General features: G+C 33.1%; 7 protein-coding genes across 13 annotated transcripts in view; 1 reads left to right on the top strand and 6 right to left on the bottom strand.

Moving 5' to 3' along the window:
* LOC108320667 (membrane-bound transcription factor site-2 protease homolog) overlaps positions 1-8926 on the bottom strand; it is a 9175-nt gene extending 249 nt beyond the window's left edge. Inside the window, exons 1-10 of one of the 4 annotated variants that reach the window (XM_017552207.2) lie at positions 8767-8926; positions 8621-8686; positions 8465-8531; positions 7766-7864; positions 7490-7593; positions 6458-6599; positions 2138-2218; positions 1581-2042; positions 1131-1451; positions 1-17 (exon numbers count right to left, since the gene is read on the bottom strand). The exon at positions 1-17 is cut by the window's left edge and continues 249 nt beyond it. In XM_017552207.2, coding sequence (XP_017407696.1) covers positions 1-17; positions 1131-1451; positions 1581-2042; positions 2138-2218; positions 6458-6599; positions 7490-7593; positions 7766-7864; positions 8465-8531; positions 8621-8686; positions 8767-8891 — 1484 coding nt within the window. In that variant the 5' untranslated portion in view covers positions 8892-8926. The remainder of the gene's footprint in view (positions 18-1130; positions 1452-1580; positions 2043-2137; positions 2219-6457; positions 6600-7489; positions 7594-7765; positions 7865-8464; positions 8532-8620; positions 8687-8766) is intronic. The other 3 variants (XM_052872052.1, XM_052872051.1, XM_052872053.1) reach the window with 3 other exon arrangements.
* A 3920-nt stretch (positions 8927-12846) lies between these two features.
* On the top strand, positions 12847-27259 carry LOC108323897 (actin-related protein 2/3 complex subunit 2A). Its single transcript, XM_017556710.2, has 10 exons — positions 12847-13098; positions 16375-16441; positions 16601-16808; positions 19489-19658; positions 25165-25242; positions 25410-25542; positions 25624-25715; positions 26254-26310; positions 26705-26776; positions 26875-27259. Exons 1-10 carry the CDS (start codon positions 13037-13039, stop codon positions 26908-26910), a joined length of 975 nt encoding a protein of 324 aa, XP_017412199.1. The 5' UTR covers positions 12847-13036; the 3' UTR covers positions 26911-27259.
* On the bottom strand, positions 22414-23858 carry LOC128195049 (DNA-directed RNA polymerase subunit alpha-like). The gene is given in 4 exon segments (XM_052872050.1): positions 22414-22576; positions 22578-22756; positions 22759-22833; positions 22836-23858. Coding segments are annotated over 4 exon segments (525 nt in total). The 5' UTR covers positions 23062-23858; the 3' UTR covers positions 22414-22531.
* Positions 27260-32899: 5640 nt separating the features above from the next.
* LOC108337008 (flocculation protein FLO11) lies at positions 32900-35143 on the bottom strand. Of its 2 annotated transcripts, XM_052872048.1 has the most exons (5): positions 34959-35143; positions 34599-34849; positions 33518-33965; positions 33277-33354; positions 32900-33108 (listed from the first exon to the last, which is right to left on the bottom strand). In XM_052872048.1, exons 2-5 carry the CDS (start codon positions 34823-34825, stop codon positions 33055-33057), a joined length of 807 nt encoding a protein of 268 aa, XP_052728008.1. In that variant the 5' UTR covers positions 34826-34849; positions 34959-35143; the 3' UTR covers positions 32900-33054. The 2 variants fall into 2 exon arrangements, with proteins under 2 accessions (XP_052728008.1, XP_017428937.1); XM_017573448.2 differs by having other exon boundaries at positions 34599-35143.
* A 3965-nt stretch (positions 35144-39108) lies between these two features.
* Positions 39109-48455, bottom strand: LOC108320558 (transcription factor GTE1). 3 transcript variants are annotated; one of them, XM_052872046.1, is made up of 8 exons: positions 48263-48455; positions 46811-47038; positions 44591-44668; positions 44105-44329; positions 40449-40547; positions 40284-40342; positions 39961-40111; positions 39109-39825 (listed from the first exon to the last, which is right to left on the bottom strand). In XM_052872046.1, the coding sequence occupies exons 1-8, from the start codon at positions 48356-48358 to the stop codon at positions 39637-39639; spliced, it is 1125 nt and encodes a 374-aa protein (XP_052728006.1). In that variant the 5' UTR covers positions 48359-48455; the 3' UTR covers positions 39109-39636. The 3 variants fall into 3 exon arrangements, with proteins under 3 accessions (XP_052728006.1, XP_017407498.1, XP_052728007.1); XM_017552009.2 differs by having other exon boundaries at positions 46811-47026; XM_052872047.1 differs by lacking the exon at positions 44105-44329.
* Positions 48456-51208: 2753 nt separating this feature from the next.
* LOC108333983 (UPF0664 stress-induced protein C29B12.11c) lies at positions 51209-54165 on the bottom strand. Its single transcript, XM_017569528.2, has 5 exons — positions 53890-54165; positions 53420-53531; positions 51896-51967; positions 51590-51801; positions 51209-51475 (listed from the first exon to the last, which is right to left on the bottom strand). Exons 1-5 carry the CDS (start codon positions 54003-54005, stop codon positions 51367-51369), a joined length of 621 nt encoding a protein of 206 aa, XP_017425017.1. The 5' UTR covers positions 54006-54165; the 3' UTR covers positions 51209-51366.
* A 5735-nt stretch (positions 54166-59900) lies between these two features.
* Positions 59901-62796, bottom strand: LOC108333686 (protein WEAK CHLOROPLAST MOVEMENT UNDER BLUE LIGHT 1). Its single transcript, XM_017569167.2, has 4 exons — positions 62608-62796; positions 62174-62262; positions 61898-62047; positions 59901-61696 (listed from the first exon to the last, which is right to left on the bottom strand). Exons 2-4 carry the CDS (start codon positions 62198-62200, stop codon positions 60050-60052), a joined length of 1824 nt encoding a protein of 607 aa, XP_017424656.1. The 5' UTR covers positions 62201-62262; positions 62608-62796; the 3' UTR covers positions 59901-60049.
* Positions 62797-70859: the final 8063 nt, after the last annotated feature.

The following is a 70859-nucleotide window of genomic DNA, read 5'->3' as shown; positions in this document are numbered from 1 at the left end:
CCATCCAGAAGATAGACCTGATAATATCATCATTATAAGAGGAAATTCAATAGAAGCATAATAGAATCTTCTAAGTAAACTTCAAAAGGCTTTCACATATTCTACATTCCTTTCAATCTTGGTTATTCCATCAATAAAAGCAGTTTAAACAAACCAAATCATTTTCTTCAAATGTCAACTAGCAAAAGATAGAAAAACTAGCAGTTTCTTTGATTAACAATGAGCAGATTGAGATAAATACAATCCAAGCTCCTTTCCTCTAGATCTTTTGCTATGAAGTACACGTTATCCTTGTCTAAACAGTAATTACTCAAGAAAATGTGAAAACTATGCAACATAAAGCGAGATGGCCAGACATGAATATTTCTGTCTTCATATTCTTACTTTTTTTACTGTTAACATAATGGTCCAATTAATTTGTATGACGGTGGACTATTTTGAGATTTTTAAATAATTCTCTTAACGTTTGTAAGTATGTATTTGAACTAATTAATCAATTTTATTGAGAACTAATTGAAAATATTTAAGGATCCATTTATAGTCTTTTAAAACATAGGTATCAATTTAAAATTGTCAAATATTTCATTGAATTGCATATTAATTTAACCTAACTTAAAAAAAATAAACCTAACTTAAAAAGTAAAGTGACTATTGTTGTTTTCTTATCTATTAATCTGATCTAATTTTCTCCCCAAAACAATCCTTAAAACAGCACTGGAAGCAACAAAAAGAGCATACAGTTAACAATTTTAGTAACACCTTTTAGAAGGACTACGGTGTTATTTAATTAGAACCCAACGAACTTATAACTAGACTACAAACCCCTTAAATTCATCACAATATGCAGAAGGGTACATGTATTCTAATAATCCACTGAACGTCAATTATACTCTAAAATATAATTAATATTAACTTACGCAAAAAAGCTTAGCAACTACAGCAATTTTTCATTTTTTTAGTTAGCCTCTCTTTTATCTTCATTCAACAGCTTGTTGTTGTAAAGGTGAAGTTATAGATAGTCTTCTATATCACACTAGCATCTAGAGCTGATAACTTGTATTCAGGGATAATATCTACTTGTATATGCTTGGTAATGCCTAACATAAGGAAGAAAAATGTCCATCACTTACAGGCAAAGCATTGAAAAGAGCCAGCGCAAGAGAGGTATGAAATGTCCATATTAATATCCTTTCCAGTATACTTGGAAAGTATGCAACAATTTGTGGTCCCCATCGAGGCTGATACGATGTTAGCTTAATTGAATGTGCCATAGAGACAACATCACCAACAAAAATAAAAGTCCCACCACAATTAGTTGCCTTAACGCCGGAAGTCTTAGAAAATGGAAATCTGTTTTGTTCATGTGACAAACATTCATGAGAAGGACTTGAATATGAAATCTCAACCCACACCAATCCAGGCTCCTGAACTGGAGCTAAACAAAATTCATCCTGTGAAAAATATCCAAGAACATTCAGTTGCTAGTTATTATCTTAAATGTCGAGGTATAGTGTAAAAGGAACAGAGTAGACACATTGGCATAAATTAGTAAGTTCATAAACGTTAAAACAATTGTCTACCTGAAGGCACGTACAGCCACCTCCCCTTAATGTGGCTAGTCCCCTGTCATCACCACACCTATTACGCTTGACGACATCTTTAGCATTTATGCAGTACATACTCCGTCCAATGTTCAAAAGATCAGTTTTATTCTGACCATCATGAAGTGTAACATTAGAGGAGCATAATTTTACAAAGGCAGTAAGTTCACCGGGACAAACATGTTGATTTCCCAGCCATTTGGTGATTTTGATTTCTTCCATCATAAAACTAGGGACACAATAACCCTTCATTTTATTGACAGTCTCCAATTCTCCAGTGCGATGAGAAAGATTTACATTATTAAGCTTAACATTATATGTCAACGTATTGAGCTTTAACCATTCTTGTGAATTTCTGATGGTTACATCATCTATCGACAGAATAACATCACCAGGAGCTAAATAACCAGACAAAGGTGAGGTTGGGGGTACATTCAAAACCTGCTCCCATGTAGCCACCAACATGCAAAAAGAAAGGGCAAGATATATGAGAACCAAACAAAATGATAAACCTAAAATGATTTTAAAAAAAGTACCTTGGGATTGTGACCACTGGTGTAAAAGGGAAACAAGATCAAGGGCAAGAAGAATAACGCCAGTCCGCAAGCCGCACAACACTAGAAAATTGTAGAAGGTGTACAAATGAAATTAGCAATCTCGGTCATTAAAAATCAAACTAAAGACATGGATACACCCAAAATTATAAGAATAGAAACTCAAGATCTAATGACACCAATGCAGAACAAAATGAAACTTACACCAATTAATTAACTTTAGAAGATTTCTTCCAAAATTCACATTGCGCTACTTAAGATCTATTAGAATATCATCATACAGGATTATTTTCATGCAAGATTTTGATGAGTTGTATTTATTCTGGAGTTATGGTATAGATATCATCACAATTAAGAAAATTGGACTAGGCTAGTCGGGCCAACTGATTCAACCGTGAACCAGTTCTTTGATCAGTTCAGTCTAGCAACTAAAATCAGTATTTAAAAACTGATCATTGAACTGTCACACCAGGTTCAAACCATCTGAACCACGCACAGCCAGTCATGGTTGGATTGAAGACCATTTCAATATTTTAACAAAAATACCACTATTGAACCCAAGCCTGTGTCAGTGATATATTGATTGGTAACTTCTATGCAGTTTCTGTTTTATATGGTACATCCTAAGCAAATTTAATCAATATAAAATTATTTAATTCAGTTAATTTCGTATTTGTATTATTATTATTATTTATTTTGCAGAACAATATGATCTTTTGATGCTAATATATAAATTTACCTAAGCATCTTACAAAGATTTTATGTCAGTTTATTATTTAGTTGATCATATAATACTTATATGGTATTGATAGGATATAATGTGTATGATAGGTGGAAATAGATTACAAAATTAGTTGTTAGTTGGGTTGTTAGGATGAGTGAGTCTTTCTTTATATAGTGGGGGCCTTTGTAGGCAGAGAAATGTTTTTGGATATTTAGAGAACTGTTGACAGGATCATTACCATCCTGTGTGAAGGGAACTTTGTCCCTTGGAGGCATTCTTCCTATTCTGGGTGCCTAGAATCAATAATACCATATCTTTTCAATGAGCTTTTGTGTTTTACAGTAGTTTTCTTGGGTTCCTCTACCTAGGAATCTAACAAATTGGTCCGACCTACCGGATCAAGAAGTGGTAGAAGCATGGAAGGAAGAGTCAATACTTTGGAGCGGTGGGCCAGCGAATAAAAAAGGGTAATAGCAGAATGGAGAAGAACTATCCAAGAAATAAAATAAATGCTGCAGAAATCCAAGAATCACAGAAAGGGCCCAGAAGGAAGTGAGAAATTTGTCATGAAAGGAAAGAAAAAGGGAAAAACAGGTATGGATGCTGAGAAAGATAGTCTGTAAAACATCAAGAAAGGCAAGAAATTCTCTGAAGAAGGAAAGTTCTTGGCTAATGATGAAGAAAAGAAGGAAGAAAGATATCCACAAGCAGTAGACCATATGAGGAGAGAGAAAAATTGTTGAGGCCTGGGGCTTAAAGAGTGGTGTCAGGGAGCGACCCAGTTAAGTCTGTTTATAGAGCAAGAAGGGAAGAAGAGAGGAACTTCTGCAAGACAACAAGAAAGCAAAGAAACCCTCAGGTGGACGAGAAAATTCAATCAATTGGGAGAAGAAAGGAGAAGAGAATGCCATTGATGGAACTAGGAAGGGTGAGGAAGAACTAATTTTTCCATGGGTGGAAGGAAAAGAGTTGTCCACATATGAAGGGACTGACACCCAAGGTCAAACAACAAGGGCAACAAATGCTTCTAAAGTTCAGAACACCAAAGGATCAAAAAAGTACACCCAAACAATGAAAAAATGTAGTCCAGGGATTCAAGATCTAGCACCAAAAATCCAAGAACCTCTCTTGGGAAGATCTGGCAACAACTCTACAAAAGATAGCTGAAGGGAACAGGAGAAGCATGTTATGTGAGAGTTCTGGCAGCAGTAACACAGATTGGGAGTGTGGAAATTTTATGTGAGAGTTTGACAGTACATGGAATTAACACTGTGAATCATTCAAATTTGGTTGGATCGTCATTTCATTTTCCTATAACTAGATTTAGAAACGATATGTGGTCGAAGAAAATTTTTCATTTTCAGCCACTATCCAGTTGTACTGTTAAATCAAGTTTTGTTGGAAATAATGGAGCAGCTGCCAAAAGTGTTGTTGATGTCGATGAAGTCACATGAAATTTTGGGGATTTCACAGAATTGGGCTAAAAGAATCCAAGAGTGGAAGTCTTTGGAGGAGGATTTGTCGGATTCAATATTTATTAGTGTTTATGAATCAATAATAGATTTTTTTAGGGCAGTAATTATTAGGGTAGAGGGGACACCATATCATGATGGCCTATTCCTTGTTGATGTTTTCTTCCCAAGTAGCTATCCTACTGTACCCTCGGAAGTCTACTACCACTTTGGTAGGTTTCAGCTCAACCAAAATTAATATAGTTCGGGCAAAGTTTACCTTAGTCTACGTAACACTGGGTCTGGCCATGAGAATGAGAAGGGACAACCAGGTGTTTCAAAAATGTTACAGGTTCGGGTCTCTGTACATGGTTTAATCTTGATTTCAAAACCATACTATATTGAGCCTGGATTTGCCCATCTAATGGGTTCTAAGGAGGGTACATTTTTGACCCATGCAAGAAGTCACTAGTTTTTCAGGTCTTTTGGTTGGAAGCAGTTCTTATCATTAATGGAACAGAAGGAGTCAACAATTCTCTCATATCAACCACCACCCAAGCCTCCAAACCCGAATTTGCGGACAGTAGCCAGTAGGTTCAAGTTTAAAGCTTAAAGCTTAAAGCCATGAGATCATGCTTAAAGCTTCATTGTTCCAACCTTGAGGACAAGGTTGTTCTACAGTGGTGTGTAATAATAGGATATAATGTGTATGATAGGTGGAAATAGATTACAAAATTAGTTGTTAGTTGGGTTGTTAGGTTGAGTGGGTCTTTCTTTATATAGTGGGGGTTCTTTGTAGGAAATGTTTTTGGATGTCTAGAGAATTGTTGACAGGATCATTACCATCCTGTGTGAAGGGAACTTTGTCCCTTGGAGGCATTCATCCTATTATGGGTGCCTAGAATCAATAATACCATATCTTTTCAGTGAGCTTTGGTGTTTTACAGTAGTTTTCTTGGGTTCCTCTACCTAGGAACCTAACAGGTATATAATTTCACCTAGTTGGTTTAATTCAATGTTAGATGCCTCAGCATGCCTGAATCAGTTAGTAACAGAAACTAGTCTACAAAATAGCTTATTAGAGACGTAACTGAAAGGGGAAGAGGGTACCACAAGGAAGAATTAGAAGTGGGGTTGCTTAGGAGTGGAATAGGGAGTGAGAGGCCAGGTGATAGAGGACTAAAAGTATATGTGAGGAAGAATAAAGGCAGGAAGCAGAAAGTTTCTGTTAGCAGTTAGTTAGAGGGAAAGGGGAGTATAAATAAGGAGTTAGTTGTAAAGGGCAGGATTATTGAGATTGTATTTTGTTTGTTGAGTGTTACTGGAACTTAGTCTAGTGGAGGGAGGTTAGGCTTCCTTGATTGTTTTCGGGACATTTTATTCTTCCATTCATTGAATAAGAAGAGGTTATTCATTGTGAGAGTCTTTTCCTTGTGATTTACACGCTTTCTTGACTTCTTGATTAAAGAAGTCCATCACCAGGTCTCTCAAACACCTGGAGGAGTCTGTTCGGAATCTGAAAATAAATATCAGAAAAAGGTATTGAACAGACTGTACAAAAAGAAACAGAGATACAAGAAAATAGGGAGAGACTCCCTCAACGGTTTCCCCCTTACAATTAGAATTGAGTGTGTTATTGACAATTCAGAACGAACCATATTTAAAGGCAATCAAAAGCTTAACTGGCACATCTTGAAATCATCAAAACCTTGGATGGCATAGGGTAGTGACCAACTCCAAAAACACTGAAGCAGAATGATGGCAACTTTAGTGGTGATCCATAGATTTTAAAAGATTTTTTTATGATTGGTATATCATATTTTATTACTTGTAAACATAAAAAAATGATATAATAGTTGGCCATAGATGCAACAAGCAAGGATCAACTCTGAAAAGCTTAAACAACTAGACCTAGTGCAACTGCCATGAGCTAAAAGTTTAGTGAAATAGGACAAATTTAATTCAACTGGTCAAATCAAGAAATGGTACATATTGCTTTCCCTTCTTTAACAAGTATATATTTTCAATTTCTTTTTAAATTCTAGAACATATAAAAAAAGGTTATCAAGTAGCTCAAGTGTCCATCCTTAATACTGGTATCAACGGATCCTATTCTATTCAACTTACAACTGCATTGTGCCAAATGCCAGCAGAATACACACGGAGGCCAGTCCAATAAGGCACAGTCTGGAACAATTCATAGGCAACCAATGCACCAGGAAATAGTATTGCAATGAAGATGGCAATGTACTCTATTTGTATTCCCTCACTGCTTTTCATTGAAAAGGTTAAATCATGAGAATCTAGCTTTCATCATTTCAAGCAAAAACTAAATTCGGGGTTATACAATTCTTGTACTTGCATGGTCACATATTAAATAAAAGAATAACAAAACTTTACAGCTAAAATGACCATTAGAGATACACCCTCGATGACGATTTAAACATGTATGACAATTGCAACTGATGCTAAAATATGTTCAACAGCAATAAGGAGCACCCAAAATATATTCATAAAGCCTCAACGTATAAAATATACAATAAAGAAATTGTTTTTTAGGACATTATAATGAATTTCATGTGTTGGGTACACACATGGGTATAATGAAGAAGAGATAAAATAATAACGAACAAAACCAATAATAGGAAATATTTTAATATTTCCCTGTCAGTTATATTAAATTTCCCTATTTAATGTAATCAAATCATATCTCTAATATTAAGAAACAATTTAGTAATTATGACAGTCGTATGTTAGACAACTATTGAGATACTTTGTGAATTTCATTTTTCAAACTCCAAAATTCTCTGTCAAAACTAGGTTAAGTTAAATGATTAATTATTAATTTAATAATTGCTACAATTAAAATGCACAAAATAGTTGAATTTCTCATTTTGTTCATCTAAATCATGGATTTTCTTCAGCTTTAGATAAAGTTTCGGAAAAGGAATGCTTTTGACCAGGAGTTCAGTAGAAGGAATGCTTATTTAGTATTTAAACAACCACTCACCTAAGATAACTAACTACGAAGATGTTTTGTATACTTTAGGAGGAAGTAATATAGATGACAGCAAACCAAAGGTTTATCAACACAGTAACACAACAATAGATGATAATATAAAGTTTTAGTCAGAGGCAAAAGATGTGAAGACAACTAACCTTGTGGCAGCAACTGCATGACCAAATTCGTGCACAGAGACGGATATGATGGTAGAAACACAAGCGTACCCAACATCAGCAAGTGATAAACTTAACCCGGGCACCTGCATAAGATGCAGTTATTAAGTTCTTGAGCACATGAAAGAAAAAGATTATTTACATTTTCCATGTGGGTGTTTTAGTGCTGCCATATTTGCCTTGTCTTTGTTATTCCTTTCAAAAAACAAATAACAAACTGATTTAAATTTGAAAGGAAGGAGAAACAAAGTTGCCAACCAAAGGAGGTAAACCAAACAGCCAGGTACTGGCAAAGTTTCCAAGCTTAATGCCGCCACCAAGGAGTTGCAATGTTCTGGCTAGTTCCCAAAGAAGAATCTGGACATGTTCGGTACTATACAAATTAATTGAAATCCAAAAAAGAAAATATTCAGAGCAAATAGCCAAAATAGTCCCTCAAAGATTACCAGCCTGAATAAATTTCACACAAGTACTTCTAGAAGAAGAGACAAAATTCTCAATACATACAAAGTAAAAGATAATCTATTTAGAGAAACAAGTATAAAAGAGCTTTTATAAATAGTTTATGCATAAGCTAAATTTAGCTTGTGGGTTTACGCAAAAGTTTATTTCATTTTTTTCTTAGAAGTGCCTATGAAAAAAAAAATCCAAAAAGACCGTACGGCTGGTCATACTAGTGATTCAATGATGAAAATTGCACTTGGATTCCCTGAATATGCATTGCTCAAGTCAAATTAGTCCTCGCGTCATAAATCTCGATAACTAATTTGACAAATGGAATACACACTCAAGGATTGATTAGAGTTTCGAATAACTGTATATTCAAGGACCTTAACAACAATTTCCACCATTCAAGAACTAATACCAGACGCTGTATTGCACCTTGCTAAAACTAATTTACCATCGACTCAAACATTTAATAAGAAAAAGGAAATCAAGAAACACCAAAATTCTCACCACAGAAACTCCAAATAACGCAGAGACGCCAAAGCCAACCCCAATTGAGAACCATATTTTGAAAAACCTATAAGATACACAAGCCAAGCAAAGCAAGTGTAAGAAATATTGAATAAAAAGCAGAACCGTGCGCGCATGCCGAACAGAAAATATGACCTGGAGTATCGGCGACCCAAGAGAAATAGAGGTATGTTAAATGAGGAGATTTTGTAGTCGCAATAGCTGCATTTAGACATTACACAAATTAAGTTCTATGCGCACAGAGATGGAGGAAAATGAAACAATCGAAGAAGGTGATTTACCAGCAAGAAACCGTGTTGGAAATGTTGGAAGAGGAAGAGGAAGAACTGTGAAGTGGGAGAAGACGGCGGCGTGAGAGCCTTTGAGGCACAAATCTCCTTATTCGCCGACCTTCAACTTCTTCCATCACTTCAATGGCGTTTCTCTTAGTTTTACCTTTTAACTCCTAAAGAGATTAATTTAATCTTTTATAATCTAAATACATTTAAAATCATCTATCTGTTGCTATATTCAGGGGATTTTTTCTAATTGGGGGTTATGCTTTCTAATTATATCCTTTAAATAATTTTTTAAATTAAAATAATTATTTTAACGATATTATCTTTTGAATTATTTCTTTTTAAATTCAATTGTCTTTTATTTGACTATTTTCTTAAACTTAAATTTTTAATTAAAAATTATTTAGAAAAACAATTAAAAATTCTTTTGAATAAAATTAAAAAAATTATATTTCATTTTATAATTATAATAATAACTATAATAATAGTTTTCTTACTTTTTATTATTATAAAAGAATAACACAAATGTATGTAACATATATGTTTCATTAATATTTGAAAATAGAACATTTTATTAAGAAAAGAAAAATATTATGAGTAGATAGGATAGAATATCTGGATTTTAAATATGAAATGAATCGTATAGAAAGAGAAGTAGTATCTGAATTTTAAATATGAATTTAATTGTATGGAAAGAGAAGTAATTATATTTTATATGCTCAAAACTTGTTGGTTAAAACTTATTTCTGAACTAATTGTAAAACAAACTTAGCAATTATTGATTGCAGTTCAATTCATGCTTTTTATGTTTTTACAAGTAATTTAAATTAATTTTCTTTCCATTAAAATTAGACTTAATTATAATATTAAAAAATTATTAAATCCTAAATTTTAAAATGATTGCATTTAATTTTTTAATGTCTTTCATGACGGTTTTGTACGCTTCAGAGTGTGTGTGGGTTGTTGTCTTCCATAATAGACATTTATAATTTTTCTAGAGAATTTCTTCATAAAATTTGAATGTATTTAATAAAAACAAAACCTTTCATCCGTATAAAGTAAAAGTTGTAAACTAAAAACATGCAACTCACCAAAATTATCAATCAATCATTCTAAAAATCAAGTTCACGTTTTTTTATTCTCAACGTCCACAACAGTGTATGTCAAAGAAAGCATTTAATCATTATCGTCTCTTGCAAGAGTTGATAACAACTCTCCCAATATTTTCCTTTCAAAAAAACATTATCTAAACCTATAACATATAAAGTTATCCTTGCATGCCTTCTATTAAATATAGTGAAAACTATATATAAATTTAATTTTGTTAAATATACACATAGAGTCCTCTATTTATAATAGAAGAAATATGGACTAAGCCCAAAATACAAATAAAAAATAATAACAAACAAACTAAGATAAAAAATAAATATAAAATAAAGATAATATATCTAACACTCTTCTTCAAGTTGATGTATACAATTTGTATGTACCAAGCCTATTACTAATATAATCCATAAAGACTTAGTGAAAATATCGGCTTTTACACTCGAGTGACACCAAATTGTTAATTATTTGCGAAGAAAACATAGAAGACGAAATATCAACCCGGAAGACTCCCCTTGAGCAACAAATTTGGGAGGTTGCTCCATGTAAATCTCTTCTTACAAAACGTCATTGAGGAATGCATTGTAGACACCCAATAGATTAAGAGGTCATTGTTGAATAACCACCACATCTATAAATAAACTAAAAAAAAATCATCTTTGCCACACGAGAAAAAACATATATGGACAGGTAAAACGCAATGGTGACAAAAGAGAGGTTAGAAGAGACATCAGCGGAAGAAGTCATGGATGAATAGGAGAGATAAGCCTTAAAAATATAAGATTCTCCAATTAAGACATCTGAAAAAGGAAGACGGGACATGCAACCACACACAATGAACTTAAAAGAGAAAAAAAGTGATCTCAACGCTCTAAATCGTCGCGAGACGTGCCACCATACACGAAGAAAAAGGGAGTAGATCCACTACTTCAAAAGACGTTGATAGCGCGTAAGAACTCCAATGAAGGCATTGTTGACGACACGATGGTTGCCTGATCGAGAATATCTCGTGTGATATCATCGGTCAAAACTGAAATTCCTCAAAAGAACATTAGGTTCTAGATATTGTGTTGAATATAGTGAAAAATATGTATGAGGTTAATCTCCCTTGCGTTAAACATACACACAGGGTCATTTATTTATAATAGAAAAAATATGGGCTAAGCCCAAAATGCAAATAAAAAATAATAACAAACTAACTAAAGATAAAAGATAAATATAAAATAAATATAATATATCTAACACCTTCAAACACACATATAATCTCTTAAAAATTAGGTTGTCCTCATTGTTTTCCACATTCACTTTAACTGTAGATCTATGATTTGACCTCAGAGGCTCATTTGCATAGTCATATACTCTTTTAAACTGTTCTTGGAAGCAACTATCAATTTATTGTAAGCCATTTTTTTTTCCTGAAGGTCGTAAACTTAGACACACCAATGTTCCATTTCCTACAAATTTTGTTTCGAAGGTTAGTTAGATTAATATTTATATTTTCTCTTATTGTCTCCTCTAACCTGTCACTTAACCACTTTGAAGTGATTAGACGAACATTAAATTCCCTACTGCAACTATGGTTGTTGATAATTTTCCTTAACTACCATGTAATCTGTGCAGCCTTATACGCACAATAAGCATATCATTGACATTTGCCTTTTGCACCACAACATTTAGCAACTACTTTTCGTTTGTCATTTCTAAAAATCTTTCATTTTCTACCACTATGAACACCATAAGTTCTAATTGCTTCAATGACCTCTTCCCTTTCAGTGAAGTAGGTGCCAAGCTCCCATCTATAGTCTTCCATAGTTTTGGGCATTGAGAAAATCCCATATCGGTCTTTATCTTCATCTGATGACTCAATAAATTCAACTTTGTCTAAACTTCCAGATTCCTATTTAGTGCCAGATAAACCTCTATCATGTAAAGATGACATTTCAATTGATGACTTAGTTCTAATATCAACTTCAACATTATCTTACCATAATTCATCTTTAACTACATTTTCATTAATACAACATCCACCAAATCGTCTTCACTCAAAACATTATGTTTAGACTTATTGCAACTACTAAGATAAAAGTCATCCTAACTGTGACCCTCCTCACACTAGTCATATCTTTGCACATTAACTTATTCTTCACAACGACAGTTTCCCTTTCCATTAAGTTCTTCTTGACAATCAACCTCTCCATCTAAATCAACCCCAGGTACACCTTTTCCCTTCAAACCAATATCAAGTAGACCCCTCTCCCTCAAAACCAACATTAGCAAACCTTCTCTCTCCAAACCCGTACACCCTCTCCCTCCAAACCAACTTTCACTTCTTTGCGAACTGAATCCTAATTTCTCTTGTCCTCTCAGCCTTGTCGAATCCCAAATTTCGTTTCTGGTCAAATTAAAACTTTTTAAAAAGTGAATATCAAATAGACACACATTGTTGAAGGTGAGTACCAAACGACCAATTAAGCCTAAAAATAATGATTATGTAAAAAAAAGTGTGAAAAAAATATAAAATTATAAATGATTTGATACATCAATTATTTCATAATTGAGTTTATGATTAACGTGGGACAAAAAATTTGATTTTACTTCTTCAATAAACAATTTTAACTATCCTAATTTATTCTTGGTGTCTTTCTGGAAAAATTTTTGGAGATCAAGATTAATATATATATATATATATATATATATATATATATATATATATATAATAATAATAATAATAAAAAAAATAAAAAAATAAAAATTGGTTAACAAGCGCATATAAAATTAAATTTTATATTAAATTAAGATTAATTTCTTTTGAAATATATTTTCATCTATTTTGGTATCAAGAATGATAATGAATGGTTAACTTAAATTTTTTCTTTACTTTGAAGTATTTTTCAATGCATTTATATTCCTATTTTATATGAATATAAGCTAGTGATAGTCTAATAAGTTGAAGTTAGAATTTAAAAATATTTACATAGCATAAGAGAAAAGGTAGTAACTAATATAGGGCATGGCAGCATGAGAGCATAATTGAATCACCGAATCAATCATCGTCGTCATCAATCACATCACGACGCATGATTTTGGTTCTGCTCTGCTCCAAAACTGAATCCCAATCACGAAGAAAAGAATCCCTCGCTTGGATCTTGCAACACCGCGAGAGGGATCCATGATACTCCTGCAGTCTCATTCAAGATTCCTGCTCCAGACCTTGTTGAATCGGGCCCAAAAGTACGTTCTTTCTCCTTCTCATCGCTTACACTTGCTGGGTTAAACATGCTCGTTTTCTTTTCTATAGCCACAAATCATTTTAGAGTCTGATACATAGAGGTTAAGGGCGCGAAGGTGAATATTTACATAAACATAGACGGCTTCCTTATTGGGAAGCACTTCATGTTCGCGGAGTCTCAGTAATAAGTGATTGCGTCGGTTTTATTTTTGTTATATGTGTAAGCATTCATCAGTGTTTAAGCTTTGTGCAAAAAAGTGTGCTTCTCAGAGCCTAATCCTCGCGGACCGTTGTTTAAAGTTGAAGTTGAATTTCATCATAGGAAGGTTGAGTGGTTCAAGGCATGTTGGACATATGACCGATATATTCATGAATTGTGACCCTTCACCCAATGGTTAATGCTTTCCGGAGAGTTGAAAATCGATATCTTTGAATTGATGATGCCTATTACTGTAAATGCACCCTTTTCTTCTGGATATTTGGTTTATTTAGGTTAAGGTTTTTGGTTGGGCTTTTTAGCTTCATAGCAAATGTGCATGAGGTACGTTATCTTATCAGTTTTCTGTTGTATTAGTAATACTATTTGTATTATCTTATAATTTTCCGGATAACTGTTAAGCGTAAGATTGAAGGTAATCCAATCTATTTTATATAAATGTTGGAGTATGGAATGGAATGTGTCTTGTGTTGATGGAGTTTTAGTCTGTGCTACTTAGGAACATTCTTTTCCTTTGTCTAATTTCTATTTAGTTTGATTTTTTGAAGTCTGGAAAGATTCTGCTGGGTCGTGTTCCTCTTTGACTTGAAAACATGTGGTAGCAATTTCACTCTTTAGCTAACCAGATATATTAACCAGGGTGATATTTCTGGGTGATGGATGGGAATGTTAGTGGCTTTGGATTGCCTATTGAGGGAGGATGATATAGTAAATGAGAAGCTGACCAAGTGAGCTATTCTTCTAATGTTTTTGAAGGGATTCTATATGTGAGAGAGATTAATTAATGAACAAATTCTTGAATAAGGAGGGTTAGAATGGTGATTGAAATCCTGGTTTCTTTATAGTTTTGCCATTGGAAGAAGAATGCCGAGTTTCATCAATGAGTTGGGGTTAGATAGCAGGAGAGTTGTGCGAGAAGTGGAATCTAAGTTTAGTTTTTTGAGTATCACTAACTTCTATGTACTTTTCTACTTAGAAGCAATGCCTTCTATAAACTTAGGTTCTCTACCTAGAAATGAGAATGTTAAGATGGGTCTGTTTCCACACTGGAAAGGATAGGATAAAAAAGGATGTCTTCAAGGGAATATTGGTGTGGTGAAGTTGACATGAAATTGGTCAGGATGATTTGGGTTTTATGGAGACATACAAGGAAGACCGCTTAAGTGCTTTATAGAAAATTGGTTCAGAGTGAGAAAAGAAGAAATAGGCTATAAAGAAAAATTTCCCTTTGAGTTTTGACCCTCTACTACTCTCTTACTACTCTCTTATTTCTCGTAGTGTACACCTTACTGATCAGGTCCAAGGCATCAATCTTGGGGTGGAGATTTGAAGGAACACCAAAATGAATTAGGCAGACTCAGAATGTAATTGCAGCAAATACCAAATATGATCTGAGATTTGGAGAGAAGCAATGATACCTACTTTTGAGAATAAGAATGGCTAATATAGGACTTACTTTAGAAGTTTACGGGTGTACACCCTCAACAAAACAGGTGTAATTGTGCAGTTGAATACTTAACAAGTAAGGAAATTTGAGTGGATGAGAGGGAAACAAAGCTTAGTGAGATTTTTTTTTTCCTTTTCAATATATATAGTACTCATGATTAATTTGATGACGCATCCCAACAATGTCAACCGCCCAAAAAATTTCTTTGGAAATTTCATATGGCACAAAAGAGCTTTGGTGTTTTTATGTTGTATCTGTTCTTCTTTTGATGAAGGCTACGATGGGAGTATAACATGTCTCCCACCATAAGCGTTTAATACCTATCCTGTTCTCTCATTTAGAGGTTAGTGGTTATGATTGTTAAGATGTCCAACAAACAACAAATATCGCTACAATAGGTTCTAACTTGACTCTGATACCATGTTAAGAAGTAGAGTTTAAACGTAACTCAACCCACAAAACCGGCTTGTAAGGTGAGGGTTGCACCCACTTATATACTATAAATTGACCTTATCTGTAGTTGTCTGGGACTTCTAACACACCCATCCTCACGCCGAGGTATATACATCTCGAGCGTGAGACTAGACATTAATGGGTGGTCCGATAGCAGCCCGGTAGCGGGTGGAACAATATGCCCAACAAACAACAAATATCGCTAGGATAAGCTCTCACCTAGATCTGATACCATGTTAAGAGGTGGACTTTTAAGCTTAACTCAACCCCACAAAACCAACTTGTAAGGTGAGGTTTGCACCCACTTATATACTCTAAATTAGTCTTATCTCTAGTTGATGTAGGGCTTCCAACATACTCCCTCACGCTGACAGTGATATTTTCATTTATTTATTTATTTACTTTTTTCTTTTTGTCCCTGTCATTCCCATCATATCTCTTTCTTTTTTCTATTGTTTCTCTTGTTCTTCATTTCTTCTAAAATCCCATCTGATGCTTGACCTTTCATGCCACAATAAGCTTCATTAGCAGCATAAGCTTCCATTACTGTACCATTATTTTGCACATTTGTCTTGATAAAAGGTCCTGACAGAGACCAACTTGCACAATTAAAGTGCAAGCTTTGTGGATGTGAGCTTGTTGTATCTCCAACTCTAACAATTCAAACTTTTCGCAAAATTAATTCCACTAAATGAAAACTTGATTCTTTTTCACTGCAAAAGTTGACTTAGTCAAAACACACATGATTACTGTGGTCTGGGCACTTTGTTGCTGCAAATTTGATTCCTCCTTCTAGCATATTGGCTTGGAGTCAAGGAGATCCAATAGGGACTCTGGTTCAGAAAATTCCATGTAATGAAGTGTAGCTACTTCCCTTCTTCAATGTAAAAAAACTAGATGGTAATTGGCAAAGCTTTTTAACATTTTCTATTGTTACATTTATGTGGAGTGTGTAATTGTTGACTTCGTTTCATCTAATTATACAATTTGTGGTAATATAATATATACTTTCAGCTAAAGAGACCACAATTGAACTGCAGTTCTTGCAGCTAGGTCTATTGTTTCCCTTCCTCATGCTAATTCGCAATTAACAAATTATTGTGAAATGTGAACTTCAACTTTAACGATATACACAGTTTTAATGTTGATCACTTTTTTCAGTCTTGAAAAAGGAGTTGAACTGGATCACCACTGGGTCGAGTTTGATGATGTTCGATATCATATTCAGGTAATATTTTTTATGGAGACAATTGTCAGGAAAATATATCGATTATTACTTTTGATTCTTTAACATGTATGGTTAAATTTAGCCCTAGACAGTTTTTATTAAATTTAAGTAGTTTTGACAGTTTTAAGTTGCACATTAACCAAGCAACTGTGGTTGTAGGTGTCAATGAAGAATCCTCATCTTTTGCTGCTATCGGTTTCACTGCCTACTCCTTCTTCAGAAACTATTTTTGTCCGTGGGCTTCCTTTTGGAGCCTTTGAAGCAATAAAAGCTGCATATGGTAATCTTCTGCAAATTCTTGATCCTCCAAGGGATGGTTTTAACCTCACATTAATAATAAATCTGTCAAAGCTTCCAGCAAATCAAGGTATGAAGACTTTCTGTATAAAACTGTCACCTCAACTTTCTATCCTCCTTTCTAGGAGGAGTCTTTCCTCATAAGCTGAATTAGTAAAGCTACTGTTTTTCTATGCATTACAAGTGTCAAATTTTCATTGGTCTAGTATGTTATTTTGACTCTTTTAGCTTCAGAAATTTACCTACCTTAATTATATATTTGTGTGTGTGTGTATTTGTATATATTAATTAGTGTATAATTGAACCACTTAGTTGTTTTAATTTAAAAGTTGGATGTGGGAAGTTGCTGAATGAATAGGGTTATTTAGTTCATATGGGATATTGTCATGTTTCATATATGCTTTGGGTTATCTATATTCTAAATATCTATGTTTCTCGTTTTGGTTCATCTTGTTAACTACAACAAAGGGAGAGACATTGAACTGAAACTGTGTTTTTGAGATAGTATTGATGTTTTTTTTTTTATTGAGGAAAATGAATCACTTGAAAGGATTAATCTGAAGGAAATGATATTGTTATTCAATTGATTGATTTGAAACAATATATCAACCTCTATATATGGAGATCTCTAACCCTAAAGTAATGATGACAAAGAGATCTCTAGAATCTTCTAACATTATCTAACAACTTCTAGTAGTACACTTAATGTCCTACTAACTACACTCTCCCTCAAGTTGGTAAATGGATATCTATAATTCCTAGCTTGCATGTAAGATCATGAAATCACTCAGTGGAAAGACCTTCTGTAATTAGTATACACTTCCATTTTCAATTTTTTATTCCTCTTGAACAATAGTCCCCTTGGTGGACATGACTTCAGATATTGAAGGATTCTTTTCCTAACTTGTAAATGTCTCCCTTAGATCATGCATGAATTGACTAGCTACATCCACAATATAGGCTATATTAGGTCTGATGTGAGCAAATAAATGAGCTTCCCGACAAGTGTTTGATATGGGCCTTTGTTCACATTAGAATTGCCTTCATCACTCCCAATTCTATGGTTTTGTTCTATAGGAGCTCTAGTGGCCTTGCAATCAATCTTGTTTCTTTGAGAAGATAAAAAAATACTTTTTTTGGAAGATGAAGATGCCTTTCTTTGAGTAACCTACTTCTATCCCAAGGAAGTACTTCATTTTTCCTAGATCCTTCATTTGAAGCTGAGAAACAAGTTTTTCTTTCAAGATTTGTTTCTCATGTTCCTGTAACAATAATCTCATCAACATAGACCAAAAGTAGTGTAAATTTACCTTCTAGGAAATGGTTGATGAATAGGGTATGCTCACCTTGATTCTATTGATATCCCGTGGAGATCATAAATTCAGTGAGTTTACCAAACGAAGCTGCTTGAGTCCTCCTTAAAAGGCTTTCTTCAAGATGCACACTTTATTTCCTTCTTCAATAGACCTTTAACCTAGAGGAAGTTTCATATATACTTCTTCCTTAAATGTCCATGCAAGAAAGCATTTTTCATATCAAGTTGTTGTGATTCCCAATCAAAATAAGCGGCCAATGAAATAATGATTCTAATAGTATTCATCTTTGTCAATGGAGCAAATGTTTCCTCATAATCAACACCATAAGACTAAGTATACTTTTAATCTAACTTAACCTCAAAATTAATTTGTAAGATGTGGTTTGCATTTACCTATACAACGTTGTTGATGTCCTGCCACCATTGCCACGACGTCTTTCTACTGCAGCCACCTCTAGTTCCATTACAAGTCCTCTGTTATATTTTTTCTTTCAATTTCCTCTAGTTCCACTACATCTCCCTCCCTAACTTCTTTTTTTTCTTTTTCTACTCAAGAATATTCTCTCAATATCTTAAACATTTAATCATTTTTTCCCACAACCCTAATGCCAATCAAATGAGGCAATTCAAGAACATCCAACATATAATTAGAAATTTAGAACATTTATCTTATATTTTGATATTATTTTAAGTTTGGAACTTAAATTTGGTGGTATTTTGATTTGATTTTATTGTTATTTATATTTCTAGACATTATATTATTATTAATTATATGATTGTCTTTTATTGTTTTAGCATTGCAATTATATTTCTACATTTTTTATTAATCTATATGTATATATTGTACTTTTTTTTGTCCGCTATGCTTTCGCTATAACCCATCATGGCTTCTGATATTCTTTCATAGAGGATTTTTGGGGTTGCTGATATTTTCTATTATTTGGTATCAATAACATTAATTGAGAGAGATAGAAACAAGAGTATAGGATATGATGAATTTGTTGTGTAATGTACACTCTTGAGTATTATTATTTATGACAAAGAACAGGTATAGTAATAAGGAATAAATCAATAATTACTTATGAGAAATATTTTCTAAGATATCCCTTTATTGATGTAATCAAGTCACATCATATTTCCTTATATAATCTAACGAAATCATATTTTTAACAGTTTGGGCTTTGGTACTTATTAGAAGTAATTATAATAATGCTAATGTTGTAGTTTCCAAGGCTACATGAGTGCTTTTCTCCCCAAAATGTATGGTGATTGTTCAGAATTCGTTAATCATCACTTATTGAAATTGGTCAGCTTATGCAAATTTTCCTGTTATATTAACAAAGATAATTCTGGTTTAATGAAGAGAAAAAGGAATTTTGATTAAATTATTTGGTTGTTGATGTTCTCTTACAACATTGTCGTTGAACTTGTGCAGATCAAAAACATGCTTTTATGGTAAAAGTTGCATCAATAAGAGAGGTCGTCCTTGGTGCACCACTGAGAGTAGTTTTAGAACATCTTGCTGCAAGGACTGTTGCACCAGACCTGGATCCACTGGTTGCCCTTGTTCATCGGCCTAATGAGTCTTTCTTTCTTTTTCCTCAGGTGTGATAATTGCGGCAACTTTCTGTTACTAAAGCCCTTGTTGGTTCTTGGAATATTTCATTTTCACTTTTCTTCCTACATTAAGAACTAGTTCCATAACCATGCTATATTTAGGATTAACTTCTTTTAGGCATAAATGTTGTTTCCTCAATATTCTTGCCAAGCCTATATGCATGCTATGTGTGCTTAGAAGGAAAAAAATACATACTAAGGAAAAAGTGAGGTTGTTACTGAAAGCACTGCTTTCAATACCGGATATCAGTGTATAGTGATAGACTTGAAAAGTGCTGACGTGGGAGAACTACTGTTATGGAATTTTTATTTTTAATGTAATTTAGTATATACATAAATTCTCCAAAAATGATAAACAATAATTAACAATAAAATGTCATCTGTGTCTTCAACAAAGATACAAGTTAACATCAATAAAAGGAAAATATAGGTTCCTAGATAGGAATCTTCAATCATCATCTTCTAAATCTTAAACTCAAGTTGAATTTGAGTGATGAGTTTCCTCTAATTGTGAGAATTTCCTTTGGTTTTGGAGCAAAGAACTAAATATCATCTTATGAAGGCAACTTGTGGTGAACAAATTCTCAGGACCTATAATCGAATTTAATGTGCTTCCCTATGAAAATTAAAAAACACATTTAATAAACTTGAACTTTGAAGGCAATTCACATTTGATTTGAAAGGCTAGGGAAACAAGTGATTTCATTCCTTGAATTACATTTGGTAAACGGCAGGTTTAAATATTGAAATATTTACACCAATTACGATCCTAATAAAGGAAAGAAAAATCATATCAGATCCTAAAAAGGATAAAATCTTATTTGGAAAAACCCAAGCCTCACATTGAGTGGAAACAAGGTCAGAATAATGTATATAAGTGGGGGATAACACTCACCTCACAAGCCAGATTTATTGATTTAAGTTAAACATGAACCTAATTTTTAAGATGGTATCAAAACTGTTAAAATAAATAGTCTTAGATATAATTGTGGTAAAGTTGTGTGCTTTGTGGTGTACCTAATTGCTAGTTATATCTTTTCAAATTCTCTATTCTTCCCTCTTATACATTGTATACGATGTATACAAATTTATTATAAATATGAGATCCTAAGAGAGGGAAATTTACTCCCTCTCAAATTCATTCTAATTCCTTTATATTTTTTTCAAGTTAGTATCAGAGTGAGTTGATCTCACTTTGCCTGTTTGCCAGTCCGACAAAGGAATTGTCATCTGGTCACTCTATACGCGGCTTCCATTGGCATTAATAGTCTTCTGCCGCCAAAGTTTCATACGTTAGGTCCGATGTGTAACCAAGCCCCAAGGGTTTAGCATCTGAATCCCGTCCAATGTGGCATCACGTGCTGTCCATTATTGCTGCTGCCCTAGGCACACGTGTCTCATGTGCTGCCTTCTAGTGGTTAGAATCTTTTCAGACCCGCACTGTTTGACTTGCTGGAGCACTGTGAGCCCTTTTTTTCCCTTTTGTTCTTAGTTCCAGGACCATTTGGTGAGGCTTCTAGTGTTGATCACGATTTCTCTCCTTTAAGCCCTAGGTTTCTCTCTCTTGAAAGCCTAGGTTGCTTTTGTTCTTCTTTGTTGCATTTATGGATTGTGTCCTTGCCTTTACCTTGTTCAACATGTTTTCAGGGACTATCTCCTCTTTTTCCAAAACTCCTTGCATGACTTTTGAAATTTAAATGGAAAAAACTATCTATCTTGGTATTCTTTAGTTGAGTTGGCCAAGGTTTCCATGATCATTTAGAAGATGGGAGTTTGGTACCTCCAAATCAAATTCAACCGTGGAAGAAAACTTATTTCAGCTTTGTGCTCTACTTTGGCAATTAGTAGAGCCCAACATTTTGGGCACTAAGGTCATTCAAAACATGTAATTCCTTTTGGAAAAAGACCCGTAATATTTTTGCAAATGATTTCCAAAGCCTGTATGATTCGGCTAATCAATTGGCCTCTCTTAAGTAGTCTTATAATGACATAATGTCTTTTATTGGTGAAGTTCAATTGATGGTTGAGGAATTGAAGATGTTCTTGGAAGTTGACTCATCAGATGGGATAAAAAAATTGACAAATAAAATTTTAACTTATCAAGAAGTTCCTTCTATGGAAAACTCGATAACATGACTCATGCATGTTCCAACTCTTGAGAATATGAATATTCAAGAATTTACTAAGTATTTTGTCATGATTTCTGCTCGTGGAAAAGGAAGTGGTGGCACTAGAGGAGGCATGGTGATAAAGGATGTTCTTTATGCATATATTGTAAACAAATGGGCCACATCCAAGAGATTGGTACTCTTGACATGGCTTTCCTTACAAGACAACCAATATTTCTAAATCTAAAGGTTCTGAACCAAAATTCTCTAATGAAGAATACCATGAATATTTAAGGTTGAAATCCAACAATAGGCTAGCCTAATCATCTACTACTCCCAGTTTGTCAACAACTTGGATTGACCTAGTGAAAGATCGTTATGAAATCTGAAATCAGTTTGGAAAGGTAATCAAAATCTTACAAAAACCATAGTGCTAAATTTCCTTTAATTTATCTAAACTCTTAGATCACATGAAATTTTGCATCAGTCTACTTGTCCTTATACACCTAGTTGACACGGCTATCATCTTATTGCTTGGTGCAAATATTCCTGTTCATTATTAGTCTGATGCTATTCTGACTACCTATTTTCTCGGTACCATAATACGTTCTTCTTCACTTGAAAATAAAGTTCCCTACTCCATTCTATTTCCAAAGCTCCCCTCTTTCATATCTCTCCACGTGTTTTTGTGTATGTTTTATTGTCATTTTCCCCAAGCATGTATTTGTCTCATTGTGTATGTGGTTGATATTGTTATAACAGGTAGTGTAAACTTCCGTTTGTCCATATCTTGAGGAAAAAGTATTTCTTGCTTTTCATTCCCATTGACATAAGAATGAATACTATAATTTACATTTTGAACAGGCATGAATCTAGCATCTATATCATAACTTTCGTCTTGAAAGTTTTTTAGTGTTTTTATCCAATACCCATGATTTCTCTCAATTTTTAATTCAATACACAAATTAACAGGTTCTGGACATTGGTTATATGTTGTCTATTTTCAATGATTTCCACCGAGGGTGGTAAAATGATGTCTTGAGTGGTTATATATAAGGACCTTTGAAAGAAATCAATGCATCCTGTGTTCCATACATATTACTTTTCTATACAATTTCTTTCAAATTCATGAAAATTTCATGTACTAATTCTTCAATATCTATTATGGTAGAATATTCATGTGGTATTTTCTCTGATTTTACACGTGTGATACATGTTCCCTCTATTTCTTCGAGTAAAATTCTTCGGATTGCAATACCTATTGTATCAGCTTGACCTTTCATAAGAAGGGTATTGTACAACTAAAACAATAACATGGTCAAAAGTTTCAATCAGAAGATCATGGTTTGGTCATAGAATGGTTTGGTCATAGAATGGTTTGGTCATATCTCAAAGAAAGTATGCTCTTGACATTCTAGGAAAAACATGGTGATAAATACTAAGCTTATGGACACACTTATGATCCAAGTGTCAAACTCATTCCTAACCAAGGACAACTATATTTTGATCCTTGGTAATACAGAAGGTTAGTTAGTAATCTAAATTACCTCACTATCACTTGCTTTGAGATCACCTTTGTAGTGGTTGTAGTAAATCAATATTTAAGCTCTACTTGTCAAGACTATTAGGATGCAACCATACAAATCCTAAGAAGGCTCCTGGAAAAAGGCCTTATTTATGGAAATAAGGGAAATACTCAATTGATGGATATTTTGATGCATACTAGGCAGGGTCACCAAGTGATAGACATTCCGCTTCAAGGTATGGTGTTCTTGTTGGAGTAAATTTAATATCATGGAAAAGTAAGAAATAGAGTACTGTGGTAAGATCAAGTGCAAAGCATAATATAGGGCAATAACATTAGTCACTCGTGAGCTCATATGGGTTAAACAACTCCTCGAAGAGCTTAAATTTGATGAAAGTACCCAAATGCACCTTGTATTTCACAACAAAACAACATTACATATTGTCTATTATCTTGCTTTTCATGAGAGGAGCAAACATGTTGAATTGGATTGTCATTTCATAAGAGAAAGATTGGAGTTTTGAGACGTCACCACTAGCTTTGTCAACAGTAACAATAAACTGACTTGTCTGTAAGAGGACCGAAGATCGATTATATTTGTACCAAGCTAGGCACATCCAACTTCTATGGTTTCAAAGAATATCTAGATTATAAATGTTATATCAGGAACATTTTTAATTATTCCCATATCTTTGTTATTCAAACATATTAAATTTTCTCTATTTATTGTATTAATTCCTTTTTCTCAATATAAATGCTGTCTTAGAAAGGTCAACTTCATGTTTTTCTCTCACCTAGAGTTTAACACTCTTGAATCATCCTAAAAACCAACTTTAGGAATTGCAAAATAAGCAACCAATGACAAAACTCTATATCTAGCAATCTGGTTCATTAGGTGACCCATTTAAAGCATTACAAAATATCATTTTTCCTATGAATCTTGAAATCTAGAATCAAGTTATGATTTTTCAAACATAACAAGCATTAAGAGTATAAATAAATCACTAACAAAGATGAGTGGAGAAAATCTTGTGTGTGTGTATAAATACATTAGAGTTTTGGATTTATTAAATTTAATCGCAAGAAAAAGTAGATTAGTTATTCATGGTGAGTAACCAATCAAGATTACAAATCATAGAAGGGAGAATAAAAGAGTCTCCAATGGGTGCGTCCCAACCTCTAAAGAGTCTTCTTCTGCCTCTTTGTATCTCTCAGTGCTTGGCTTCCATGCCCATGAATGCTATCTGTGTGTTACTGTTACAATATAGGGGGACGTGACAAGTTTTATAATTTCATTAATAAGAGGATTGTAAATTGCTGAGTGAATCTTCAAAAGTTCATTTGCCGAAAATTTTCCTCCACAAGATTTGCTGAGTGAAATGGGATTCACTTAGAGGTTTATGCTCCAAAGGAAACAATCTTCTCCACTTCATTTTTACTTGATTCAATTTGGATTCGCTTGCCTTTGCTACTTCAAGTTTCAGGATCTCTCTGCAATGAATTCAAATGGTGAATTATGATTTGCTCAACGAATTTACAGTTGCACATATTCTTGAATTAATACCTACTTGGCTTGGCTTCTATCTGAATTAAAAATTAAAAGGGATAAAAATAATAATAACTACATTCCTGGATTAAACTCAATTATTTACAAATGGGGTAAAACAAAGTTTAGAAGTTACAAATTTCATTGAATTACCATCAAATTATGACCATTAAAAGGGTAAAATAGGAAATAATAGTGTTTTTTTTTGTGTTTTGTGCAAATATGTTATGGGAATAAATAAAATGATAAAATAAAAAAAATAAATCTTTTAATTTGAAAATGGAAAAATCAGTTGATGAAACGTTTTTTTTTCAGGCTGACAAGGTGACTGTGGTGTATCCTATGAGATTCAATGATTCAATAGACATTGTTCTTGCAACTTCATTCCTGCAGGTATGGTTTCTTCGCTATCACACATCTAAGGTCATAGGGATTAGTGAGAGCAGGGAGAGAGATACAAGTCTCTTTTTTGTTGCATTTTGCAAACCATTGTTGTGTTGTGCTTTGCTACTCTTGGATGATTTGATGGTTTCAATTTTCAAGATTTGTTTGTAATTTAGGAATTTGTGGAAGCCAGGCGTACAGCAGGACTTCATAATACCCCTCCTTGTTCGTGGTCTCTTACTCCTCCACTGGAAATAAAAGGAGTTCCTTCTGATGCATTATCTGCAAATGCAGGATTTGTGACATTTGGTTAGTGTCAGGATCCCAATGTATATGTGTGTGATTTTTTTTCTCTTGCTAACGTCACTGCAAATATGGTCGACTCTGCAGTTATTTTCCCCCGTCATGTTGAAGGTCATAAATTGGATCGTACAGTATGGAATCTGTCAACTTTTCATGCCTACGTTAGCTATCATGTTAAGGTGTGGGTTTCTTCAAACCAAATATTTCAGTTGCATAGATATGTATTCAGTATTGTTATGACAATGTACTTGCTGATCTTAATTTGTTATCATGAAGTTGTTACCATCTCTTGCCTGAACTATTATTGTTATGCATTATTTAGCTTGGGATTTAAACTATCATCTTTGTCACTTAAGGAATAATAGTTTGAAATGATAAGCAAATATTTTACTCTGAAATATTTAGCTGTGAAGGATTTTATTGGATCTTAAATAAAACCAAAAAATATTTTCTTGTTCTATAAAAATACTTTTGCACTTAATTTAACTTATAAAAGTATAATTTTTATTTAGAACAGAGAGGGACATTGGTGGAAAGTGTTGGAGAGAGTATATGGTTTAATATAGATTCGATCACTTCCATTGTAAGTGGGTATTGTGGAAGAGTTAGAGAAGCTTAAGCTTACTTGTCTGGCCAGTAATCTTTTTTTTTTTTTTTTTAACAAAACCTGCATAAATGATGTTGCATCCTGATCTACGTTATGCATATTTGTGACAGTGCTCGGAAGGATTTATGCATACACGTATGCGGCGTCGTGTGGAGTCCTTGATTCAGGTACCCTTACATTTTATTTACTTATTGAAGTTAACTTTGTGATTACTAAAAATCTTAGTGCTTCAGTTTTGTTTGACATTACAGTAAAATATGTTTGATACTGGATATTACGTAATGGTTAGGTATATGCTTCATTGAAAAGCTTTTTATGAACAGTGAATGTTCCCTGTTTTTTCATATTTTGTTCTAACACCGGCTTCTGGTTGTTGCAAAGGAACGCACTTAATTTGGAAGATTTAACTGGCATCCTAGGGCCCAACTAAAATACCACACGCTATATTTTATCCATTGAAATATTTGTACAGTTGAAGTGAACTTCTGCTGCATTGGCATATGTGTTGGTGGTCATTTTCCCTTTAATGATTTGTCGAGTTTCACTGCACTTGTTTTGTAGGCTCTGGATCGTGCCAAACCAGACGTTGAGAATTCAAAGAAAACTTCATTCAATAGATCGTTCAAACGGCTGGTTAGTTATGTACATTTTTGTGATGGTTTTTAACTAAATTTTCTTTTATTTGTGTTTTATAATTAAACTTATGTCTGAAATTTTTTACTGGCTTATAGGGTCTTAAAGATTCAAGTACCAACTCAATTTCGTAAAGGAGAAGTTTGGTGAGGAAGATATTTGGCTTCTGCCCTCTATTGGACTATACAATCGCCAACCAAGGAATCAATTTTGCATGTTTGCAGAATGTTCCAGATGCTTACAACTCGAAGATCGATTCTCCTTCTGAACCCTTCACGCTCAGTATTCAAGGGCTTGCTGGTCTATTTCTGCACATTGCTCCAGGAGCTTGTAATTTATTCATGGAAAAGAATAGGATACAAATACAAGAGAAACGACCAAACAAATTAGTTATTAAAATGTATAATTGTTTATCATCTTAATGCGCTGTACTATATATCTGTATTTGGGGACACGCATCAAAATATCTTTCTTTTTGAGGCATTCATCAAATTTTCCTTTCACTGTAAAGTATCTATGATTTGTTGATACAAGTTTAAAGATGTGAATGAGGTGATCTGGATAAACTATTTTAACGTATAAAGGGTTTTGAATAAGATCGTGCATACCCGTAAGTTCCTCAATCTCTAGGGAATCTGTCACTGTTTTCAGAACTATTTACCGCAGTTGATTTGAGCAGAAAAGACCATATGAAATCAGCACCTTAAGCTTATTCCGTGTTAACGAGTCATCTGAATTTGTTATTCCCACTTCAAATGTTTTCTTGATTATCCCGGCAAACCTATTGCTACAAGTGAGAGATATAAAATGTTCACCATCACAAGATGGGATTATAAGTTTTGTAAAAATTAAAAAGTCTATCTTTAATGCTTATCATCTCTTTTGAAATTGAACATCCCAAAAGTTAATTTTGTTTTTACACTCTTTGGTGTTGATGATGGTTACATGACATAAGACTATCCCAAAATCAACACAATAAAAATAGAAAGAGATATAACAGATGATTCAAAGGATTTATAACAAAATCAAGAAGTAATAGATAAGACAAACAAATCTCTTCAATGTTCATGATGATACAAGAAGTTAAAAACTCAAAAATTATGATTATAGCTTATAGTTCACTTCTAGAATACTTGAGTCATTGTAATTTTCTTTTAAAGTTTTGAAGTTTGTTGGTGAACATCTAATTATGGTTTTGTAGATTGGAAAATTTCCTGGCTGAACGAGTAGTTGCTTGGTGACAAGTATGTTGTTGGATGACGAGTCCCTTATGTTTTTCTGTTTTTGGATTTTAAGTTATTTTGCAGCTTGATGTCTTTGAACTTTTTTTTATAGTTCTTAGGTGTTTAATATTGACAAAAAGAAGAAGATGAATAACTTGTTTCACTAAAGATTTTTTTGATGATGATGAATCATAGAGAATTGTTCAAGACTTAAAGAATGCTTAGAGTCAAGAAATACATTGAAATTTTAAGAATTTAGTTGTTGAAGTCTTGTAATTTGTGTATTTTATTTAAATTTGTAAATTAAGAGTCAAAAGGTAGAATCCAAACAGCAGAGTATTCAAGGAAAGTTTTACTTTTTATAAAAATATTAGTATCCCAATTAATTTCAAATTTTTCTAAAAGTCTCCGGAATAATCAATTATGACTTCTGAAATAATTAATTATGACTTATGGTATGATTATCACAACGATAAAATAATTTTTGAAATAGTTTGTAGAATAACCGGTTACCACTTATGACTCTTAAGTTTTCTGATCTAAAATTTAAAATAAAAGTGTGTGCGCGTATGTATATATATATATATATATATATATATATATATATATATATATATATATATATATATATATTTCAACTAACTTTTCACTTAGAGCTCTGATTATTAGAAAAACTCTTGTGAAAAAGGACTTTGGAAAAACTTAGTGTGGATAGAGCAAAAACTTTCACCAAGTGTATCTTAAGTAATTGAGTGTTTTTGTTGTTAAAAAAGTTGTTCATCCTTTCTCTGTCAAAGGAGGTGTTGTTCATCCTTTTTGTGCCAAAGAGATGTTATTCATCCTTTGTATATTAAATAAAAGAAGTGTTATTCATCTCTTGTGTCTTCAAGAGATGTGCTTTCTATCTTAATCTTTATTTTCTGATTATAAGTTGTGGTTATTTGTTAGTGATTGATTAATCCCTCTTTAGAGAAATTAACAATGGAATGTAGAGTCTTTTGATCCGAATCAGTATAAAACTAATGCAAATTTCTCTTTCCCTACATTCCTTATCTTTATTGTTAAATTTAAAAAGAATCAATTTTGTTTTAAAATTAGTTTATAAAAAGCAAAAATTTTTAAAAGGCATAATTTTATTAAGCAAATCAATTAAAGCCTCTTAGTTTTTGTTCACACTGGAACATTCTGTTGCATGATTGTAACATATAAGTTTATTTATATATTTCTCAAAGACAAATACAAGACACCTATGGTTGGTCAGTTTATGAAATTAATTTCATTTAAGAGAAGATTCTCTTGGTTCTTATTATAAAACATCATTTTTTATCAAAGATTGAAATTTTTGTGACGAATCTTCCTTGACTTATGAATCTGTTAAATTATGGCATCTATTTATCTTTTTATTATTCTGCATTTCTATTTTATATGTTTGGTATTCTCTTATTAATCTTATCTATTTTACAGAAGGAATCCAAATTCAAAAACAATTATAATTTTTTTCTAGATAGGATGGTATCACTATCTATAGATAAAGTTGTTTCAAGGGTAAAAATGTTAATAAACGTAGAATCAAGTGAAAACGATGAATTGGTGAGAGAAGAAAATAGAAAAGTCATCATGTAGAATATACACATGTGATCAATGTGAGAAAAATGACATTAGTAAAGAAAATGTACAAGGAGACTTATAATGATATTAAAATGTGACTTCTAAATATCACAAACTTTATGTAAAATTAAAAAAATAAAAAGGAGAAATAAGGTAAATACCATTTTACCCTTAATGAAAACAATTTAGGATTACATATGTTTTTAGTTCCTTAATTTTGATGTGAAATTAAAATTCATTATGTATGAGACTTTGATATATTTTGGTCTCCAAAACTTTTAAAATGAATAGATATAATTTTTTTAATCCAAAAAAAATAATAGATCCATTTATTTTTTAAAGTGTAGAAACCAAAATATATTAAAATTTTAAATAGAGACAAATTACAATTTTACGCTAAATTTTAATAATTAAAAATATATTTAATCTTTTAGAAAAATAACAATATTCCAAATTTCCAAATGCAGAAATATATTCTACATTGCTTAATTTAAAATAAATTTAAAAAATTAATATATTCTAAATTGTATAATTTGAAATATATTTTTAAATTCAAAATGTATTTTAAAAAAAATACATTACACATGGTATATTTCGTAATATAATTTTGAATATAAAAATGTGTTTTGGATTACAGAATCTGGAATACGATGAGAGTTGCTCCTTCGACCGTCCCAACAAATTCCCTACACCTTTCCAAAAAAATTTTAATTACAAAACTATCCATTTTACTTTAATCTTTTACTTTTTTATCTTTTTATCAAAATCCTAAATGTCTACCTTATTTTCACTCAAAGTGGCGCAACCCCACCTTCCCAAACTCTCACTTTTAAACTTTTCTCCTTCTCCAGATCCGTTCCAAACTCCTTTTCTCCTCCAGATCCGTTTCTTCCCAACCCTTTTTCTCCATAGCATTTCCATTTCATTTGTCCTTTCTTCTCCGTTTTGGTCTCTTGGTTATGTGATGATGGTTTGTGTGTGCGTCTACTGTGTACATTTTTTGGGTCCACGAGAGAGGTTGGTCATGATAGATATTTCATTTTAATTTTAATGTATTGGAATATGTTGTGTGATGTATGTTTGGTTGCTGCCTGTGCATTTTCTATGTTTGGTCGCTGTGCGTTTTTTGTGTGTGGAGAGGAAGAAGATAACCGATCAGGCCTCAACGGATGTAGCATATCCATTTGGCCTTGAACGAATGTCGATATCCGTCTATAGATGTTGACATTCGTTTAAGACTCCAGTGAATACCCACATCCGTTACGGTGATAGGCTTATATATTCAGAAAACTTGTGAAGAACGCGGACCGCCTTCAACGACCAGACGAAGCACTCCCACTCCTGCACCTTCTTTTTCTTGCACCACTCCAAAGCTTTTTTGCTACTGCCTCTAATCACTATAGAACATTTTTGCACCGCAACGAATCAATGCTATCTCCAACCAAACACACCACAATATCCCCATGCTACACCACCATAATTTCAGTAAACAAAAATTAGAGGGAGATAAAGATCCAAAGGAATTTCATTCAACGGAATCAGTAGACTGTTGTGGAGGTGCATTGATACAGTGGTGGAACCATTAACGAAAGGGATTGGTTGTTGAGTAAAAAAATAAAAATAAAAATGAAATATTATTGAGGACAAAAAGGGAATGGAGAGATGGAGGGAGTAATGCGTGGTAGTGGAAGGAGCAACTCTCATGATATTTTTTGAAGTCCATGCTGCAAGCATAAATGGATCCCGACCCTCTTTTCTTCCATTAAACCCATCAATTTCCTCCATTTGACCCTATCGTTTTCTTCCATTCAACCCCATCCTTTTCATCCGTTCAAACCCATCCATTTCCTCTGCCAATAAGGGTACAGTTGGAACTTTAAAAATTATGGGGTGAGGAAGAAAACATGGAGGTGAAAGAAGCAGTGTCCATTGTATCTTCCTTGCCTTTATAAATTTGGGCGTTTCACCCAGCACTTCAGTTTCACCATACATCTACAAATTTTTTTAAAATACCTGTAATGTCCATCATTGAGATATGATTAATTTTTAATAAAAAAATCTTTTTTTATTCATTTTGAAATGGACTTTAACAATATATTTTTCACACTCAGAAATTGACAATTGCCTCATGCCCTCATCAAATTTCTTCATGCACCTCACAATACAAGAAAAATACTCAAAAACCCTTTAGCATTGCACCACACCACCAATGCTAATGTTGTCATTGTTATCATTGTTACATAGAAAAAAGAAGAGAGAAAGTGTTAAAAGAACTCATTTCAAAAAAGAAAAAAATTTAGAAAACATTTCATATGTTTAGAAAACTTTTTTTTTTCTCAAAACACATTTCATGTCGGAATATTTCGAAAAATTAATCCCAAAATATACTATATCCATTTCAGAAAGTTTGTGCTGAAAACATGTTTGGAAAACATATTTTGGAATGTATTTTTGACATTCAGAAATTTTAGAATGGAAAATGACCATACAAAAATTGGGATGGAGGAAAAAACATCTTACCTCCCCATTCAAATTAATGGAGTTTTCAAATATTAAAGAGTTTAGGTTAATAATTTGGTCCCTGCACTAGGTTAACTTTTACATTTTTTTGTAAACCGATTCCTCTACACTTTAAATCCATCTTCCCACAAACTTCTACGACGTTGTAGTAATCCTTTGTCAACAGTAATACAAAAAAGACTATATAACCTTTATTTTTTTTTATTAAATAAACTCTTTCACGATGTTATTTTTTTCATAAATTAAATTTAGTAAAGTTAAAAATATACTATTAAATTAAAATTAAACGAAACCAAAAAAAAAATCTTTATGGTCATTTTGAACATCTTGTTATCCTTTGAACTTCCACTACCAACTCCCCGTGAACATATTAAATGTGTTGAATTTTTGGGTGGAGTAGAAATCCGACAGATAGAGTTTTAACTCGTTTTCTAGATGCCACGTCACATCATATTGGAATTCAAACATATATCTTCCTCAATACAACAAAATAATCCTTTCCAATATTTAGCACAACATTTTTTCATATCTTTTGTCTTTTACTGAAATACTATCCCATCAATTTAGTCCATCAAAATAATAATAAAAATTAACAATTTTTTAAAATAGACTAAATATAGATTTTTTTTAACCCAATCGAGAGATAAATTAAATACTCGAATATTAAACCTTAAAAAAATTATACAACATAATATTAAAACACAGTTCGTGTCAAACAGTTTCTTAATATTAATTTGATAAAAAATTAAAATAGTCTCAAAATTAAAGAATATAACGTAATTGTCGCATTTATTACATAAACTAAATCAAAATTTACCTTCCATGGTTGTCACTAATTTACATATTCAAAAATAAAAATGGTCATTGAGAAAAAAAAAACAAAATCATGAGCTTTCACTCTGCAATCTGATCATCCACTATCTGCTGCTATTCCGACTCACTGTCCAAGTTTTCCATTCCTTTCAAGCCTCTGCGTTTTTGCTGCAATCCAACATGATAAGATCATATAATGCACCAATCTCAATAAACCAAGATATATCCAACATCATAAGATCATATTTTTAAAATTTAGTCTCTCGATTTATCAAACACCAACAGTTTCATTCTTATGGTTGAAATTTCATAAACTAAAACAAAATTGTTGGATACCTTCTTTATGGACTTCTTCTCCCTAACCTCATATCTGCTCTTTGTCAGTTCTGATAGCCACATCCCAGGGAAACAACACTGTAAACCAATTATCATATCACAAGAAATCAATTTTTCATTTGTTCTGCTCTATGAATTAGACAAGCATAGAACTGAAGTGAGGAAAAAGAAACCAATTATGTATAGATTTTTCTTAAATTTTGTTTCAGTTTTTTCAAATTACAAGTGTTTCTTGGTATACCTGCAGAATCCTGTCAACATTCTTTGCTCTCTTCTTTGGTCTTTGAGGGATTTTTGTCCCTTTCATAGCAAGAAAGTCATCTTCTTTCTCCTTTCTTGAGAGAGCTATGTATATCCTTGGCCACTGAATCACCTCAACACTGACCTTGTTTCCATTGGCAGCAAGGGATGAGGAAGCAGGAGTAGTGGCAACACCACCTTCCTGTTCAGACTGCACTGAGGCTGAATCTCCTTGACTATTATTCATTCTCTCAGAGGCTTGTTGTGTTGTTGAAAATGCACTTGGCTTTTGGAACTTTACTGATCCAGAAGAAGGTACCCTTCTGCTACTTCTTTCCATGCCAGAAGAAGAAAGTTTTGGTGCTGCAGATCTAGAGACAACTGGGTTACTCCCCTGACTGTTTCTTGAAGGTGACTCACTTCCACCCAAAGAGGGATCTTCCAAATTCCTGTCTCCAGACAGAAAAAAGAAACTATTTTTTTAGCAGGAAACTTGACTATCTAGTTTGAAATTGAAGCAGCAGAAATAATCAAGTTCTTCAAAAGTTTAGATCCACTGTAATGTAGATTCAGAAACCAAAACAAATAGGTGGAAGTTGAACACTGTTTTAAGAAAGTCACCTTCTTGGGAAAACAGTAGAAGCAAGGTGTTGTGTTAATAAGAAAAGGAATGACATAAAAAAAGCAGAAATTTTGCCTGGATATGAATGTTATATCTAATCTCAGTTGGTAACATGGATGTTCAATGTCAGAGATAAAAGGGAAACAAAGTACAGTCCAAGGGACAATAAGGGATCCAAGAAAGTTTCAAAGAATTAGGTCATTTTTGGAATGACAAAAATGGGGAGAGGGAAATAGTCCACTTTGGCACTTTCAACAAGGTTGAGATCAGACAAGTTTGATCCAAACTCAAATGCCATTGAATCAAAACAAAAAAAACAGCGATACTAAGAAAGATAGATAGATAGATAAGTAGGCACAAACACAAACACGTGTGGTTTTACAAGACATGATTAATTATGACAGAAGGTAATATGTTGAACCTATTTCAGAATGTAAATAGAGAATGAGAGTGATGATACCTATGGCTGTGCTTTCTACCTCTGCCGCTGGAGGCAGTAGAAGAAACAAGTGGTGGTGGCGGCGGCGGCATGGAGAAGTTGGGAGGAACCGAGTGAGAGATTCTTCTGATGTTGGTGTGAACAGAAGATGATGAGTCTTCAATGGCAGCCCTGGAGAGCCTTGATCTCTTTCTGTGACCCCACTTCAGAAGCACATCACCACCACTTGGACTAGTGCTCGTGCTCATGCTGTGACTGCTCTCTGCTGTTGTCTGAACAGAATCAAAAGGGGACATGTTGGGCTTGTTCTTCTGTTATATATATTATGATCTTGGTCTTGAGATGATGATATGAATCTGAAACCTTTGTTTTGAAAACCACCTCAACAAGGAGATGCAGAAGATGCCGCTGCTTCTGTTGCTATTGCTATTTCAACTTTGCATTTGTATTATTATTATTATTCTTGCATGTGATACCCACCATGTTCCCTTTCCTTCTATTTCCATTCCTTTGAGGGAAACATTTCAAAGAATAAAAAGTAAAAATCTGTATAAGAAAAACAACATCTTTACTTAGTCAGTTCTTGAGAATAATTTAGTCAAGTAATTTCACATATTCAAGATCTTCATGTAGATATAAACTTAACAATCAATAGATTTTGTTTAGCTTTTTTTTCTAATGAAAATTGATTAAGAAATACTTGAAAAAGAAAATGTGGTACAACATATTATTACTTTGAGAATGAATGAAGTTGGAGTCTAATTATCTAGCTGCATTTGATAGAATGAAAAGGAAGAGAAAAGAAAAGAGATTTAAAAGTGATGTGAATATTAGAAGATTTAAGAGAAGGTAGAGCTCATCATTCTGTTTCTTCACTCACATAATGATTATGATTGAAAAAGAAAGTGTGTTGTGCAGCATCAAAATGCCTTTAAAAAGAAAGGTCACAAAACATATTTATTTAAATTATTAATAAAAAATAAGTAAAACATGACCTATGTGTATATGTCTTATTATTTACTTTAAAATATACATAATATGTTAATATATAAATATTTCAAATATGAGTTTCTGATATAAGACTGACATATCTAAGACTAACATATCTTTACAAATTTATAATTTAGATTTTAATCCTTCTAATTTTTGTTGTTGTCAGTTTGGTTCACTGTAAATTTAAATTTAAATTAAAAATACATATATAGAGTGAGCGTTTTTTTAGATATGAAATGAAACTTGTAAATTAAAATTAGTAATAATGTTGAAGTAAGTTAGAGGTAGGCTGTTATATTACCTACCAATAATAATAATTATTATTATTTTTATTGTAATAATTTATTATTATTTTTAATCATGTAAATTTTTCACATTTTTATTAATGCTAAAATTTATAATATTATTAAATAATATTAAAATAATTTGAATGTTCAAGATATTTATTTGTTTAATTAAGTAGGTTGATTTACATGGAGGAATGAATGAGCACATTAATTGCATTTTTTTAAATAGGAAGATGGAGTAAATACTAGTCCTAGACTCTTTGACTGATGACCAAGTAGAGTACCATAAGTTTATTGTTCTTATATTAAGTTCTCGTCATTAATGAATTGAGTTCACCCACTTTTTTTATTATTGCTGCAATATATCCAAATAATTTAGTGAGAATGATTTCAAAGAAAATCCAATGGAAAAGTAAAAAGTTTTGATAGGATACCTATTTCTAGTTCTAAATGAATCAATATTTCTAGGGTTAAATATGTTTTTAGTTTCTAAACTATCAAGCGAATTTGTTTTTAGTTCCTCCTTCAAACTAAGCTACATTTTGATCATTCTCCTTAAAAAAACTATAACTTTTGTCCTCCAAACTCAACGGCGTTAAAGAAAGGCCGAGGTGGCTCACGATGGAGTTGCATGATTTTTTTTTTCTGACATTGAGTTAGTCTTTCTCAGCTTTTCTCCCTCCCTCCCTCTCCCTCGTCTCCTTCCTTCCATCTTCCATTCCCTCCATCATCTTCACCAAATCCTCCATCATCTTCTCCAAATCCTCTAAACAAAGAAATCCATCACCGCCATCGCAATCACCATCTCTGTCTCTCTCAACCCAACCTCCCCAGCCAACATCCCTATTCTATTCCTTGACTCAAAATGAAAGGAGTGAAATCGCTTTTGTTTCAAGACGGGGTGTGTGGCCATAGGCATCTTTGCTAATGAGGTTAGCGATGTGGTGATGGTCGGGGTAGCTGCGGTCTTACACGTGCGCCATTTTTCGAAAGAAGGGGTGCTTGATGAACTTGTCAGCCTCCTCCGCTACGTGTATGATAAACACACTGAAATTATTGTTTGTTAACAAAAGAAGATTCTGCAAGATCGATGGCACGAGCAAGGGCTGCAGCTTTATTCTCGCACTCTCTCTACTCATCAGTTGGATCACTGTCAACAACGATTCCTGCCCCAGCCTGGAGGTGGGCAACCCATTCTCTGCGTTTGTTCATATGATCCTTGTACGAGTACATCATATCATAACGAGCATTAGTACGGAAAACTATGGTTCTCAGTGCAAGGGCTATGTCCATATCACCATTAAAAGATATGCCTCCAAATCCCCCACTGTATGGCCCTCGTCTTGCCACTTCCAACTCATCAATCAACTCCATTACTTTTACCTGTTTTATAACAATCTAATCATTTACATAATGTTCAGCTATAACTACCTCCCAATTAACTCTATTTATTAAGCACACGTAATATCAGAACTGAATGCGAGTGCCTGTTGTATGATGGACAAAAACTACATTAGCAAGGGTTCTAAAATTTACCTTTGGTGCTCCGCTAACTATACCAACAGGTAAAGCAACACGCAATGCATCCCAGCTTGTTAAGTGTACTTACCATCATCTCAGAATAAGCTTCACCAAATCCACGAAATAAACTAATTTTAAAAGTAATATTTATGTTCAACATCTCACGAAATAAGCTCTTAGTCATAATTTCTTTGGCAAAAATATATGGGCCTGTTGGTTTCGATAAACATTGTCCTCTTAGGATTAAGGGAAAACAAAAGATAGGCGCATCTTTTCTAGTTTTTATTTTCAAAGTTCTGACTAAAAACTAGAAAGTGATTAGTCAGTATAAGAGTAAACGTTCACTTTCCCTGCAAGTGATTGTAAAGAAAATGTTGTTGTATCTGACATTAACGGAAACTCGGGGCAGTTTATTCTTCAATTTGATAAGAATGACCAATAAAGCAGAAATATTGAAGAGATCATCAGAGCATAAAAAATGTTAGATTTTCATGTGTAAATAGAATAGAGATGTTGGGTGGGGAGGTTGGGTTGAGAGAGGTGATTGCGGTGGCGGTGATGGATTTCTTTGTTTGGAGGATTTGGAGAAGATGATGGAGGATTTGGTGAAGATGATGGAGGGAGTGGAAGATGGAAGGAAGGAGACGAGGGGGAGGGAGGGAGAAAAGCTGAGAAAGACTGACTCAATGTCAGAAAAAAAATCGTGCAACTCCATCGTTAGCCACCTTGGTCTTTTTTTTAATGCCGTTGGAGGACAAAAAATATGATTTCTTTAAAGAGAATGATCAAAACGTAGCTTAGTTTGAAAGAGAGACTAAAAACAAATTCGCTTGATAGTTTAGGGACTAAAAACATATTTAACCCATTTTTCTAATGTGCAACTATGTTATTACCAATTTATATCTTTACAAAATTACCAATTTATATTTTTATAACATAATAAAAAAATATATAGTAAAGGATAAAACAATTCAATTAAAATTAATATATAATAAAAAATGAATTGTAAAACAGAGTATGTTCATATGATGATAGTGACGAAGAAAAAAATTATATTAGTCCTTTTGTTTATAAAATATTTACTTTATATCGTTTTATTTAGTTTTTAATGGTAAAAAATTATAAAAAAAAGTACAAAAAATTTGAAAATAGAGATTGTGGATTTTATTGATCTTTGAAACTTTTTGTTACGCCACATCAACAATTAATAGGCTACTTCATCTAAATAAAAATCTAAAATCCAAAACTCTAAACATTTTTCTTCTATCAACATTACTTTATGTATGATTGGTGGTGTTGAGGTCGAAGAAGCTGAAGCACTGCTCAAATAAAAATCGGAAAATAATTTAAAATTCTCTCCATATGATTGTGTACATTCAAAACAAGGAATGAATTGAATAACTATGTCATAGTTCAAATAAAATTTTCTCTATTTGAAAATACATTGTATCACTACATTGTATCCATTTTCTCTATCTAGCTGCAATAATTTATCCATAAAATGTAAACATATTTTAGAGATTTTTAAAAAGTACATCTTTGTTGTTAAGAGTAAATATTATAAATAATAAATGTTATATTTTGTTAAATAAAAAAAAGTAAGAAAAGATAAAAAAAATAAAATATTAAGTTAATTTTTTGTGTGTTCTTTTCCTTTTGGATGATCTAGCAAGAATTAAAAAACTTAATTCCCCAATATGCTGATACACTTCAAGACTGGTGAAATCATATGAATAAACTCTAAGAAAAAAATTCCGAGAGTAATGTTGCGCATTAGAATGAATGTAATTATAATTAGACAAAACAATCAGAGTCACATGTATACCTATTTTACATCCCATAACAACACAAACAAATATTAACATGCAGCCAAAAATTTAAAAAATGAACCTGATTTTGTCAAAGCTGCTCCATCCATTCCTATGCTTCTGGACATAATTAAACAGGTCAGGCCAGTTGTTGATTGTCTTCAGCACATTCACATGCATAGATGCCTTAATTATTTTCTGAAACTTGAGATTATCCTCAGAACAGCAAGATAACGTTACTCTAATCTATTAGGGTTGCAAAAGTTTTGTCTGCTTCAAAAAGCAGACCTATCCAACAAAGCACACTTGTAAATTTTATTTTCATCTACACAGCAGTAAATAATTATAGAAGGATTTACAAAATTTTCCTATTGCATTGTTCAATTCATTGGCTTCAGCAACTTCAGCTCAACCACAATAAATAAATGCCTTATATGTATCACTAATGAATCACAATGCAGATAGCTTCTTCCTTTTTGGGTTTGTCTTGCCTGAAGAATCACCAGAGTCTCTTCTCTTCTTGTTTCTCTTGTCATCAGGGTTATCATTAGGGTTAACAGCTGCACCCTCATCGATCTTTTCTTGCTCTTCTAGTGCATCTTTTACAAAAGCTTTTAACCTCCATAGAGTGTAGTCGCTCTGTGTAATGATGAAAACATGTTGTGTAACTAGAAAAATGCTAACAAAATAACTAAATTAAATTGGATAGGTCAGAAAAAATTTAAAATAGGAGAAAATTGACATTGTCAACTAGCAACGAATAATAGTATTGACCTGAGCATCTAAGTCAAGGTCCACCTCATCACCCGTAGGTTGGAAGATTGGGTTAGTCTCAGCAACCACATCCAATGCCCTATACAGGTTTTCTAAAGACAATTTGCCTAAAGTTACGCCAAGCATTTTCTTCTCTTGAGTAGACAGTTTCCTGCAGTGTCACCAACATCGGTAAAGAAAGCAAAATGCAAAATACCCTTCAACATCATAGGAAGATGACCAGAAAAAAAAAATACTGCATACTATCATAAAACAAGCATTTGGAGCTCCAGACTGAAATGCAATATATTGGACCAAATATGATAAATGATTTTTACACAAACCTGCACTTTTGAATCACCATCTCTTTGAGACTCTTCAACTGCATATCGACCTCATAAAGCTGAAATAATATGTAGTTGATAACATAAAATATCTGATGTACTCCTATAAGGCATCAAATTAATGATATGCTTGGAAAAACAAAACATTAGCAAACAATAATCAACCTCAGTGCTTATATCCTTAGCTTTATTGGCATATGTTGTCTCCTGAGCAAGCTGAATGTCCAACTGTGCCTGTGCTTCTTCATCTAATTGTCTCTTTTCCTACCATTCGCAAATATAGAAACGTAATATTACATAGAAGTGGAGAACCAAAGTCACATCTGTAACAACTGTAACCTCTAAAATTGTAAGAATTTCACTTTTCTATTAAAGAATTCCATTTAGATAGAAGACATATAGACAAAGGACAATACAGGACCTTCCTTAAAAATATACAGACAACGAAAACCAATGCCCCATTCAGCTCTAGGAGAGTCACCTTTTCAAATGACCTAAGGTATTGAAGTTGTCATCCCTATAGAAATCTCAGAAACATCTTAAATGATCAATTACTTTGAGGAGAAAGTAAAAATCTATTGGAGGAGTGTAACTTGATTGATGAAAGAAGAGCAACCACCCACTAATGAGCCAAGGCTTCCAAATTTGGATCAAAGAAAATATATTCAAATAAAACAACTGTATTCATTAATAAATGTAACAAAATACCTATAATCAGATAAGAAGCCACAGGACACATACCTAAACATCACTATGAATAATTTCAAAACAACATGAACACGATGAGCACTAGATGGAAAAGGAAGTGTTTTACATTTAGTCAATTTCCAAACAGAACAAAAAACATATGCACCAATACCAATATTGTTATTTCCCAAAAAACCAGATTAATGTGAGACGAAAACAATTAATTTCAGATGGCCCATTTTTTATGCCAATCCTTAGAGATTCAAAACATTAACACAAAGCAAAAAGAGATATGACGGGAAACAAAATGGAGAGGAAACAATACTCCCACTTCAAGCCCCTTTGCAATCACCTTCCTCTACACCTGCTTCCACACATGACAACCAGCCCAAGAAAATTTGTAGGGTCTTATTATGATCTATGTTACGATCTCCTGATTTACTATCCATACTTCTCTTTCCAATATTGAGTAAGATATTGATTTTGACTACCTTGGATCACAGGAAACAACCTACCACTAATTGAAGATTTTAAGCAAGAAATGACATACATCTTTCAGAAGACTGATCTTGGTCTTATGACTTATTTTTGGGCATGGAGATCACTCAAAAGACCTAGATCCTTGTTTTGTCAAAAAAAATATGCAAATGAGATTCTAAAAAGATTTGCATGAGTGTGGATCGATCAACACTTCAATGAATCAAAAGCAGAAGTTTGCCAAGGAGTGTTAGAGTGTATACCTAGTTATGTTTTGTATGTACTCTTTAGAGTTGTTAGCAATTACTAACAACTATATCTTTTGTTGGAGAGTTTTTCTTTTGAAACATTTTCTCCTTGGGTTTGAGGTGGGGGTGTTAGAGTGTATATTTAGTTATATTTTGTAAGAAAATTTTGTATGTACTCTGCTAAAGCTGTTAGTTACTACTAACAACTTACCTTTTATTGCAAACAGTTACCTATAAATACTCTTGTAAGCTTCTTATTTGTTTAGTGAATAAAGAATGTATACAATTCAGTTTGTTATTAAATTTTCTATTGTTCAGTTCCTTTTGCAAGGAGGATGGAACCAAGAAAGCTGATGAAACTCATTTTAGAAGCTTGATTGGGTGCCTAATGTGTCTTACATCTACAAATGCCTGACATCTTATTTCCTGTTAGCTTGAGATGAAGACACATGCACTGTGCTAGTGAACTGCACTTGAAGGCTGCAAAGAGAGTAGAAAGATAAATCAATGAAACTGTCAATTATGGAGTCAAATACTACATGGTACAAGAATTTAAATTCTTTGGCTTTTCTGACTGACTGGGCAGGTAGCTTGGATGATATGAGGAGTGTTTAGAGTACTGTTTCAGTACGGGTTCAGGTATCTTTTTCTTGCTGTTCAAAGAAGCAAAAGGTTATATCTCAAACCACAGAAGAAGCTGAATATCTAGCAGAATTTCTAACTTTAAATCAAGCTAGGTTAAGAAATATTCTAGCAGATTTGGAACTGAAGCAGGAGCAAAGCACACAAGTTTTTGTCAATAATCAAACAACTGTTTCAATCTCCCACAATCTTGTGTTTCATGGGAAGGCAAAGCACATAAGTGTCAAGCTATTTTACTTCAGAGAAGTGTAATAAATTGGAGATGCAAGTCTGACTTAATGCAAAACTGAGGATCAAGTTGCTGATATGTTTACATAGATTTTTCACTCTGCAAGTTTTGAATTTTTGAGGAAGATGCTGGGAGTTTGCAGACTCCAAAGTAAGAAAGAGGGTTGAGAATGTGCCCCTGAGATTCTGTAAAAGTATTAGTTTGAATAAATCAAATTAGTTATTCTGCTGTCAGTGAGTTAGTTTTTTATTTTAAGTTAGCTTCTGATTTTATTTTCCCATTGTCAATAACAGTTCCTAAAACCATGGAGCCTAATCCTTCGTTTCTGTTGTTTGATTGTATTTAAATGTCATATTTGATTAAATAAAATATGCTTCTGCAGCAGCAAAAACCGAGTCACGTTGCCTTCTCTACTACTTCTCTTATACCTTTTCTTTATCCAAAGTTTACAACAACCTACATTAGCAGAAAGATTTTCCAATGAAGTTATACTACTTTACAAATACAAGATTATGTGACGGATATGTTAAGAACTTCCACTGACCAAATGAGGAACGTAACAAGTTATGTGAAGAACATAAGTTCTTAGGACTCAACAAATGGTTGTGAAGATCACACATGTGAAGAACCTAATGTTCTACTTCCTAGGAGTAGATAAAAGGTTATGTGAAGAACATGATCCAGGACCATATGAAAAAAATGGCAAAGTTATGTAAAAATCATAACTTCCAAAGATTTGACTCAAGGTCATGTTAACATAACCCAAAACCTGCATGAAGAAAATGGTGGGGTCACATAAGCAGATTTAGTGCTAAAGATTATGAAAAGATGCACACAGTGCGAAAGAGCTTATTATCCTAGGACAACAATGAAATGTTGAGAAATGCCGTTAATGATACTGCTTCGTAGGATGATATAGCAAGTCTATTAAAAACATTGCAAGTTCGCAAAGTTGTCCACTTAATACTAACAATTTTCATAAGCTCATTTAATACTATTATTTATGTTTGAGCATTTCATGGATGTGTACGAGTATGATATCAAAGTATCACAAAGAAAAAAAAGGAAGATGAAGTAGACATTTATTTATTATATTAAAGAGGAAGGAAATTGTGTGCATCCAAAAGAAATATACAAATAACCCAAAGAGAATGTAGACGAAATAAAATTTCCTAAGCAACATTGCACCAACAACCTACCCCATAACATTGTGTAAGCATCAACATCTACCGCCTCATGTTTTATCCTTGTATTATACAATGAGGCAGTCAGTTCTAATCAACAGTTCTTGGGAGAAACAGGACTACTTATAGGGTTTGTCCAGAACTATTCAAAGGGCTAGTGCATAACCAGCTCATGTAGGTGTCAAGGCTATAAACCTGAGTCTCACATTCAATGTATGGAATTTTAGTGTGGGATTTATAAGGCCCTGACCTCTCCAACTACAACTACTAGCTTTTGCAGAATGGTTCTCCCAAGATGTGTGATTAGAAAGCTTCATTTCAAAAATTAAGGAACTAGATTGGAAAACATTTTACCTCTTCAGCAACTTTAGGTAAGAGTTGCAACCATTTTTCCTCAAATTTTTCTAGTAAGGTCTTTGCCATAACATGGACATCATGTTTTTCGTTGTTGTATTTCATTGCATTCTTGAATATCAACCTTACATCTGCGTATATCTCCCGGACATTATTATATCCTGTGCCTTCCTTAGCTTCCATTTTACTTTTGATTGTACTGAAATCCATGGGCTTATCAATCACCTAGGGGAAGAAAATTAAGCTAACTCGTTTTAGAAAAATAATCAAAGACAAGGAGCAAAAATATTATTATTATAAAAGATATATATGGTCAATTAGTGAAACCAGCGTCACCACTTGCTGGACAGAGACCAAATCAATATTTAAACGTTTTTTCAGAAAAAAAGATTTCTCACGCATATTTGCTTATAGGTGGGGCAAAAGATAAAATATAACTATAGGGTAAACAGAGAGAAAAACTTTAAAACAAAGAAAAGGCCTTACCTCATAATAGTCATGAAGCTTGAGACCTTCTACATCAACAGGATCCAAGAATGGCCAAGCCCATTTATGCTGAGTTATCTGCAAAACTACAAAATGTATCATTATTGAGTTTTCAAAGGAACTTGGTAGGGTTAATATATATTTAACAGAAAAGGGGGAATTCATTTTGACCATCAATCAACATGCCATTTCTAAAGCTTGTAATAGTAAATTAAATACAAACAAACAGCCTTTTAGCAATGTCTTCACAATAAATAAAATAAAATTGAGTACAGACTAGACACTATCTTTTAAAAATTGGAGATTTCTAAGCAATGAATTAGGCATTGTTTTTTAAGAGAAAGTGTGACCATGAAATGGGAGGAAAGAAAACAAGATTGTGGACTTAGTGTAACAGAGGAAATCCTAATTACAATTAATCAGTCAAATATTCAGGAGTAGACTTACTTTTGGATGTTATACAGGATATATCAGCAAGCACCATGACAAGTGCATATGGGTGAAGTAAAAATTAGTATGTTAGAATAATTATTAAGTCTACCTATGATTAGTATAGCAGGGCCTAAAGTAGGTAGTTGTGTGTTGGGTTATCTATAATGATTGTTCCTAGCAGTCTAGGACAATCTCTTCATCTTCCATCTATCTATTGTACCATATTTTTATCTATATAAATAATAGAACTGAGAAGGGTCTTCTAAGCCCTTTAGAACTATTTTTCTCTGTTTTAGATCTCAAGTTGGTAGCAGAGCAGGTTCATCCTGCTCTGGTTTCCGTCCTGGGTTGTCCACCAGCACTTTCACTACTGTTTGCACCTGTTCGGTGTCGTTCGCCGTTGTTCGCGGCTGTCTCGCCACTATCTGCAGTTGTCAACTGCAGTTTGAAGTTCTTCAACTTGGTTGTCTGCCATCTCGCATCTGTCCGCTGTTGTCCACTGCCGTTCGCCGCCGTCACTGTTCCGTCCGGCGACCACTGAATCTGGTTCGCCTCTTCACGCGACAGCCAACCCCATCGGTGGGTTCGCCTGATTCTCCTCCACGCTCCGCCACGCGCAGCCTCTTTGTGTGCTGCGAACAGGCGCATGCTGTCCACGCGTTGCCCTCTGCTCACCGGAAAGTCGCCGCGCCACCTCCATAGCTATCGCCCTCTGCTCTTCTGTCCGTTCTGACCCTCAAAATCTTACTTTGGTGTGTCCAGAAGCTCCCCTTTAAGAAAACCCTAAGAAACCCTCTAGGGTTTTCTGGTTCATCACGGTTTTTATGGTTCCTTCTCCTGTTTTTATCAAAGAATGGCGTCTGGAAGTGCTCTTTCTTTCTCTGAAAGTCCCTCAATCACTTCCGAAAAGCTAAACGGAAAGAATTATCTGTCTTGGTCTGCTGCTATGGAAATGTGGTTCCTTGGTCAAGGACATTATGACCACCTTGAGCAGGATGGGTGCCAAGTACCTTCTGACAAAGCTAAACAATGGAAACAAGCTGATTTCCAATTGTGTTCCCTATTGTGGCAATCTGTGGAACCCCGACTTTTGATATCTCTTAGAGCCTTCAAGACATGTCACACTTTTTGGAAGAAAGCTCAAAGCATTTATGCTAATGATATTCAACGTCTCTATGATACCGCAAACAAGCTCGCCTGTCTCAAAATGACAGACCATGATATGGTCTCCTTCATGACTGAAGCCCAAGCAGCTGTGGAAGAATTGAGAATGTTCTTGGAAGTGGAATCTTCGGAAGATATCAAAAAGAAGCTTGACAAGTATTATATGGTGATGATCCTCCGTGCTTTGCATCCAGATTTGAATCACATCAGAGATCAACTTCTGACAAGTCAAGAGGTCCCTTCCTTGGAAGCCTTAACCACACGTCTTCTTCGTGTTCCTGTGCCTCAGTCTCAGGAAGCTCATGAAACAATGGAACCATCTGTCATGGTTGCCACACGAGGAAGAGGAGGACGTGGCACTAGAGGAGGAGGACGTGGAGGTCGAGGACGTCCACAGTGCTCTTACTGTAAGAGGGTGGGTCACACCCAAGAAAACTACCTACTTTAGGCCCTGCTATACTAATCATAGGTAGACTAAAAATTACCTTTTGTCATCACATCAACGCAAATGGATAAAACATTTTATAACATTAACTATAAAAGAAAATCCAACTATAAGGAGACTTGGGAAAAACTACATTCATAAAGATTACTACAAAAATGCTGCAAAATTTTTGTGCTTGCCTGACGCAATATTGTGGAAAACTGGCGCATAAGCTCTTGCATTCTCTTTGCAGCGGCAGCTTCAGTATGTGATGCATCTTGCATAGGCTTTTTGGTGCCAGTAGGATGCTTCTCCCTGCCCTTCTCTTTTACAAGTGAGCCACCTTTAGAATTATTACCTTGAATGTTATCGGTGGATTCATAGAACTGTTCAACCTCAGTCACTTGCTTCTCAAGCTGTACAAGGCACTATAAGATTATTTTTTTAACTAAAAAGAAAAACTAACATTAAGCCCACAACTCCAAGGCAGTAAATTTTAACTTAGCACCAAACATTTATATTAAACTGTTTAGAGTCTTTAGACCATCAAACATTGATATAAAAGTTATACATATTCCTTCACTTACATATCAGCTGAATAGTAATGGAAGTATGAAAGCCAACTTCTTTATAAATTTATGGTTAAGATTAGTAAAAATGGCAGAAAGAACAAAGCATAGAGTCTAGGGTATTAAATAAATTCTGATCTATAAATAACTGTATAACTGATCAAAACAAAGTCATAATTCAAATTAGCTTCACTTGTGGTCTCATTACTAAGTCAGGCCCAAAAGAAAATCCCATCAATTAAAGCCACAGCTACTAGCCATTAAAAGGCTACATAATAGTCACTTGAAACTTAATTTAATAAAAATCACATTAAAATCATAACAAAAGGGAAAAAAGAAAATTCCTCATGCAAGCAGTGTTGGGGATAACCCAAAAGGATAATATATCTATTTAACCCCCCACGCCTTAATCATGAAGAAGAAACAAATTCAATTCACAGGTTGTTTTGCTTTTGGTTGCACATTGTGAGCTTAGGGTCTGATTGAGTATACTTTCCATAAACACTTCTAAGAGAAAAAAAAAGAAAATAAATTTCTTATTAAGTTAAAAACTAGTTCATACATAACTTAAAGTCTGCTTTTGAAGAAGCTAATATGAGAAAGATTTTGCATAAGTTAATTTAGCTCACGAAAAACAAAATTCACTACTGGAAAAATTTATTTCATTTATCCTTATTATTGTCTTCTACCTCAAGTCCATGACATCGTGTCTCTTCTTTGTTTTGTTCTGTTCGAGTATCCACAGCAAGTACAGGCCTCACTCTAAAATCTGTACTGATTAACTTCACTCTATGAAACCAATTAGTTTACGTACACTACATTAGTTGTATGAAAAAAAAAATGCATAAACTTTAGATGTGCTTTAATTAAAATTTTCTCTACTTGTTGTTCACATGCTCTTCAGTCCTACCCACTTGAACTAAAACCCTGATAGTAAATCACAATTAATAAGACAAAAAGCAAGGGTTTGATATATTTCATTTGCAGTGAAGTTTCTAGGGTGAGCTAATTCACAGAGTCCTAATGAGAAAAAGAAAAATGCCCAAAACAAAAAGAAAAAAATAGGAAGAAGGAATTGAGTACCTGGTTGACTCTGTTAAGAATTTGATGAACTGAAGCCCTGAAAGGTTCCAAATAATCACGAGGTTCAGGCTGAGACAGAGGATCGGCGTCCATCATAAACAACGTTTGAGGACAAAGTTGTGCTAGACTAGATTTGCGTGCCTATTTCTGTCGTCTGGTTATGCCTCATGACAAACTTCTCCCTTTAATTTTGGTGCCCTTCTTTCATTCTTCTTCTTATACTGTTTTTTCAATTATTTGAGTATTATTTTTTATTAATTGTACTTATTTATTATTCTCCTCTCACAATTAAGTTTTACTTATCTTTTATTAATTATAAAAGCAACTTCTTTTACTCAAAAAAAGAATATAAATAATTTTAGCTTAGATGTATTTATAATGTTTAAATATTTTTTGTTAATATCATTTAAAAATACATTAATATGGTTTCTGTATAATTTATAAGAAGAAAAAATATTATGTAATTTCATTAAAATTAAAATGTAACCTAACATATCTAATCATATTGCAAAACAATAAACTATAAAGTAATAAAAATAAAAACGGTTAGATTTATGGACGTATCCACTACGATTTAAAAGTCAAATACAAGGGTCATATTTATAAAAAAAATAAGAAATATATAATATAATAACAATTTAAGTTTAAAAATCTATTAACAAAATTAAATTAATTCTAAATTAAATTGTGTTGATGATGTGATCCAAGTATGTGACTATTTTCTGTAACTAAATTATAATTTAGCAAAAATACTTAAATTAGTATAATAGTTTCATTTAAAAATGTAATTCATGATAATATATTATTTTGTCACTATAAGATATTTTTTTTATTAAATCCCTATATGAGTTTGAAAATATTATTTTGATTAAAATTATTCACAAGTTTTAATATTATAATATTTCGTTTTAGTAGTAGAATATATAAGTTTATGTTTACTTTTTTCTTCCATCCTTATATAAATGGTTGAGACTTGCTTTTGGTTTGAAGTAAAATAATATGATATAAAAAAAATACCATACATTTCACTGGTTAAATTATGAGATAAAATATTATCCTTGTCCACAGAAAAAAAAAAAAGTTTGTTAATAGTTGACAAGTTATTTCTATTGATGCATACTTGGAGCATGATATCATCAGATTCACATTAAGAAATGCCGGTGGCCCTTTTACACTGCTCAATGGACAGAGCTGTGTCGGATGCAGTTGCTGCAAAGGTTTACTGTGCAAAGAACCAAACAAGCTAAACTAAATTTTTAAATTTGAACAGGCCACCACTCTGAACCATGCCTATTATCAATATTTTCCTTAACTACTACATCAATCTTTACATTTGATATATATATATATATATATATTATAGGAATAACAAATAAATCTCCTTTTGTAAATATGGTTTAAATTTGTTTCTATTTTAATATAGATATAATGTGATTATAAATAATATCTAATTTGTTTTTAATTATATTTAGAGATAGATATGTTTTTCATCTCATCTCATTGTTATAATATTTATTTCCACGTTAATTTTCGTGTCATTTAAATTATTAAAATACTTATCATTTATCAAGTAACATATTATATATATATTACAAACTATTTTTCTTTTAATTATTTAGATTGTTATGAAATTCATTCAATGTTTTAAATATTTTTTTCTTATTATTTTTGCAATTATTTTTAAATAATATATCAATTAAATATTTTTTTATTTGTATATCTGAAAATTTCTCTACTTCTTTTATAGTTTTAGTTATTATATGTTTTTTTTTCGCATGAAAATGTTTAAATATTAATTTAAGTATTCAATATAGCATAAACCTTTCATTTATTAAATAATATAAAATAACTTATTTTCCTATTCTCTTATTATTAATTTTTACATTATTTGAAAAATGTTTTTGTTTAACTAAAACAATTTCTATTGTCTTTCAACAATTAGACTAAATTGATTTTTTTACAATAGTCTATTAATTATTTATAAGATGCACACTTATTTTATTATTTTTCTATTTATTATTTATTTTTATCATATAAAATATTATTTTGATATTTTTATTTAATTATTTTTAATTTTTAAAATGTAATTTTATCACTATAATCATAAATAAATTTTATTTATTATAATATAATAATTTAATTAATTTTCATAATTTTTTTATAATCATTCAAATTGAAATTCAAAAGGTAAAAGTTTATGTTTAATTTTAATTATGATTAATTTAACTTTTTTCCTTTGTCAAATATAATTTTAATTAGTATATAAATAAAGAAATTATATTAAAATTTAAAAATTGATTTAAAGATATTTATTTTTTTTGTTTTCTTTTTATATTTTCTGAAAATATTTTTAAACTTTATCCACTAGGTTTTATTAACATTATTTGATAAATATTTTAATTGTTATGAAATTTTATTTATTATTTTATAATTATAATTTTTTTATAAGTATTTGATATTAAAAAATAAAATTATTTTCATTTGATAATATTAATTTTCTATTTGTTTTACAAAAATTAATTAATTAATATTAAAACGGTATGAATATATAATATAAATATATACTTAGAACGAAAATGATACCCATTGAATTTAAAAATAATTTCTTTAAGAATAAATACGAGCTAGTAAAACTTGTTCCGCGTTACCATCCCTAAATCAATCCATGTAAATATATTTAATTTTTGAGCAATTCTGTTAATCTTTAATTTGTCAATATATATATATATATATATATATATATATATATATATATATATATATATTAAAATAACAAATTATCATACTAAGCAATTATCCATAGTAATTAAAATCCCTTATAGTAATTACACGCTCATTTAATTTTTCTTTAAGTATTAAAAATATATTATTATCTGAAAATCACTTATAGTATCTATTATCCAAATAAAAATCATGACACCTCAAATCAATTCGAGCTATAATCAATTGTATAAAATCACGTTGATCTAAGATTAATTCTATAAAATTTTACATCCAAGCACACACTTAGTCTGTCATATGATTTTTATTTTATTTTTGATATTAATACACAGTGCTCATATAAACACAGTACGATGAAGAGTGATGGCAGTGTAACTTGAGACTCAGACATGGCCCCCATCTGCCTGTGGCTGATATGTTCGACGCCTAAGCTGAGAATCAGAATTGGGTTGTTGCAGAAATATTTTCGTCGGATCATTAGGATCAACATACCTGCATATGATTTCAATCATCATTATTAAAGCTTATACATTATAAATCATACCGTGCACACTCTACACAAACTTAAACTTGGACTAAAATTTTAAAGCATAATCATTCACTTACGCATGTCTCATCATCTCATCAACAGGAGTCTGAGCTGCCTGCAAAGGATCCACATAAGATTGTGCCTGCATATTGTAGTGTTGATTATACTGCCTCACTGAAGCAATCAAATTGAAGAAAAGGGGAATGAAGGTTCCACATCCACCCTCTTTGAATATGATCTTAAATGAGTGTGTGGAGTAAAGTGCTCTGTGTTGGTCATTAGGGACAACCTGTTGCAATTAAATTAGTTCAGGATTTAGGATCCATAATTTTGATTTGTAATAAAATAGTAAGATGTACAGCAAAAAATAACTATTTACTTACAGGCTCAACATGTCCCGAAAGATTGTTGCAGTGAAATATTGGCTGGTTAAATTTTTCTCCATGGACGTAAAGCTGCATAATTGATGAAGAACTAAGGATCAATTAAGAACAAATGGCATGCATACATCACGTTTTAAATTAATATATATGTTTTGACAATCTACAAACCAAATACAAAAATAAAATGATGAGTAATATATATACATGTTACCCCAAATTTCTAATCTTAACTCCCTTTAAAATAAGATTGACTCTAGTGAAGTTCGACATTAAGTGAATATCACCTTTCCAATTAAACCCAATGGCGATACTCACTCAAATTTCATGATAGTAACTTAAAATCCAACTTCAAGCAGCTAACCCATGACATAAAACGCGTAATCTCAAATTTCAAGTCATTGTATTTCAGGGATGTTTGAAAGAACTTTCGTAGAACTAATGTAACAATATGCTTCCTGAAGTATGTAGCCCATAAAGATAAGTTATTTTAACTTATTCCAACAAGTTTCATGGTCAAATTTCTATTATAAATTCTTCATATACTAAGAACTTACTGAATACTTCACCCAAAAGTCCCCTTTATCCAAAATACAATGGGAGCAAGAAAGACACATAAATAAACGCATGCTCACAACTAAAACACGTAGCAGATAGCTAATAACTTCATAATTACGTTGTCATTCAGGAGTAGGAAAGATATAACTTGATAGGCAGTACCCTCCAACTAAGAAGGTATAGGAAAGAAGGAACAAGAACATAGTTCTTGGCCAAATTGGGTTTGGGCCTGATATTTTAACTGACAGCTAACATTGGTTAGTTAATTAGCTAACCGTTGGTTAGATAGGGGCAGAGAATAAAAGGGGAATTGTACAGGGAAATGGCGCAATCATAAAAATGAGGGTACAAAAGGGAGAGTAGAGGTCTCTGGAATATATATGGTTCAACTGCATAACTTTCTTTTTAACAAGTCTCAGTTCTTCTAGTTGTTTCTCTCTGATCCTCTCTCTACTAAAATATGCTCGCATGTCACCTATACTAATCTACATTTACTTTAAAAAAGAAATTAAGAAATAACAATTATTTGCTCATCAAGTTATTTTTTAAACTTATAACCACATCATATATCAAGTCCCAACCAATCTGAGAGACTAACATAATAAAATCTACATTCATAGTTTTCAGCGTGTTAGCACTACCCAAGCAATGATAATGCGCTATTCCCCGAGAACCAACAGGCCTAAAACTCCACCATCACAGAATTCACACAAGTTATAACAGACGTCATAAGCCACAAAAAAAATATAAACCCAATTATTCAGTGAAGTGGTTCTGCTAGAAAAAGATTGCTATAAAGTCATCCACAAACAAAACAGAAAATGGTCCATTAAATCATCTTAGCATAACAACAATGGCATTCAAGATGTAACGGATAAAACTCTTTTGGTAAAAGAGGAAAAACAATAAACATGAAAACCAGGCTGCACAGAATTAGTAATCTGAAACAGCATAAGGAGTGACACATACCAAAGGCATATCAAAAGCTGTAAAATGCCCATCTGGACTTTTAGCAACGAAGACCATCCGAATATTTGACAAATAGACGATTCCTTTGGTTTTGACATGACCCCCATGACTTCTGAAAAAAAAAAAACAATTATATCAAACACAAAAACCACAAAAAATAATAAACACATTTCACATGGACCTGAAGGTCTTTCACCTACAAAACAAAATTAGCAAATAATTTCATATGTTCCAAATAGCCTGTTAGCAGAGTCCTAACCTGACCTAACACATATTAGCATAAAAAGAAGAAATATCAATCTCCTATAATCATACAATTGCCGCTCTAATTTTTCTTTTCCGCTATCTTGGAATTAACCGACAATCCCCAAATATTCCTTTGCCAAAAAAAATGAATGAAGAAACAATTCGAAAGCGAAGAAATATATAAATAAACAAATGGAAAATCGAAGAAACGGTGAGTAACTAACCCAGAGGCAGGAATCTTATCGATATCGAATTCGACACCGTCTCTGGCCAGCACAAACATCTCGTTGACGAAAGGAACGGGCATTCCATTAGGAAAGAGTTGAGGATTCAAAGCCATCTTCTCTCTCACAGATCCAAGTTTCAATCTTCAATTATCTCTCCCTCTCTTTCCCCTTCGTTTCTCTATAATTGATGAACCTGCAAGCGGGTCTTTCCAGATTTTACCTGTGCCCTCTGGATGTTCTTTATATACAATATGTAAATTATTTATTCATTTTATTTTCAGTAATATTTTAAAAATAAAATACAAAACTTAAATGATAAGGTAGATAAGAGAGAGAGAAAATAAAATAAAGAAACAACTATATTCTGCAAAAACTAATATTAAATATGTACCCATATATTACTAAAATGTTTGGAAGAGGACGTGTGAATTTTGAAATTGAGTATTCATATTTGTTATTTAATTATTTAACGACATTTAATGATCGGCTGAGAATAAAATGTTAGAAAATAATTTGTAAGTAGACTTTTATTTTATCTTCAATAATTTAATCGAGTTCATCCTTAATTAATCTACTAATTCAGAAGTGAATAGTTTAAAAGTATATTAACAAAATATTATTTAAAAGAATGGGGATACAATTCAAAACAAAAATATAACTACGTTGCAATAATAAAGTGAGAAAAATCCACCGAAAAAGCAAATGAACCAATGTATTCACCAATAGTCAGTGTGTGTATAATATATATATATATATATATATATATATATATATATATATATATATATATATATAATAAACGTATACATGATGGTGACAGAAATAAACAAATAAAGAAAGAATGATGAAGGTGTGAGTAAGAGAAGCTAACTAGCAACAAGTGAGACAGAAAATGGAAAGAGAAAACCTGAAGTTGAGATTCGAAAGGTTGGTGCCCTGATTACCAGGTCCTTGAAGTAACAGGGTCTGCATTTTACTTTAATCTTCTCATCCCTTTCTTTCAAGCAATGTGTAACACTATCAAATTCGATTTTTTTTTTAAGTTTATAGACAAATACGATTGTTTTATTATCGAAGCAGATAAAAAATTTTAAAATTATGTTTATAAGTAAATTATGTCGTTGTCACGCGACTTTAAATAAGAAGTCGTGGAGAGTTGCACAATTTTAGTTTTAAACAATTTAAAAATGTGAAGTTGTACACCTTTAAACATATTTTGACATTTGTAATTGATTACAAGAACATGTAATTGATTATTAATGTTGAAATCGTTAGTTGGATGCATGATTTCAGTGTGTAATCGATTACATATTTATTGTAATTGATTGTTAGTGCATGTAATTCGAATTGCAGGACATTATAATCTATTATAATTATATTTTGAATGAATACTAGTGAGAAAAATTGGTAAAACAAAGTTTACGTAGTTGTTGATAAAGTGATTTTTTATTTGTGGTTTGTACCTATTATATTAAGTTATAATTGATTATGATTTAAGTTTTAAGTAGAGGGAACAAAAGAACACCAATAGAAGTAAATAAATTCACGGACTAACATAAAAGGTACTTTATTAATTTACAAGAGTTAGTACAAAAACTTAATACTAAATAAAACATAATACAATTAAATTTAATAAGATCTTGATGGCGCAAAGTGATGACGTAGAAAATTCATGTTGTCTTCGAGATGTGCAACTCGAGCATCAATGTTGTCAAATTTCTTCCTAACAAATGTCTGAAGATCACAAATGTCTTTTATTATTTTTGTCAGCATTACAGAAGAAGTATCTTGCCAGGGTGGATATGGTGGACGATCATTATGAATTGGCTAAACATCATCTCGTTTATGAACCCACTGCCCATCTGTGTTATTAACAAAAACAAACAAATAGATAACTTCAACTCCAATTTTGAAAGACCTTTTAACTAGTATATAAGACTCATCATCAAGAGGAACTTCAAAAAGCTCCATAAATATGCTAATGAGTTGGGGTACAGTAGAGGAGCATTATCCCGTAATGTCTTTTTCATCCCATGTCTGATGAGATTAGCCTAATTAATGTTCCTTGAAGTAAAAATTGTGCAAAATATAATAATATAGTGGATTATTCTACTGTCAACCTTCATCATGCCAACAAGTATTCTATGTGTAATGTTTTCATTCAGGTTACAAATCATAGTCGTAACATCTAAACTAGAGTAACCATCTCTCTACTCACCAGATATATTTCCTTTAAAAAAGACTCCTTGAGAAGGTGTGTTTGTTAAAGAATAAAATAATGATTAAGATATTGTCATTTTTACTATTTTGACTTTAATGTGAATTACTTCATCATCAGAAATACACATGTTGTAGAAAACTTAGACTAATTATGGATAATAATGTTTATTTATGAGTGATAAAATCAACCGGACCAATATTTGTTAAAAGATTGTAGCACTTAAAATTTTGATCTTCAAAAAAGTCTGAAACAATGTATTTCGATTCAATAATGTCACAGTCAAAAAAATTTGGAATAATACTTATGTTAGGATCTAGGATGATAGGATAGATTGGGTTTAAGAGTTAATGGTGTGGGGTGTCGGTTGTGTGAGTTGAAAAAAGGGGTAGCGGGTCAGAGCTACTATAAATAGAGCTCTTGTAACTCTGTATAGGGGATCAAATATACCTTGTGTAAAGTCAGGCGTTTTATCTTGTAGAGAGGGGTTATGCCCTCAGCCAGGGAGATTATGCTCCCAACTCATTCTTGTAAAGATGTCTCTTATACTGTGAATAATACAGAAACCCCATTCTTTCTTTCTGTCCTCATCGTTTGATTGTGTTCTTGTTAGGTTCCAAACCCAGGAACCTAACAATTTGGTGCGACCCGCCGGATCATCAAGGGAGAACTGTCGGATTCGAAGTAGGGTGTGCCAGTTCGAGAAGCTGTCATATCGATAAGCTGTCGTTTCGAGAAGCTACCATTTCAAGAAACTGTCATATCGAGACGCTGCCGGATCGGAGTGGGGGTGAAGGATCAAGAAGTAATCAAGAAACTGTCGGATCCCAATTGGAGGAGTGACGTACGCGCGTGATGGAGGGAAGAGTAGTGGCGGTTGAAGGTCAGTTGGAGGCGGTGGAAATCGTAGTGGCGGAGACGAAGGCTGACACGGTGGTTCTGCGACATGAAACAGGAGTTTTGAGACAAAACTGCGAAGCGATGATGCATGATATCCAGGCGATCCTGAAGATACTGGGGGATCGCAATCGCGATCCAAACGGCCATCGCCAAGGGGCCAGTGAGTCGTCGGTGAATGACAACGGCGGAGGAAACGAGGGAAATAGAGGAGGAAGGGGGGAAGGGAATCAAGACGACCCTTCCAATTGGAGGAAACAGGTAGAATTACTAGGTTTTGAAGGGGGCGACCCATTGATTTGGATAAGCAGAGCGAAGAAGTTCTTTGAGGAGCAGAAGATGGCCGAAGACGAGAAATTACAGTTGGCTTTCATCGGTATGGAGGGGTATGCCGCATATTGGTTCCGTTTTTGGAGGGAAAAAACCAAGAACAATTCTTGGGAAGGGTTGAAGAGAGCGCTGGTGATCCGATTTGAAGAACGGAAAGGGGGTACCGTCTTTGAAAGGGTGGCAGCCAGTAAGTAGTCGGGAACCGCATAATACATCCCAGCATCGAACGTAAACGATGGTACAGTAAAAACGGTCTACCAGTCATTGGCCGAGCGGTCCGAGGCCATAGAAGACCAGTCGTCTTGGGGACGAACGAGCGGTGAGGTGACACGGTCGGAGGCCGATTGCTATAACCCATGCCGATCGGGAGTTGCCGAGTGGTCCGAGGCCAATCACCCAGGCCGATCAGGAGTCGCCAAGAGTGTGGGGTCAATCTAGAATATGCACGGTCAGCCAGGGAACCGAATGATTTTGGTCATCAAAGAACGAACGGTTGAATGCAAGAGGGAGGAGTCGAACGACATAAAGATATGGAGAAGAGAACCGCACGGCAGAGGACTGTTGGATCCGAACGTGAAAGGACCACTGAAACCGAACGGGAGAGGACGTCGGGAAGCGAACGTGAGAGGACTGTCGGATATGCACGGGAGAGGACTGCCGGACCCGAACGGAAGAGGATGGGAGGAACTGAATGGTCTTATAGCTACAGTAAAAGGCCGAACGGTATTACACTCAAAACGGTCTCCTAGTCATTGGCCGAATGGTCTTACAATTACATTCAAAGGCCGAACGGTCTTACAATTACATTCAAAGGCCGAACGGTCTTACAATTACATTCAAAGGCCGAACGGTCTTACAGTCCAAACAGTCTCTCAGTAATTGACCGAACGGGCTTACCATTAGAATGAAGGATGAGGAGGGAAAGGTGGATGGAAGAATCAATGCCCGGGAGAGAAGGACATATTTTGTGAAGAGGTGGACTAGCGAACAAAAGAAGGGCCTTGCCGTTCGTGAGGCACCTACAGAGGGGAGTGAACTTTTTGAAGCTTTGAAAGACATCGAAAACCATTTCCTCACGGCTTATAATTCTGGAAATGAGGTGACCAGAATGCTGGAAGCTAATAAAATCCAAGAAAAATGAAAGTTATTGGAGGAGGAATTGCCACCACCCAAACCTCCAGACCTGAATTGGAGGGCAGTTGCCAAAGGGTTCCAATAATATGAGTACACGATGATGAAGCGGAGCAAGGAGATCAAATCTCACGTTTCCAACCTTGAGGACAAGGTTGTTCTGAAGCGGGGTGTAATGTTAGGATCTAGGATGATAGGATAGATTGGGTTTAAGAGTTAAGGGTGTGGGGTGTCGGTTGTGAGTTGAAAAAAGGGGTAGCGGGTTAGAGCTGCTATAAATAGAGCTCTTGTAACTCTGTATAGTGGATCGAATATACTTTGTGTAAAGTCAGGCATTTTAGCTTGTAGAGAGGGGTTATGCCCTTAGCCAGGGAGGTTATGCTTCCAACTCATTCTTGTAAAGAGGTCTCTTATACTGTGAATAATACAGAAAACTCATTCTTTCTTTCTGTCCCCATCTTTTGATTCTGTTCCTGTTAGGTTCCAAACCCAGGAACCTAACAACTTGTCATATTGTACATTTGTGGAGAATAGCTAATTAGGGCATGTGGTTTGGAGAGATGAATTTGGTGGTGGTGGTGGTGGTGATGGTGGGCTCTTAGTGGATTGACAACGACGACATCTCGGAGTAGAAGAAGAACCCCTTTGTCTATTTTATGATTCTACCATTGATGATTTTAGATGTCTTAAATATTGCTTTAAAGGTATAAACACTCATTTGATCATCTGGGTTGTCCTGGTGTTTAATAACTTTATTTTTTTTCTAAATAATTAAATATGACTTTAAAGGTATGAACGTGATAATCTGCATCGTCTTAGTGTTTGATAACCTTTTTTTTCTAAATAATTAAATATTACTTTAAAAGTATAAGTACTCATTGTCCACGTCTTGTTGCTTTCCTTTTTTTTTCCACCATTCCTAAAATACCAAAAAAGTACAAAATCTTCAAAACTAACAATAGCAACATTGGGTCATGGGCTATGTTTCTATTGGAATAATACTTACCTGAGAGTATAATAATAATATAAGAATGACGACTGACACACCAAACTACTGATATTTAATTATAATATGTAAATATGGTCCAAATAAATATAAGTTTGGACTCTTTCATAATGGAAAGGCTTAAGAGGCATTATTGGGTCACACTCTTTAATATGCCTATTAGGTGGGGTAGAAACAATGTGCTACATAATTAAAAGTAGATGTCACTAATCCACTCTTAGAGATAACTTTTTCATGAACACAACCAAATTATTATGTATTTTTCATTGCATTAAGAAGAATAAGTTGACTCAATTTCATCTGTGTACCTTTTTCTTTGTAATTATTAAGTATGAGCGAGTTAGTTTATTGATTTATATCAATTCAATGTTATAAGAACAATGTTAATTTTGTAGTGAAGATTAAAATATTGAATGAGAGAGAAGCTATACCATATAGACATTGATTGATCTTATTTCCTCCTTTAAACCAAAGAACTTGATACAATTAATTTCTCAAAATGAGCAACCAATACACAACCTGTTCAGATATTAGAATAGTTACATTTTGTACTACCTTCAGTTGAAGGATTAGATTCACTTAGTTGGATGTGTTTTCTTCTTTGCAAAGAACATTACAACCTTTGAAGGAAACAATGACTTCTTCTTCTTCTTTTTGTTCTTATACGAGGATGATCCATCTTCAGTGCTGTTTGAAGGAACTGCTTCTTTAGGGCTTAATGACTCATGCACAGGCTCAATTTCAGCAGCAGTGTGCTCCTTTGGTGACTCTTGGTCAACCAGCCATGTTCTTAGTTCATGTTCAACAGCTAACTTTTCTCCAGCGGCCTTTTCAGCATTCCCAGTTGCAATGTTCAAAGATTCCTTTCTTAGAGATAATTCCTCATTCAATTCTTCTAACCTCTCCAAACTTCTATATTCACACTCCCTTGCCAGCTTAATCTGAGCATTAGCAGCTTCTATCCTTGCATTGGCTTGTTCCTCAGCCTTATAGGCTTGCGTGCTGAGCTCATGGTATTCATCTAGTGTGAGTGTAACCATTGAGGAAGAGCTATTCTCATTGCTGTTTTTAGTTGATTCACTCTTCTCCAATGCTGAGATTGCATCTCTGGCCAACATCTCAGCAACCTTGGCTGCTTCTATCTCCTTCTGTGCTGCCACTAAACTGTTTTCTAATGTACTTGATCTGGATTTGACTTCTTCAACCTCTTTTTGTGCTTCAAGCAGCTCTTCTTCAGCAGCCTGAGCAAGTGATTTGGCCTCATCAGCCTCTTCTGCTGCTTTCTGCAGTTTCTTGGGCAACTCAGACATCATTTCTCTTGCTTCATGCTCTTTCATCTCAAGGAAAATTGCGGCAGTCTTGGACTTCTCCAGTTCAGTTTGGAGATCCAGAACTGCAGTCGAAGCCATTTCCTCACTTTGCTTAAGGGTAACCAGAACTGACTTCTCTTCTTCTAGTTTTGAGTTTAGTGACATACAAGCTTCCCTCAAGCTTTTAACATCAGAAGTTGCTTTCTCTATGTTCTTCTTTAGTTCCCCAAGTTCCTCTTTCTGTTGTTTGTAACATTCCTCATTGTCCTTTGATTCCATGTACGTTGCCATTTCAGCTTTCAAATCAAGTAATAAAGAGGAAGCTGATTCTAGTTTAGATTTAAGAAGCCTGACTGAGAAAACTTTCTCATTCAGTCTTTGGAGCTCCTCTTCTGCTTGTTCAAGTTCCTGTTTCAAATTGAGAATCTCTTCATCAGCAACTCCTAGTGTTTGTTCTTCGGCTTCCAAGTGTGCGGCTCGTGAGGATTTTAGTGCCTCTTTTGTTGCAATCAACTCAGCAGTCAAATCTTGCACTGCCTTTTCAATCTGATTGGAAGCTGCAACGGTTTCTTCTGCATTGTTGATTGCCGTATCTCTTCCACTCACCATAGAAGCATACTCCTTGCGCAGTGAGTCCAGTTCTTTCTTAACGAATTCTAACTCTGAAAGCGCTTCCTTAAGCAAGGCCTTTTCAGCCTCAACTTCAGCTTTGGCTTCAATACTAGCCTCACTTACAATGCTCTGCTCCATCTCTTCAATTTTGAGAAGCACACGTTCAGCCTCTTCCTTTGCCAGAAACTCATCTCTCTCTACCGTTTCTAAGTTGCGTCTGAGTTCTTCTGTGAGCTTCTTGGTGTTTTCCAATTCCTCAACAGTTTCTTCCCTTCTGAAGTCTTCTAGAATCTTGCTTCTCTGTTGAGTCAGAAATATTAAAGGTTAAACTACTGGTTTATCATACCCATAGCAATGAGAATCAAGTGAGGTAGATAACGAGTTGTTTTCTATTTTTCCCTACACAAGGTTTTGCAAATGGTGCTTCATACAAACTCAAAACCATAAAGAAAATGTAAGGTATAAATACGATTCAAACAGTATATATATATATATATATACCTCCTCCACCAGACTTTGGGTTCGACGGGATTTCCAATCAACCCTTCCTCCAAACTTGGACACAGCATCTTTGACAGATTCAATAGGAGCAGCTGTGTCAATGATATGCTTAGAAAACCTCGGAGAAGATCCTGGAGAATCATTCCTTCCCTGAGAGGAAAAAATTGGGGAGGTTTCATTAGTGTTATCTTGAGATTGATTGGTGTAAGTAATATCAGATTTCTCTCATACCCATTAAAAACCATTATTTGGTGAGTTCATGGATTGAGTAATTACCGTTGGGGATTCCGGCTGTAGTTCCATGGAAGAGGATTTTGAAAGAGGCCCCTCTACAATATTTCTCACAGGGTCTACCACAATAATGCCTGCAATTCAAGTGCACAAATATTTTGCTCAAAATCCAGTTCTCCTGTATCAACTTTTGAAGAGTGTTACCCAATTGAAAACTTGGATAACGAAAATGGACATATCGCTTTTACGTTTTAATCAAAACAACAAAGTCACGAATCACATCAGCAAAACGAAGAAAACCCACATAGAAATTCAGAAAATTTATAAGTGCAACCTCATATGCAGTTTATAATCTCCATAAAAACTGGAATACATATTATTATAGGAACAACATTTTCTTTAGAGTCCAATGCTCTTTAAATGATGCATGCAGACGTGAAAAGAAGCATGAGAAGAAGAAAAAAGAGAATAATTGAAACCTGGATGAGAGAGGCTCTGGAAAAGAAAGGAAAAGAAAAGAGAAAGTAAAAGGTGGTGGTCCTATGATAGGGTAGAAGGAGGAAAATAGTGAGAGGCAATGAAGGAGGAAGGAAGAGATTCAAAACTATGCTTCCTCCTTGCGTTTGCAATTCATGGAAGCTCCCAATAAACCAACTCATCCTGCAAAACTCCTTTATGTTCCAACACGTGGTGGATCCACATTTCTTCCTTTTCCTCCACACAAACAAAATGCTATCAAATCTGAGGATACTAATCACTCCACACCAATCTTACTACGTTCTACCCTCCTAAACCTCTTATATATGTGTGGTTTGTTTTTTTTTTTTTTTCTTTCATGTCAAAAATCTAGATATGATTCTGCTAAGAAAATATGCTCTTTTCTTTTCTTTTCTCTCCGATAAAAGTTCCTGTCTTCTTAAAATTGAATCATTATCTACACAGTTTATAGAAATTTTTAGGAAAACTAATGACCTTTATTGTGAAAGCGGGAGAAACAGATATTATATTTAGAATATTCTATTTTAAATTATTAAAATAGAAATACAGAAAACATATTTGCGTGACTTTTATTAGTAATTGTGACTAGAAATTTTGTAATATATTATTAATCTTTCATGTGGATATAGTTCCATCGACTGGCAGGTATAGGATTTAGTGTTAAGAACCTGGAAAACAAAATATTAGAATTCACAAGTGTTTTAAAACGTTGAGATCGAATATTTTATTTAAAATAATTTAATAATAAAAAATTTCGACTTCATTCTTATATGATCAATTCTTAGTATTGAGCAAATATGTTTCGGCTCATTTTTCCTTTCGCTCTTAGGTCAAAATTATGCATGTTGATTCTTTGTCGCATGGGTATTATGTGACCTTTTCCTAATTGCTTGTCAATTTGAGGTCTTAAGGACTCACTTCGATCACAATTTGGTGATTTGTAGGCATTTATAGAGTTTCTTGCATTTGAAGTAATAGTTGGACATTCTTAGAGTTGTAGTAGTTCTTTGTGAGGTAAGGGAAGCTAGATCTTGTTCTTGATAAATTTGTTAAAGCATAAATTGATATTGATTAGGATGTGTAGTTGTAGATATTGGATGTTTATGATTAAAATGCTAGTAATGTGAATTGTTGAGTAAGTGAGTTTGATCACATGAGTTGATGTTGAATGATTCTGTGCGAAACTCTAATTGTATGATAAATTCTGTTGTTGAGATATTTGGTGGTGTTTAATGTGGCAGAGAATTGAACTAGGTTGAGTTGTAATTGTTATTGGCAAATTTTACATTTTAGGTGTGAGTTCTTTTGAGTTAAAGGGTTAGAAAGAGGAAATAAAGTCTTAGAATATGTTTAGATGTGATTTGAAGGTTGTTAGAGTTATGAAGTGGTTGAAATTTGTTTTAGAAGAGATGTAGTAGTACTTTGGTGGTGGCTTTTGTTGATTTTAAGAGCATTTTTAGGGGTTTGGAGTGGTGTGATTTTGAGTTATAGATTTTGAATCAATTTGGTTAGTTTAGAAGTTATTTGTAAGTCATTTCTGACATGTTAGAGTCCCTAATCTACTTAAAAATGAGTTTAAACATATAGATTTCAATTTTGGTCTCTAAGTTGAGAATTTAGTTGTTTTTTAGTGAATGCATTGTGATAAACAATTGATTATTAGTTTAAGATAGGTTATACACTTTTGTTTAAGTCTAAAATTGTTTATAATCAAATTTAGGAGTGTTAGAAGTTAGGAAAAGTGATTAGAAATGGTGTTGGATGGTTTAGAAGTACTAAGTTTGTAGTTTTAGTGATGTAGAATTATACAGTCTGACTGGGCGAGCATAATTGGCTAGCTGGACGAGTGTAGCGGAGTTTTGGTAGTGAGTTCCAAAGGCTAGGTGAGCCAGCTCGCTCAACTTGGAGAGCTTATTATTTTGGCTCTCGCTAAGCGAGCATAATTGGCTAGTTGGGCAAGTATTTGGAGTTTTTGGCAGAAAGTTGCAGAGGTTAACCAAGCCAGCTCGCTCAGCTTAGGAGGGTTGTTGTTTTGCCTCTAGCTGGGCGAGTAGAGTCTGTTAACTGGGCGAGTGGGTCTGTATTCTTAAGTGTTTTTTTAATTCTTTTACTTATGTATATGGTTTTAAAAGATACATTGGTTTGAAATGTAATGAGATGTATAAGAGTCCTAAGGAGGATTCTTAAGGGTTGTATCAAAGTGTTGTTAATATGAATACGGGTAGCTCAATCTTGGGAGTTATCCTGACACTCTAATGGTTATTCATTCTCAAGTAGAGAGAATTGACATATGTGGTAAGAGTAGCAAGAAGTCTTAGTCTAGGTGCTTCCAATATGTCCTAAGACGTGGTACATACTAACCTTGTGAGTGTGGTAGGGTAAAACTCATTGGCAATAACTTTGCAAAGCAGTAGAGGCCACCACAAGTGCACAACTCTCATAGCTCGACATTCATACTAACTTTGGATAGTTCAATTTAGGTCTTGGCATGTTTAAGATGTGTGCATAGTTTTATGTGAAGTATGATTCATGTATGAAATTCTTAATTATATAATGGACTGTCGTGTTTTACTAGCTTACCTTTTTCTTTGTATTTTGTTGGTATTCTTCTTAGGCTTTGATGTTTTAACTATGATCATCCAGTGAGTGTGAGCAGAGGGTGATGAGGTGACAGTGGAGCAGACTTTGCATGGAGATTTCCCTTATGCTTAGATAGTTTAATAGTCATACCTATAATAGTATTGATTCCTTTTGATGGTTTAGGCGACCATTCTTGTTTATAGTTGTGACCTTAGTATCTTGTATATAAAGTTTGTTTTATGATTATTTTGGATGACTGTAAATTAATTTATAATCCTATCTTTTTTTAACCGATCTATTTTATTAAATGTGTGATAGTTTCATTTATAGTTAAAATATTATATTTTGGAATGTTACAGGGTGTCATGGCTTCCCCAAATATTTTTAAATTTTTTTAAAATGATATGTGTATATATATTGAGAATTTTCAAAACCTTTTGAAAATTTTTAAATTATATATAATATATATTAAAAATTGTTGAAAATTAAATTATATATCTTTTTAATTTTTTTAAAGTACAATTAATAATAAAACATAAAATCAAATATAATACAAAATAAAAATATTTATTAAGATTTTTTTTCATTATCTTTTGAATTTCTCACATTGTATTCATCTCTCACTTTCATAAGTTTTTTTTTTAAATTAGACTCAAATTTATTATATTTACTTTCATTTCTTATGTATTCTCTTTGAAAGAAAGATAACTTTTTTTGTCTTACTTGATATCTAATTTTTGTTCTTCAAATAGATATCTAATTTTCTGGAAAATGCTTATTATAGATCATTACATCATTAAAAATATCCCTTCTACCTTCTGTGTACATCACCATCATTGTTTGAATGATTCATCTAAAACCAAAATTCCATCGATGGTTCGTTTGTCAATAAGTCTCAATTTTCCACTACCACTCATGTAAGACATGTTTTTTTTTTCTCTTTTTGCTATCCGTGATTAAGTTGTTGAATAATTTAAAATAAAAGCTTGTATTTTCACAATAACAAATAACTGAGAAATTTGCTTCTCTGCGTATGGACAGAAAAAACTAGAGAAATACAATCTGATAATAATAAAGTCTAATTTGTGGTTTTGTAAATTATGTATGTTTTATGGTTGTGATAAAGTCTTATAACGTTTATATACGTGATTGAGGCATGATGTAGACAGAAGCCAACAGGCTTATAAGCATTCCAATCCGATGCGAATCAAATTAAAAGTTTCATTCCAATAAATTATATACAAAATGTTATATTAATTTAAAATTATTTCGGTATAGATAAAAAATAATATATATTCATTTATGTTTGGAAATCAAATTGTCTTTTGCGACACAAACAAATTCAATTTTGTGTTAAAATTTATTGACTAAAAATATATTTAACCATTCTTTTAAAATTCATAGAAAATATATCTATAAATTTTTTTGAAATTTTGTCAGTAAATCCATTGATAATTGAATTTTGAAAATACATCGTTAAATTCATCGATAATTCAAGTTTTTAAAATTTCATCGACAAATTTATCAGTAAAATGAACATTAATTTTCCCACCAAATCCGACAAGACATATGTTATAAATTAAATATATATTAGTGAGAAGAATAAGAGAAAAAGGAGGAGGAGGCAATGATAGCAGTGATGATAGCGGTAACGATAGTGACAACATCGATGGTGGCAACAATGGATGAGAAATTTCATCAGGAAATCTATCAGTAAAATGAACATTAATTTCCCCACCGTATTAGACAAGAGATATGTTATAAATTAAATAGATATTGGTGAGAAGAATAAGAGAAAAAGAAAGAGGAGAAGGAATAGGATGATAGCAATGACAACGATGGTGGTAAAGATTGTCGCGACATCAATGATGATGATGATAACAATAACGATAGTGACAACGTCGATGATGATTGGTGGTAACAACAAATGAGAAGGAGGAGAGAAAGGAGAAAAATAGAAAAAGGAAGAGGAAGGGCCAAAGGTGGTGAACATAGTGGCAACAATACAAATAATAATAAAGGAGAAAGAGCAAGAAGAAGAAGAGCAAGAAGAAAAAAGGAAGAAGAGAAGGACAATGAAGAAGAACAAATCGTGATATGAATTGATGGAAAAAGTCAATCAGTAATTATCAACGAATATTTACTCACCAATAGTTACTAACATATTTAGGATGTCAGTAATTATCAATGAATAATTATGGACAAATTTTTTGTCATTGATAATTACTGACAAATTTTTTTATTCATTTGTAAAATTTATTGACAAACATTTTATCGGTGATTTTTTATTGTTAGTAAGTCTTTGGTATTTTTTCTTTATCGAGGACTTTTATCGCTTACTAATGATAGTAACAAAATCGAAGTAACAACAATCATATACAAAAGAGAAAAAGAGAAAAGAGAAAAAGAGAAAGAGTTTATAACAATGATGATGGAGAAAGAAGAAGAAAAAAAATAATAAAAGAAAGAGGAAGAAGAAATTGCAATATTAAATCAAATTCTTTTAATGAATTTTTTTTAATAAACTATATAAATATAGTGAATCTTTAACTAAATAAATGACAGGTATAATTTTTCATGATTATTATAATGGATTATGATTTTATTCAATCTACTATTAAATTTTAACACAATATTATAATATTAAAAAAATAAAATTTAAAATATATTGACAAATTTAAAAATATTAAAATATAAATTCAAATTGAATTAGATATCAATAAAATTCCAACTCGCTATATGAACTCAACCATAATTATTCATTTTATTCAATTTTATTTATCCAGTATCCACTTATTGAATCTAACATCATTGTATGTTAAAATATACTTCATATTTAAATAGATTTAATTTGTTGCATTTTTTTTTTCAGCCTTATTTGGCTTAATGATTATAGGCTATCCCAAAAAGGATGAGAGTGATTTTTCAAATGCAGAGATATCATTTAAGGCCATGATCTATGGGTTGACTTTAATCTCTTTTAAAAGTAAAACATTTTTTTTTTGTCCATTTGGGGTTATTTTTAAAGTCTCCCAAAAGCCCTATGTGAGAAGGGTTGGGACATAGTTTGGGTGGGACTAGTCCATAACACTAACATATTTTAATTTTGAGTGTTTCATTCTACACCTCCAATATTTCATTCTTTATCTTCAAAAATTTTATTTTTAACTTTTTAACATTTCATCTTTATCTTTATCTTGTACCTCCAACTTTTTCAAAAATTTCATTTTTAACTTTAAAAAATATATTTTTATTTTTTTCTTTTTCTTATTAAAAACACTTTACACCACCTTAATAATAATTAAATTTAAAATTCAAATATTATTTAATATAATTTTATATTTGAATAATTATTAAAATATCATTTATATTATAATATTAGTTATATTAAAAGTATAAAAATAAAATAATAACAATAAAAATAAAATTATATTAAATAAAATATTTAAATACATTTAAATTATATTAAAATATTAAATTAAATTAAATAATTATTAAAATTAAAAAAAATAAATTTTTGAAAACAAATATTCATCGGATATGGATATGCGAAACATTACTTGTAACATCCCAAAAATACAACAATGAACCATATAATCGGATAATTACATTTAATAATATAGCAGATCAGTCTTACACTATACGAGAACGTACGGTCTCGGCCGAACGACCTTACAGAAAGAGTTACTATAATTAAACAATACAGGAGTACGAGTCTGACCGAACGGTTTACAAAAGCCAAATACCGAACGGTCATACATACAAAGATGAGAAAGTGGCGAAAGACCACCTTATTACAAAAACTACTCTACTGACCGAACGTCCTAAGGTTTGGTCTTAACTTCAACTTCTACCAAATTTTCTTCTTCCAGCGTATCTTCCAACAGCGCGTCCCCTTCTGCTCACATCCACACGGATGATCATTGCAACGACAAGACGGACGTACAAAACGAGACACGACAGAAAAACACAGGGTAAGCTTATGTAATTTAATTCATGCATAAACATACATTTCACAAAATCATTCAAACAAGATAATTCATAGTTCGTTCACACAAATCCTAATACTAGACTGACTGTCCGGACTGTATGAAATCTGCGTAGCTACAGGCGTTCGTGCACCCGGGTGATGTAGTAACTGGGATGCCCTCAACAGCTGCCACCCGAGGTTAGCCCTATCTGTCCAAAGTAACCCTAAGGACTAGGACCTCCTGTCGTTCCCACACATGACCTACCCTCCTCTACGTGAAGACGAGTATTCATGGAACATCAGGATGAACAACCAGCTTAGCTTACCCACAATCATACTTTACAAATTCCAATATTCACACATGAGTCGTTCCTCCCCGGAACGCTCGTCCATAATCCACAACATTTCCATATCATATTTTCTTCATCTTTCATTAATAATCATCTCATTTAGCCAACTCGTACAAAGATTCATGAGATTTATAAATAGGGAACGTTCAACCCGAACTCAGGACGAGACCGAACAATTGGAACAAGACCGAGAGGTCTCCAGTCTAGAAAGGATTTATACCAAGAAGTTTACTATCGGTTTTAGAAAGGAACCGAGTACAATCATATATTACAGGAACGACTAGAACGAACGTAACTTACAAAATGAGCCAATTAGATGAACTGACTCTTAAGAGCTTCAACCGAACATCCAAATAACCATGCTCGACACTAAGGCTCTAGACCATAACCAATGGACGACGACTCTTCAAGATATTCAAAGAATAATACGTAGAGAAATTTCCATGAAGAAACCGAACACTTATGAACACTTAGAATATTTAGTTTTAATATCAAAAAATACGAATGCCAGTTAAAGACTGAACACTATAGTGAGCGAACCCTAGAGGGCTTGAACGAACGCTCGTATTAGGAAATTTAGCTTAAGGAGATAGAACGAGTACCTGGTATAAGACCAAACACTTGCTTAGGACGAACACTTGGTATAAGACCAGGTGTTACTTAAACTTATAGAAAAGAGGTTTGATAAATATACTGAGATACTATTGAAGTAGTATTTAAGAATAACTAAAATATAAAATTTCATATATATATATACATACATACTTAATTTTATAACAGGATATCAAGACAGAACTATGCTTGGCCGAACGCTCAAGCACGGTATTTCGAAATGACTACGCTCGTCATCAAATAGGATTCTTCCCAAATGAAAGAATCCACCACTAACCAAATTCACTAGAAAACCGAACGGTCAAAGACCGTTCAGTAACGAACGTACACTTTCTTAAGGGAATTCATATCTGGATCATTTATTTTCCAAGTCATTTATTAACATATAGTTTCACAACTTTATACATTCATATCATAATCACTTTCATATTTCATACCATTCAAACATAGAGATTTCATATATTTCATACATCATAACATAGCTCAATCATATTCCATTTCCACTCATTAAATAAACGAACGTTCACGTACTACAATCATATCAATCATCATGCATCCAATTCATTCAGTCAACTAACGAACGTTCATACATTACAACAGCATACTAATTAAATTAAATAAGCTTCCCTTACCTCTAAGCGTGAACGAACGTCCTAGACGCAAAATTAAGGTTCGCCTAACTGAATTTCCTTCTACCCTTACATTCAAAAATCCTTCCAAC

This window comes from Vigna angularis, chromosome 1 (genome assembly GCF_016808095.1).
Source record: "Vigna angularis cultivar LongXiaoDou No.4 chromosome 1, ASM1680809v1, whole genome shotgun sequence".
In the NCBI taxonomy this organism is placed as follows: Eukaryota; Viridiplantae; Streptophyta; class Magnoliopsida; order Fabales; family Fabaceae; genus Vigna; species Vigna angularis.
Note: the sequence above shows the minus strand (reverse complement) of the source record. Positions and strands in the feature narration are given on the sequence as shown.

Coding starts and splice junctions, on each gene's coding strand:
- LOC108333686 (XM_017569167.2), bottom strand. CDS start 62,200: ATGGAACTACAGCCGGAATCCCCAACG. Junction 62,048..62,173: donor TACAGCCGGAATCCCCAACG/GTAATTACTCAA, acceptor TTTTCCTCTCAG/GGAAGGAATGATTCTCCAGG. Junction 61,697..61,897: donor CCCAAAGTCTGGTGGAGGAG/GTATATATATAT, acceptor CTGACTCAACAG/AGAAGCAAGATTCTAGAAGA.
- LOC108333983 (XM_017569528.2), bottom strand. CDS start 54,005: ATGGCTTTGAATCCTCAACTCTTTCCTAATGGAATGCCCGTTCCTTTC. Junction 53,532..53,889: donor GATAAGATTCCTGCCTCTGG/GTTAGTTACTCA, acceptor TTTTTTTTTCAG/AAGTCATGGGGGTCATGTCA. Junction 51,476..51,589: donor GATGAGATGATGAGACATGC/GTAAGTGAATGA, acceptor AATCATATGCAG/GTATGTTGATCCTAATGATC.
- LOC108320558 (XM_052872046.1), bottom strand. CDS start 48,358: ATGATGGACGCCGATCCTCTGTCTCAGCCTGAACCTCGTGATTATTTG. Junction 44,330..44,590: donor AGCTTCATGACTATTATGAG/GTAAGGCCTTTT, acceptor TTCTTCCCCTAG/GTGATTGATAAGCCCATGGA. Junction 39,826..39,960: donor ACCTTGACTTAGATGCTCAG/GTCAATACTATT, acceptor ATCATTACACAG/AGCGACTACACTCTATGGAG.
- LOC108323897 (XM_017556710.2), top strand. CDS start 13,037: ATGATACTCCTGCAGTCTCATTCAAGATTCCTGCTCCAGACCTTGTTG. Junction 16,442..16,600: donor ATGTTCGATATCATATTCAG/GTAATATTTTTT, acceptor CTGTGGTTGTAG/GTGTCAATGAAGAATCCTCA. Junction 26,777..26,874: donor ATAGATCGTTCAAACGGCTG/GTTAGTTATGTA, acceptor ACTGGCTTATAG/GGTCTTAAAGATTCAAGTAC.
- LOC108337008 (XM_017573448.2), bottom strand. CDS start 34,873: ATGTCCCCTTTTGATTCTGTTCAGACAACAGCAGAGAGCAGTCACAGC. Junction 33,355..33,517: donor ATGTTGACAGGATTCTGCAG/GTATACCAAGAA, acceptor ATTGGTTTACAG/TGTTGTTTCCCTGGGATGTG. Junction 33,109..33,276: donor AGAAGAAGTCCATAAAGAAG/GTATCCAACAAT, acceptor GTTGGATTGCAG/CAAAAACGCAGAGGCTTGAA.